This window comes from Caenorhabditis remanei, chromosome I (assembly GCF_010183535.1).
Source record: "Caenorhabditis remanei strain PX506 chromosome I, whole genome shotgun sequence".
Lineage (NCBI taxonomy): Eukaryota > Metazoa > Nematoda > Chromadorea > Rhabditida > Rhabditidae > Caenorhabditis > Caenorhabditis remanei.
Window position 1 is genome coordinate 13,378,351 of NC_071328.1, and position 54,048 is coordinate 13,432,398.

At 39.2% G+C, this 54,048-nt stretch overlaps 8 protein-coding genes and 1 pseudogene across 9 annotated transcripts; 3 read left to right on the forward strand and 6 right to left on the reverse strand.

Annotated features, from left to right (window-relative positions):
• Positions 1–3,210: 3,210 nt before the first annotated feature.
• On the forward strand, positions 3,211–8,551 carry GCK72_002964 (uncharacterized protein; the record flags this gene model as incomplete). The annotated part of the gene is made up of 4 exons (XM_003095558.2): positions 3,211–3,412; positions 4,977–5,866; positions 6,899–7,346; positions 8,289–8,551. 4 exons carry the CDS (start codon positions 3,211–3,213, stop codon positions 8,549–8,551), a joined length of 1,803 nt encoding a protein of 600 aa, XP_003095606.2.
• Positions 8,552–9,163: 612 nt separating this feature from the next.
• GCK72_002965 (uncharacterized protein) lies at positions 9,164–11,413 on the reverse strand (the record flags this gene model as incomplete). Its single annotated transcript, XM_003095561.2, has 3 exons — positions 9,164–9,330; positions 11,059–11,167; positions 11,324–11,413. The coding sequence occupies 3 exons, from the start codon at positions 11,411–11,413 to the stop codon at positions 9,164–9,166; spliced, it is 366 nt and encodes a 121-aa protein (XP_003095609.2).
• Positions 11,414–14,007: 2,594 nt separating this feature from the next.
• Positions 14,008–14,495, reverse strand: GCK72_002966 (uncharacterized protein; the record flags this gene model as incomplete). Its single annotated transcript, XM_053723720.1, has 3 exons — positions 14,008–14,192; positions 14,237–14,342; positions 14,487–14,495. 3 exons carry the CDS (start codon positions 14,493–14,495, stop codon positions 14,008–14,010), a joined length of 300 nt encoding a protein of 99 aa, XP_053592365.1.
• Positions 14,496–20,079: 5,584 nt separating this feature from the next.
• On the reverse strand, positions 20,080–21,690 carry GCK72_002967 (uncharacterized protein; the record flags this gene model as incomplete). Its single annotated transcript, XM_053723721.1, has 3 exons — positions 20,080–20,230; positions 20,735–21,556; positions 21,611–21,690. 3 exons carry the CDS (start codon positions 21,688–21,690, stop codon positions 20,080–20,082), a joined length of 1,053 nt encoding a protein of 350 aa, XP_053592366.1.
• Positions 21,691–21,859: 169 nt separating this feature from the next.
• GCK72_002968 lies at positions 21,860–30,616 on the forward strand (annotated as a pseudogene). The gene is made up of 8 exons: positions 21,860–22,118; positions 24,296–24,354; positions 24,485–26,479; positions 26,527–26,653; positions 27,518–27,578; positions 28,492–28,633; positions 29,587–29,825; positions 30,535–30,616. Coding segments are annotated over exons 1-8 (2,964 nt in total).
• A 1,282-nt stretch (positions 30,617–31,898) lies between these two features.
• Positions 31,899–33,471, reverse strand: GCK72_002969 (uncharacterized protein; the record flags this gene model as incomplete). Its single annotated transcript, XM_003095556.2, has 4 exons — positions 31,899–32,362; positions 32,963–33,164; positions 33,213–33,332; positions 33,388–33,471. 4 exons carry the CDS (start codon positions 33,469–33,471, stop codon positions 31,899–31,901), a joined length of 870 nt encoding a protein of 289 aa, XP_003095604.2.
• A 782-nt stretch (positions 33,472–34,253) lies between these two features.
• Positions 34,254–37,048, reverse strand: GCK72_002970 (uncharacterized protein; the record flags this gene model as incomplete). The annotated part of the gene is made up of 4 exons (XM_053723722.1): positions 34,254–34,559; positions 34,626–35,418; positions 35,535–36,408; positions 37,045–37,048. 4 exons carry the CDS (start codon positions 37,046–37,048, stop codon positions 34,254–34,256), a joined length of 1,977 nt encoding a protein of 658 aa, XP_053592367.1.
• On the forward strand, positions 34,317–37,012 carry GCK72_002971 (uncharacterized protein; the record flags this gene model as incomplete). Its single annotated transcript, XM_053723723.1, has 4 exons — positions 34,317–34,548; positions 34,594–35,421; positions 35,472–36,398; positions 36,828–37,012. 4 exons carry the CDS (start codon positions 34,317–34,319, stop codon positions 37,010–37,012), a joined length of 2,172 nt encoding a protein of 723 aa, XP_053592368.1.
• A 222-nt stretch (positions 37,049–37,270) lies between the features above and the next one.
• On the reverse strand, positions 37,271–43,570 carry GCK72_002972 (uncharacterized protein; the record flags this gene model as incomplete). Its single annotated transcript, XM_053723724.1, has 6 exons — positions 37,271–37,705; positions 38,369–39,358; positions 40,370–41,252; positions 42,171–42,297; positions 42,375–42,540; positions 43,442–43,570. 6 exons carry the CDS (start codon positions 43,568–43,570, stop codon positions 37,271–37,273), a joined length of 2,730 nt encoding a protein of 909 aa, XP_053592369.1.
• Positions 43,571–54,048: the final 10,478 nt, after the last annotated feature.

The following is a 54,048-nucleotide window of genomic DNA, read 5'->3' on the forward strand; positions in this document are numbered from 1 at the left end:
TTGGACGCGCTTAGACTCTGAATTTTGCTAATTTTCATGTTTCTGGCGTGACTTTGACGCGTTTGTATTCTACAATTTGGGAAGGCGCATTCTCTCTCAAAAATGATTTAAAAGGCTTTAGAACCTGCGATTATATTAGGAACACGCGTCAAAGGCACTCCAGGAAACGAAAATTCCCGAATTTCGGAATAAAAACACGTCGAAGGCACGCCAGACACATACAATCTACCTTTTTTTAAACCGCCATCTTGCTAAAACATCACATTTTTGGTTGAAAACGCGTCCGAGGTGCGCTAGCCCCACGGAATTTTTTTCCGATATTTCTGCACGTCTCTCGAGTGTGAATCCTCTTCCGCGTGAAGATGCTCTCTTCCTGGATTTCTCCGTCACATGACCGACTATCCTTTATTTATATAATACTGTACATATCTCTCTCTCTCTCTCTTTCTCTCTCTCTCTCTCTCTCTCTCTCTCTCTCTCTCTCTCTCTCTCTCTCTCATGGTGGCATCCTCCGGAGGCTAGCCTATGCAAATAGTCACGGTTCTGCATGAGATTATCACTAGTTTTTGTCCATCCCATCCCACTCTTTTTTTTCCGCCGATTTTGACGAAAAAATATGCAAAAATCGAGGAATTGTAGCAAAAAACGCGTCAAAGACGCGCCAGAAACCTCAAATTTTGGTTTTAAAATGGCTTTTTTCTGATTTTTTTTCAAAAAATTTTATTTTTTGCGATTTTTCATCAAGAACACGCGTCAAAGGCACGCCAGACATTACAATTCCGCCGATTTTTGCCTATTTTCTCGTAAAAATCGTCGGATTTGTAATGTCTGGCGTGCCTGTGACGCATGTTCCTAATGAAAAATCGCAATTTTTGACAGAAAATCGCCCGTTTTGACCATTTTAAAACCAAAATTTGAGGTGGCTGGCGTGCCTTTGGCGCATTTTGGGTCTTTTGGCATCATTTTGACTCTGAGATTCGAATTTTTATGCGGCTGGCGCACCTTTGCGCGTTTAGACTCTGAATTTTGCTAATTTTTATGTTTCTGTCGTGTCTTCGGCGCGTTTTCTCTACAATTCTGATCTTTTTACGTCGTTTTCACTTTTAAATTTGAGATTTCGTATGTCTGGCGCACCTTGGACGCGCTTTCAAGTTTTCAACCGAATTGCGATGTTTTTAGCGAACTGGCGATTTTAAAACGATGAATTTCATGTGTCTGGCGTGCCTGAGACGCGCGTTCTGAATTCATTTTATCAGAAAGTACCGGTTCAGAACGCGTCAAAGGTGCCCCAGCTATCCAAATCTTCTGAAAACGCGTCTCAGACATCAAAACCCTAATTAAGCTAATTTAAACAAATTTCGTGCCAAATCGATATTTTTCTGTATTCGGATTAGAGCGCATTTGCTTATTCGATTCCTTAACTAAACCTCCTCCTTTTTCCTAACAAAACGGTTATATTTACTCGTAGAATTAGTTGATTCTCTCCACGACCTGCACACCGGCTTACCAAAAGGTATTAGGCAGTTCTTTTTGGTGGTGCGGAGAAGGTTTTTGTTTATCATTCGTTCTTTTCCTTCTCTCTCTCTCTCCTTCTTTTTCTTATTTCTGTTGTACACATCATATTGTATTTGAGAAGAAGAAGTGATGACAACACTCGGGCGGTCTTCTTCTTTTGATACTTTTTGGTAGTGATGATGCAGAAAGTTAAAAAAAAGTATTACTGTGTTGCAGCAGCGGCTTCTCGGTGTCTTTTATGAGTAGTTCGGCACTCGCGCGGAAAGAAAAAAGAGAGAGAGAGAAATCAAATATGTAGAGTTTTGGTAGCTTTATGTGAATGATTTTTAGAGATTTAAACCTTTTTTTCACAGCGTTGAATTGAGTATAATATCAAAAAAATAAGTTGGTGGACTAGAAATCCTAATTTCGGAAAACTAGTCCCCCTGTCAAATCTGTCCTAAAATCACAAAATTAGACCAGGAGACTGGAAAATTCGAATTCAGTTTGAAAAGGTCATTAAAATGAGTATAATCTCGAAAAAATAAGTTGGTGGCCTAGAAATCCAAATTTTGAGAAAGTTAGTCCCCTGTCCAAATTTCGTTGTTTTTGCTCTTTTTCGGGGATTTTTCACTATTTTTCTTTGTACTCATCGTGTAGATCAAATCTAGCTCTACATTTTTGTAGTTGACCGCTTTTTGATAGCTCCGCCCATTTTTGAGATATGCGCCTTCAAAATTGGAAATTGCCTAAATTAGTCAGTTTAAACGCCAAAATGTGATTTTTACATCAAAATGATCGGAAACTTTCATTTCTGATGTTAAAAACTAATTAAAACCTAACTTTCCATGCCGTGAACCACATTTTTAGCAAAAATTTGGCGGCCAAGGAGTCATTTGTCAAGGTGCACCTCTATGAGAATAGGTACCAGGGTTTGATCCCGCTTGGGGTCATTTTTTAAGATTTTTCTGTTTTTAATTTATTTTATCTTGTAGATCAAAACCAGGGGTACATTTTCGTAGTTGACAACTTTTTGATAGCTCCGCCCACTTTTGAGATATGCGCCTTTAAAGATAAACTGCTGAGAATTTGAATTTCTAGCTCTAAAGACGCATATCTCAAAAGTGGGCGGAGCTATCAAAAAGTTGTCAACTACAAAAATGTAGAGCTAGTCTTGGCCTACAATTTTGTAATTGCTGGTTTTTTGATAGCTCCGCCCACTTTTTAGATATGCGCCTTTAAAGATAGATGTTTCAACAAGATCCTTCTCTCTTCCGACTAGCCATTTTTGCGCCGAAGGTGCCCCAGACGATTCTAGCGCCGCAGGCACTCCAGGACACTTTTGCGCCGGAGGCGCGCCAGACTCTAGCCATCAAAAAGTTGTCAACTACAAAAATGTAGCCCGATTTTCGAACAACAAAAAAAGCAATTTATCAATAGAGCGTATTTCCTCTAATTAGTCTCATTCTCCCATGAGAATCCCCCTCAATTCTCGCCTCGTCACATTTGCATAATCCATCCCCCTTTTCTCTCTCTCACTCTCTCGAAATCCCACACTATTTCTTCACTTTTCTTTTTTTTTTCTCCTGCTTTGTGTGAATTTTATCTCTTTGTCTCATCAAACGAGCATTTCGGATCTTTTTTTCGCTTTGTTGAGAAACTTTTTTCCTTTTTTTCAATTTTTTTTCCAAAAAAACGCAATATTTCTTTTCCAGAATGGACCCGGACGCGGAGTTCAACCTGCTGACAACACTATATCAGAGTGTTGTCCATGACATGAAACAAACGTATCCGGGATGGGAATCACTCAGTCAGAAAGCACAAAAACTGGGGACACATCTCCGAGCGACCGCTCAATGTCTCTCTTCGTTCACTGAGGCGATGCAGCAAGTTTCTGATAATGCTAATAATTTGAAAGGTAACGTGCGCTCTGGTGATAATTTATTGAAAAAATTTGACAGTTTTTCAAAAATTGTCTTTGTGAAAGCGCGCTCTAATGATGAATCTGATTGAAATTTAAGAATTCGAGATGAATTTTGCATATTCTATTCAGAAAGTGCGCTCTAATGCAATTTTTTTAATATTCTGACGATTTTTTTTCGAAAAATTTTTCTATGAATGTGCGCTGTAATGATAAATTTGATCGAAATTGAGTATCACCTCGGAACAGTTCTTACAACCGCGCTCCACCGAAATGCCCTTGAAAAATGTCTCTTTTTCTCTGAATCTCTCAATTTTGCACACTATTTTCTTCGGTTTCTATATAGCTCTGTTGTAAGAAACGTACCGTGCTAATAGTTTAGACGAATTTTGTATTTCTTAAGTTAGAAAGTGCGCTCTAATGCTAATTCTATCGATTAAAAAAAAGAAGTTAATTTTGTATACGCAAATGCGCTCTAATGCAAAATTTAGAATTTCGAGTTTCAAAATTGAATTTTTTTTGAAAATTAAGGCTTTGCAAGTGCGCTCTTCTGAGAAATTAAAAAAAACGCTGAATATTTTGGTGAATGTCAATGCGCTCAATAAAAATGGAGTGTACAAGTGGGCTATTGAGAAAACTTTTAGTATCGAAAATACGCTCTGTTGCTAAAATTTGACAGTAAATGATAATGCGCTCTAACGATAATTTAATCGCAACTGACTTTTTTTTTTAATTGTGAATTAAAAAAAAATCCCATAAATGGAATCGCGCTTTATTGCTAATACCGTCGCATTTCACTATTTTTCGTCGGTTTTTTGAATTTTACATGCGAGATAATGCGCTCTACTGCTAAGTTTAGCAAAAACGTGAGAATTCAGCAGATTCTGACAGTTTCTTAGGTCTGAAAAGCTATGCAACCGTGCTCTAATGATAAAATCGCGCAGAATTCGAATTCAGAACATTTTCATCTGAAAAACGCGCTCTAATGATGAAATAATTCGAATTTTTGTTTTTGATGGATTATGAACGTAAAATTGATAAAATCAGAGTGTAAATGCGCTTCATTGCTGAAATTTGTTATTTTTGACATTTGTTTGGTATAAAACATCAAAAAACACACTGAAAACTCTAAGAATTGCAACTCTGGGATACTATAGCGGTCCCCATTTTACCACAAAATTCTCACAACCGCGCTCTACCGAAACCGAAGGAAATTGTGTGCGAAATTGAGAGACTCAGAGAAAATGAGACACTTTTAAAAGGGATTTCGGTAAAGCGCAGTTGTAAGAACTGTGCCGAGCTAAGAATTCCCAAAAACTTTGATTCTAAATAGAGCGTTCATCGTTTTTTTTTGTTCCCGGAGCGTCCCGAGAGGGATTCGAAACGTAAAAAGGATATAATGGGTTTGTAATTGCGCTCTATTGGTAAAAATGGTAATTTTGGCATTTTTTGCCCAAAAAATATTGAAAAAACGCACGCTGAGAATCTGGATACTGTAGCGATTCCCAAGAACTTTGATTCTCAATAGAGCGCGATTACTTATCGTTTTCTTAACTTTCAGGAGCCTCGCGAGACGTTGGTGCCTGTGTGACACGTGTCTGTATCAAACAACGTGCAATCGAGAGTCGAATGAGATCATGGGCCGATGCGTTGTGTGAAGAATTGGCGATAAGTCTACAACAACGTGGAAATTACTGGAAATCTCGGTGTCTGGAAATGGATAAACACGCGGGAAAACACGTCAAAAAGGTCCGCTCGAGGAAACAACGCCCTGATGTGACAGCGATGAGTGAGCAACGAGAGATCTGCTCGAAAGTGCTCACCGAGCAACGCACTCAATTCTCATTTTTCATTGGAACCCTAATGCCAGTACTAAATGCTCAAATGTCTATGCTCGACGAGGCGACTCATTTGAGACAAGTCGTCGAGAATCTCGAGAGTACTGTCAAACACGTGGATACCGAGAGTCTCGTCGCGTCGATAGTGGGGGATATAGCACAGGGACCCGATTCGGCGTGGAAACAATGCTTGGCTCAAGCGGGGAGCAAGTGGCGGGGGAGTTGTGAAGAGGGGGAGTGGGGATCAATTAGAGATGTGTCGACACGCGCCACCACACCGGCGAGTAATTTCTCGTCGGAAGACGGGCGGCGCCATCAGAATATCCTGACGAAACCACCGTTACAACGAAGAAATAGTGAGAAAAGTATTGGACACTTTTCCATGTCATCACCTAATACCGACGGATCCACTAATTATTTGAATCTTTTGGGGGGAAACGGGGGATCCTCGTCTAACACGATCACTGAAATGGCGGTACAGTACCCCCAGCCAACACGGCCGATTAGTAATGGAGTACACTCGAACCCCCCGCCCGCCTATCAACAATATATCAGTCAGAGGAACGGAGGTGCCATGCAGCGACCGCAGAATTTATCGTTTGAGAGTAGTTTTGTGAGTTTTTGAGGGTAATATTGGAAATCTACGCGTCCTGAAACCTATTAAGGTTAAAAACCGCAATTTATGATGGGGGACTAGTTTTGGGTTTTTCGGCCATCAAGTCTAAAACCATGGATTTCCATCGATTTTGAAGCTTTTTGGCTCAAATTTCGAGATTCACGCATTTGGGAACCGATATCCACAATTTTTCGCTTCGAAAATCCATCTAAAATGAAAATTTTTGAGTTGAGGGACTAGTTTTTTTTGAGTTTCTAGGCCACCAACTCGACAAATTTGGTTTTCCATCGATTTTGTAGTTTTTCTGCTAGAAATTTGAGATCTAGGCATCTGGAAACCCCAATGCACAATTTTTCTACTCGGAAATCCATCAAAAATGAGAATTTTGAGTTGGGGGACTAGTTTTGGGTTTCTAGGCCATCAACTCGAAAAATTTGGTTTTTCATTGATTTTGCTGTGTTTTTTACTCAAAAATTGAAATTTACGCATCTGGAAACCCCAATGCACAATTTTTCTACTCGGAAATCCATCAAAAATGAGAATTTTGAGTTGGGGGACTAGTTTTGGGTTTCTAGGCCATCAACTCGAAAAATTTGGTTTTTCATTGATTTTGCTGTGTTTTTTACTCAAAAATTGAAATTTACGCATCTGGAAACCCCAATGCACAATTTTTCTACTCGGAAATCCATCAAAAATGAGAATTTTGAGTTGGGGGACTAGTTTTGGGTTTCTAGGCCATCAACTCGAAAAATTTGGTTTTTCATTGATTTTGAAGCTTTTTTGGTCTAAATTTTGAGACTCACCCATCTAAAACTTTTTAAACGATTTTTATTCTGTAAACTTCGAAAAATAGCACTTTTTGATGGGGGACTAATTTGCTATATTTGGATTTCTAGGCCTCCAAGTTATTTTTGGTTGAAATTCGCCTGAATGAAGAAGTCCCCCAACTGAAAATTCTCGTTTTTGATGGATTTTCTATTAGAAAAATGAGAATCTTTTCCCAATCAATCAATATTATCTCTTTTCCAGAACACATCTGCCTCGATCGGCACAACACCTACAGTATACCATCCGGCAACACCCGCCACGTCATCAGGACCAGCAGAAATGTCATCAGGAAGTTCCGGGACGACGTCAACGAGTGGGGCCTTTCTGATATCAGAAGCGTGTCGAGATATCGATCAACTCGGTCATTTGAGTGATCTCGAGAACTACGGTACCGCCCATGACACGACGAGATATTTCATTCACGAGAATCCGAAGAAGAATCAGAAGACGTCACCACAGAGCCACGTGGCTTCAATGATTCAGAGACGGGCGTCTCAAAGCAGCGATTATCAACACGGGGGTACTGTAGGCTCTATGGTAGATCAAACGACGAAACGAGCGTCGATTTCCACGTTGGGAAGCACTCACTCGAATTATGCACCTATTCAGACACAGAATATGATGAATCAACCGGTTCGAATGAGGACTAGTGAGTTTTGACACCTTTTTATGGTGGAAATGAGATTTTGAACTCGAAAAATGGACGAAAAACCAGTTTTTAAATCGAAAATTGGTTAAAAACCACGATTTTTGATGGGGGACTAGTGTTGGGTTTCTAGGCCACCAAAACGAAAAACATGTTTTTGTCGATTTCGACATTTTTTGGTTCAAAATTTGAGATCTACGCGTCCGGAAACGTCTATAAACAATTTTTCTACTCGAAATTTTGTAGAAATGAGGATTTTCGGTTTGGCGGACTAGTTTTGGGTTTCTAGGCCATCAAGCCTAAAAACATGATTTTACACTGATTTTGAAGTTTTTTAATCCAAAATTTGATATCTACGCATCTGGAAACCACTATGCACACCTTTTCTCTTCAAAAATTCATCAAAAATGAGAATTTTCAGTTGGGGGACTAGTTTTGGGTTTCTAGGCCATAAACTGCAAAAGCGGTTTTTTTAATGTAAAATTATAGAAACCTGCCGAAAATAAACGAAAAACCAGTTTTTAAATCGAAAATTGGTTTAAAAACGCAAATTTTGATGGGGGACTAGTTTTGGGTTTTTAGGCCACCGAACGATTTTTGACTTATTTTCGACCAAAAGTGACAAAAACAGTAGAAAAAGCAATGTAACGGGATTCTAGATGAAAAATCAGTCAAAAGCAGCTATTTTTGATGGGGGACTAGTTTTTGGAATTTTGGGTTTCTAGGCCACCAACTCGAAAAACCTGATTTTCAATAGTTTAATTCTTTTTTTGTCTCTGAAACTTTTTCAATGAAAAATCGGGTATCATCAGATCAAAAAATGTCGAAAATCGTGAATTTTAAGTTAGGGACTAGTTTTTCAAAAATTGGGTTTCTAGGCCACCAAGAGCTTGGGGGACTAGTTTTTTGTATTTCTAGGCCACCTCAATATTGTCATACTTTCAGCATCGGCCTCTCGTCCACCTCCACCAGCGCGCCGTTCATCCCAAATCACGGCGGCCACGCCCACCGCCCCATCAGTGGCCGAACAACGAATGAATGGATCAATGGGAAGTCGACAGTCACTTGACTCGGCTGGATTATATGAATCAAATGGAATTCCACTTCCCCATCATCCACAACAATTCTATCAAATGTCTTCATTCAATCGACCGAATGGCGCTACAGTAACCCACAACTCAGCCGCCGCCGCGAAATTTCGAATTTAATTTTATGAAAAAGTTATAGATAATATTGTTATAATTGATTGTACGGGCTTCCATTTTTTGTCTCTCTCTTTTCATGTAGATCATAATATTCGCGTATACTGTATAAATGCATGTTCATTTTAAAACAACGTTTTTTTGCTTTGAATTTTCAGTATATGCTCATGCGTTCCAACGATAAAATTAATCACAATTGCCATTGTTTAAAATTTGCATGAATGGAAATGCGCTCCAATGATAAAATAACTGAATTTGAAGTTCTGAAAACTGAAACAAATAAAAATTAATTATGTAAACGCGCTCCAATGCTAAAATAGACAAATTTCAATTTTTCGATCTGTATAAAAATAAGGCGTGGCCTAGGATCCGACAACTGAATTTTATTTTATTTTTCGATTTTTTTGTTTTTCTGGGATAAAACAGTTTTACCGGAAATAACTTTGACCATGGCTTCTGTTGATGAACGCGGCCATAAGGATTACGGTAGAGAACGGATGGAAGAACTTTCCGTCGCCTAGAAACCCAAAAGAAACCAAGTTCAATTGCTTGAAAAGGTTTACAAAAAAAGAACTAATAAATTATTGAGGGTAAACATACAAAATTATAAATGACTATTCACTGTTCTCCGACGATCTCAGAACACGGAATAATCTCTGGACTGCCAGAAGAAGGCTCAGCTGGTGTGAAGTGAACAAGCGGATGGTATCTTTCAGTCACTGCCGGATAGGTTTCTCGATCGTCGTATCCATGGAACCAGAAGAATGTCATGTGAAGTATGAGACCTGGAAAACGAAGACAATGAAATGTAAATGACTGCGTTATAAGAAAAGAAGGGCCTCTCACACAGGGAGAATTTCATTTCAGTTTTGCAATGAGAACCATCTGAATCCCGTTCGGGGCTAGGTTATTATCTCAGCACAGTTCTTACAACTTCGCTCCACCGAACTACCCTTGAAAAAATGCCTCTTTTTCTCTAAATCTCTCAATTTAGCACACAATTTTATTCGGTTTCGGTAGAGCGCGGTTGTAAGAAGCGTGCCGTGCTAATATGTTAAGACATGCAATCTTCTGGATCAAAATTGCCTATCGTAAAGTTTATAGCAAACAAAAGTTAGAGCAAAAGTCATGATAGCTGACTGAAAACGCTAAAAGTCAATATTAATAGCTGAAAAATAAACTGAAATATAGATGTTAAGTTTTGGTTTTTTCAGTTGAAAAGGTTCAACTTTGAGAGTGTGTCATAGTAATTATGACTGACCTATCAAGTAGATTACAAATAAATCATAGAGATCAAAAATAGAGCTTCATTTTTGAAGTTGACAACTTTTCTGTACGGACATTCCCTAGAAAGTTATGGTCATTTTAATGGTACAGCACAGTCTCCCAGACTCCGAGTAAGAACTGCAAGGAAATTTTTGATCTACCATCATGAAACGAAAAATTTGAGAAATTAGCAGGTCTAAAACTTTATTACGTTAATTTTTAGCGTAAAGCTTAAGGTCGGAAGTAAGAAAATTTCAGTTTCAGAATTATTCTGAGAGCATTATCCACCCATTCAATCCAAAAAATCCTGGTTTCAGATATTATTTCAGGCCGAAAAGGCAATTTTTCATTTTGATTTCGGAAAAATCTACGGGATTTGTTCATTTCTCAACATTATCCAATGAATAATAGCTCAAAACGTGCTCCGGAGATTTGTACACATTTCTGTAGGACGGTTTTTCAATTTGTTCATTAGTTTTCGAGAAATCGATCAAATTCTGAATTTTTTTCAATTTTTTGTTATTTTCTCGAAAACTAATGAACAAATTAAAAAACCGTCCTACAGAAATGTGTACAAATCTCCGGAGCACGTTTTGAGCTATTATTCATTGGATAATGTTGAGAAATGAACAAATCCCGTAGATTTTTCCGAAATCAAAATGAAAAATTGCCTTTTCGGCCTGAAATAATATCTGAAACCAGGATTTTTTGGATTGAATGGGTGGATAATGCTCTCAGAATAATTCTGAAACTGAAATTTTCTTACTTCTGACCTTGAGCTTTACGCTAAAAATTAACGTAATAAAGTTTTAGACCTGCTAATTTCTCAAATTTTTCGTTTCGTGAGGGTAGATCAAAAATTTCCTTGCAGTTCTTACTCGGAGTCTGGGAGACTGTATACAGCTCAAAAATCACTATATTTTGCACTGAGGGAACAATTACTATGTCAATACGTAACTTGCTAGGGAGTGTCCGTACAAAAAAGTTGTCAACTACAAAAATAAAGCTCTACTTTTGATCTGTATGATTTATTAGTAATCTACTTGATGGGGCAATCATTATCACCATGACACACCCTCAAAGTTGGGCATTTTCAACTGAAAAAGCAAAACTTAATACACTTTTGAGCGGTACTGTATATCCATGACCTACTAGGGGCCCACGGAACATTAACAAATACCCATAAGGCCCGTAGTAGGTCACAACCATAGATCTTCCCGATTTGCAAGTATGAAAACTAGTCTCACCGATAAAACTGCCAAAGAGCACCAACTCCTCAAACTGCTCGATTCGAATAGCTTCTCTGTCCATGACTAACGTCGCTCCCATGGAGACGAATAGGGTGAACAGCATACCCTGGATAGGAATTATTTTATTCGACGCAGTGCTTACAACTGCGCTCTACCGAAACCGAAGAAAATTGTGTGCGAAATTGAGAGATTCAGAGAAAGAGATACATTTTCAAGGGCATTTCGGTGGAGCGCGGTTGTAAGACGCGTGTAAGTACAGTACCTCTACAAGTGCAAGCCAAGGCAAGCATCCTCTGACATTTCTGGCAAAGAATCCGAAAATGGAGTAGAATGCGAAGAGGGTTACATTCATTGTGAGGGTATAGAAATGATCGGAGACGAAACAGAGGCAAAAAGAAATGGTGGACAGTATGTAGGATGTGACGATGAGAGCGTTTTTCAGTGGGGTCATTGGGGGCATTCTGTAATTTTTATTTGGTGAGATTTGGGCATTTCAAGGAGGCAACGTCGCGTGCGCCACTGACATCTCGGTTAAACTGCATTTTTACGATGAGTAATTGAGAAGACAGAAAAGGCGCCTGTGCACCAGAGTTGCATGGAAGTGAAAATTTCTTATCCGGAAGTCGGAAGTCGGAAGTCGGAAGTGAAAAAACGCCCGGAAGTCGGAAGTCAGAATTAGATTTTTTCGCAAATATTCAAAAACTTCAAGAGAAAAGATCATAAAATTGGCGGAAATCAGTGGAAAATTAGGTTTTGGATGAAGAAAAGCCAATTTTCTCTCCTTTTAGACCATTTTTTCAAGTATTTCTGCGAAATGCACTTTTCGAATATTCCACAGTTATGGAATGTCGGAAATCGGAAGTAAAATTCCTTATCCGGAAGTCGGAAGTGATTTTTCTTATACGGAAGTCGGAAGTCGGAAGTCGGAATGATAAAAATGCCCGGAAGTCGGAAGTCGGAATTCCATGCAACTCTGCTGTGCACCAACTTATTGTATTCAAAAATGTTTTGAATTTTATGAACCAAAGTCCGAAAATTAGCTTCGACACGGTGTCAAAAGCCTACCGTAACCCTAATGGTCGCGTTTATCAGAAAAGCGCGCAAGATCAAAGACGTTTCCAACGACCACATAGGGTAGTTTGAAGTGGAAAAGTACAATAAGCTCGTTAATATAATGAACTTGCAAAATAAGTGAACTAATAACTTTCACCAACACTCATCAGCCGGTGTTAAAGACGCATGGAGTTTTTCGAAAGGGTCTCGCAGCGGAGGATGTGTTTTACCGTAGTCTGCAGTCTTTTTCAGTGTTGCTAAGCTGAAAACTACAGTGTTTCATGTTTTAAACTACGAGACCCATCCGAACAAATTGCATGCGCCTTTTACACCGAGTGTTGGTGAACCGATAGCTAGCGGAGGTCTTAAAACATATCAATTCTACCGAAAACATAACAAAATATTGTTTCGAAATCGGCGATAACAAAAATACGGTTAAAAAAGACAACGACTGTCGATAAAAGTACCGCACAGAACAAAACAATGAAATGGGGGTGAGGCATAGACGCAGGGTGGAAAACGATAAAAGAACCACGTTGTCATGCATATATTATTGGTGGGAACACCCATGCACAGATTGGTGGGAATACCCATGCACAGATACGAATGAATCAATCGAAAATCATCTCGAGATTGAACAAAACATTTTTGTCCGAAATTTTTTTCAGGAGACTTCCAGAAGCTTCTGTAAACTTGTTTTGAGTAGAGACGCCATCTGGTGGAAGGATATCGTAATTACTGTATTATAACGGCACCTGTAATAGAACGGCACCTGTATTATTTCGGCACCCCATCTATACTAGTTAGAATTCATGAATTTGATCATCAGGGTGTTTTTTCTTTGTTCTAATTTGAAGCAGCGTGATTAGTAACTTCTAGATCAGCAAATAGAACGACCAAGAAAAAAATTTCCGTTTAATTCTAATGAGTTTCTGAAGCCGCAAAGCAATTGAAAAATATAACGGCATGCCGTTATAATACTGTATTTACGGTACTTGGGAAAGATATAACGGTCAAGTCAACTAGTCGAGTGACGCCAGGACTCAAAAAATCGTCGTCGTCGCCAGATCACAATCCAACGCAAACAACTTTTCCATTGACGAATTTAAAATGGATAATTAACTTCAGTCTTCTCCGGGCATTTACCACTTCTATATCTGATATTGTCATTTCAAAATCGAAATAAATTTGTTTCGAATTTCTTTTTAGATTCTAGACTGATCTCCTAATTGTAAGGGATACCGTAATCATTTAAGTATTTCAAGATATCACCGGACTTTGTACCCGGTGACCAGAGTTGCGCGGAAGTGATTTTTTCTAAAACGGAAGTCGGAAGTGAAAAAACGCCCGGAAGTAGGAAGTTGGAAGTCGGAAGTCGGAAATCTGAAGTAGATTTTTTCGCAAAGATTCAAAAACTCCTATAAAAAATTCCTAAAATTCGTGAAAATCAGTGGAAAATTAGTTTTTGGCTGAAGAAAAGCCTATTTTCTGTCCTTTTAGACCATTTTTTCGAAATTCACTTTTCGGAAATTCCACAATAATGGAATGACGGAAGTCGGAAGTAAAATTCCGTATCCGGAAGTCGAAAGTCGGAAGCCGGAATTCCATGCAACTCTGATCCACATCACACCTCATAACCGTCTCCGATCCTCAAATGCTCTCTCATCTTACAGTCTCACATGATGCCCTTCCAGTCCTGAAGCCGAAGTCTCCGCCCATCGAAGATCCGAGTATAAATATGATTTATGTATCCATTCTTGACTTCTTCTTCCCATCCTCATTCTTAACCTAATAAACCTATCTAAAACCACAAAAACCTCTACTGAATAAACATGTTGTTTTGCACAATAAGCATTTATCAGAGTTAGAAATAAATATAATAATAAAAGGCAATTATTGTCCGAAATTTTTTTGGATTGTATACTCCATCGATTTCAACATCATCTCCTTAAAGTTTTGTCCATCTGACAAGCAGCGAGAAACATGGCCAACCAGACGATTGTGACTGAATGCCGTCGATTTACACATGCAGCAGTGGAACCTTTCGAACTCTTTCTTCAAAATTCTCCTTTTGCTGACTGAAAACCTCTATTTTTAATGTATTACACAAAAAGTATGTTACCTGGATCGTAGTACTCTAATTTAACCAACTCTCGACGAAGTTGCATATTCGCCAGTTCAGTGTTGTTGACTGACTCAGCTCCAGTTGCATTAGCTGGCGGAGCACGCTGAACAGTAGTCTGAGATGTTCCTCTGACACTCTTTGGCGGCGTCAACGTAGTCGGCGCCGAAAAAAGTGGATACCCTTCCTCATCGAATGGTCTATGAGATTAAAACACTGTCAATAAGTTAGAACTTCATGATTTTTTAACCTTCGACATTTTAGGTTGAATTTGCAGTTGCGCGAGGAATTCGAAGAGTGGGGGGGCTCTGAAACATGAAAAGCTACATAAAATTGAAAAATTCGGAGACAGAAAGTGAAAAAAAACTAAATTACCCTACTGCACCTACGATAAACGAAAATTCCTGTGGCCGTCGTCTCCTTCAGAAATTGAATCGGTAGATCAAAAATTGTCAACTTTTTTGCGAGTCTGTATTTGACAAATGAGACCGAAATTTCAACCAGCCTGGCTATCCCCGCCTTCGGCTGGTCTCTCCTCATTTACGTTGCAACCACCTCTCAACTGTGCCCGCATGGCTGAGTGGTCTAAAGCGGCGATCGCTGTTAAAAACAACCCCGTTCGGTTTTGCCCACTGGCTCCGTTTTTGCTAGCTTTCTCTCGCGCCGACACAGATTTTCACCGTTTTTGATCTATTTTCACTAATTTCCATAGTTAAGTAAATTGTGATGAAAAGAGCGAGAATAGATTAAAACATCTGTCGGTGCGAGGAAAACTCTGTGTCTCTCGCCGATACTCTATCGTGTGCGGTGGGGCGCGGTTGTAATGAATATGTTCGGCTAATAAAACCGTTGGGGATAGGTAGGGACCGCAATGAACGTGGGCGGAGTTATTCAATTTCATTGAACGCTAAAACAGAAGGAAAACTTTTTACCCCTATGTAATCGAGTACGTAGAATTCAATGAACACACTTTCGTTTCACCCAAATTTTTAGTTTTCTCTGAAAAGTGAAAAAAACGTTTTGCTTCGAACAGGAAAATGTCACGTTGAGATCGTTTTGGGTCAGACTCGCATTGTTTTTTTTACTGTTTCTTGTAGTTCTTGATTCACATCTTTTTTTTCTCTTCGAATTATGAAGGGTTTTTTTCAATTTTCGTCTTGAAATCGGAATTCTTTCAATAAGGGAAATTGGAAATCACAAAAATTGAACTTTTGAATGGGTCAATTGAACATGACACACAGAAAATGCTTATTAAACTGTTAGTTTTAGCTAGTTTGATCAAGAAAGTTCACTTAGCAACCGGAAAAGTCGTCCATCGCTCGGAAAGAATCGACAACGATCGAAAAAATGTCGGAAATCAATAATCTAACAGAAACTGTGCAGAAAGGTGAAAAAACACCGAAAGGGTCAAAAATGAATAAATGAACACAGTAGAATTCAAGAAAACATGCATTTTTATTTTTATTTATCTGAAAAAATTGATGAATTGGGTTAGAATAAGAACAAAATTTGAAAAATTCATTTCTGAAGGAGACACGCATCCAAAAGAGTTGCATCGAATTCCGACTACCGACTTCCGAGTTCCGGACAAGGAATTTTACTTCCGACTTCCGTCATTCCATAACTGTGGAGTTTAGGAAGAATAAATTTTGCAGAAACACATGGAAAAACGGTCTAAAAGGACAGAAAACAGGCTTTTTTCAGCCAAAAACTAATTTTTCACTGATTTTCGCTAATTTTATGATTTTTCTGTTGGAATTTTTGAAAATTTGGGAAGAAATCTAATTGCGACTTCCGACTTCCAACTTCCGACTTCCGGATAAGGAAAATTGCTTCCGACTTCCGACTTCCGTTTTAGAAAAAATCACTTCCATGCAACTCTGGCATCCAACTCTTCACTTCCGGACCATTAAAGCTTCGGTTGTCAAGTGAAGCCTAGTCGTATCCCCGACCTCCTTCTTCATCAAAACGTGGCCACTGATTCAATCTACCGAAGCTCCACCGGATCACAGTGTGACCCGGTTCCCACTTCGGAGATAGAATGACAATGTGATGTTCCACCTGAAAATAGATTAATGTGGTTAACAGATGTGATAGGGAATAATGAAATTTGAATCACACCAAATACATTTCAGGAAGAACTGATGTTTATGAGACTCGGAAAAGCTCTTAATGATATCGATCCATCCACATTTCCTAAACTGACAACTCAGAAACACACTAAAAACAGCGGGGAGGAGATCATGAGAAACGTTGGAACTGTGGTTAGCAAAATGAAAAAAGCATTCGGAGACGACGCAAAAAGCACATTTTTCAACAACATTTTTTCAACAACATCAGTATATACTCAAGGGGACAATAAAAAATTCGCAAGGGGACAACAGTTTATACTCAAGGGGACATCAGTTTCAAATAGGTAATGGCAAAGCTAGAAGGGAAAAAAAGAAGTTAACATAAAGTCAACTCGTTCTCCATGCTCAGATAGCTGACGTAATGATACACCTTTCAATGGTTGAAAAGAGATGATAATGTTTCTAGCTTTGTCATTACCCATTTGAGCACAAACTGTTGTCCCCTCGAATAAAAACTGATGTCCCCTTGAGAATTTTGTTGCGTTTGTGCGATCGAGCAGTTGGCGGTAAAAGTATGGAATCGCCCCCCCACTCCATTGTTGCCCCCCATCTGTCGGAATCACCCCCCAATCCATGTTAATTTTTGGATGGGGGTAAATTCCATACGATGAGGTAGTGGGGGGAAATTGTGTACTGCGAACAGTATATTTTGTCCCCCCACCAGTTGAAATGTGGGGCTTTTCCGAACTCTTCGGTATACTTCAACATTCGCCCCCCTAGTCGGTTTACAATCTCCCCCCACTAGATCTGTCTAGATTCCCCCCCCCCCCCCCCCCCTCCACGGGGCTGATTCTATACTCTAAGTTAAGGCAAGCTCCTGGGTGTTCCTGTTTTAAAGTATTCGCTACTTCCAGGGTGCTGAGCAAGCGGGTGCGTGCAGAGCAAGCTTCTAGGGATGATCAGCAAGTGGGGGGGGCTATTATAGAATCTAGATTCATTCCCTCTCTCCCAAGGGGGGCTGATTCTAGACTCTAGATTGAAGCAAGCACCAGGGCATCCCTGTTTTAAGGTGATCACTACTTTCAGGGTGCTGAGCAAGCTTCTAGAAGTGATCAGCTAGGCGGGGGGCTATTATAGAATCTAGATTCCCTCCCACTCTTTCACGGGGGCTGATTCTCGACTCTAAGTTAAAGCAAGCTCCTGGGTGTTCCTGTTTTAAGGTAAAAACTACTTCCAGGGTGCTGAGCAAGCGGGTGCGTGCAGAGCAAGCTTCTAGGGATGATCAGCTAGGTGGGGAGCTATTATAGACTCTAGATTCGCACCCCCTCTCCCACGGGGGCTGATTTTAGACTCTAGGTTTACCCCCCTCCCCCCCCCCAATTGTTCTTACGGTAGGACGCATTTGTACCTCATCGGCATTCAATTTCCATAGCATTCATTCATCCACATTCGAGAAACGGGGCCATTTTCGAGTGACAGAGTGAAACCGGCGTCCGTATTGCTTTGGGTATTTTAAGAGAAATAACTTTCCTCAGATTGCGCGAAGGCAAAGTAAAGTAGAACAAGGGATAAGTTCACGTTGTCATAAAACCTTTTTTGATTTTGTGCTTTTACGCTAATATGAAAAAAAGGAAATAGGAAAGGGGGGGGGGGCAATTTCCTACTCTTCCAGTGGGGGGAAATTCCCGACATCGATGGGGGGAGAAAATATACTGTTACCCACGTGAACTAGGGTGCTAGGCCAGGTTTCTATATCTCACGGATATAACATCTCTCCCTCTAACAGCGAAAGTCCACGGGTGCCACGTCATTCTGATGGAATTCTCTCCAATTGGCATCTGGTCCACTCATCATTCTTAACTCGTAACAATTTGGAATCCACACGTATCGTCCGGTCATCTCCGAGCATCCAAAACTGTTTCTCCATGGGTACATTGCAAAGCTGGGCTGTGGTGGGATTGGCAACGATGGTGTGCTACTTCCTTGTTGATTCCAGCCACAGCAGAGCACGTGAAGTAGGGTGCTAGGCCAGGTTTCTATATCTCACGGATATAACAAATTTTTTATTGTCCCCTTGAGTATATACTAGTGACCCCCCCCCCCCCCCAAGTCCAAGAACTTAGTGTCCCTTTGAGACTTTGTCTCCTTGAGCATCATCTATGTACCCCCAAGAGTAAATGTCCCCATTGTCCCCTTGAGCATTGTACCCCCTGCTCAGGGAATTTTGGGCGATTTGCCCATCAATTGGGCAGGCTTGCCGCCACGATGGCGGCAAGGCCGCCCAAATTGAGGGCGAATTGCCCATTTTATGTTGTTTCTAGCGTGCGCTTCGCTTGCTCCTCTCGCCGCTCCCTGTTAATTTTAGTAAAAAAACATAAGAAAATTTATGGATTCAATCAGCATTTATTAATTTGTTCAAAAATACAAAATCAAAATCAAAAATATGGATGTGAGAAGAGTTGGTGATCGAAGAAAGGGTTAGACGGGAACAAATTCTATCTGAGTAGTGGAGGGTACGGCGGGCAGTAGTGTGTTTCGACGTTTCATAATCACAAGGCGAGGGACCTGAAATGATATTTATAATAGTAGAATTCGCTAGTAGCAGCAGTGATCCTCGTCTTCGAAAAGATTTTGCTGTTTATCATAACACTAGCAAGAGACTGTTTAGCAAAGGAGGAAGTCGAATCATGAGCTGCCGTCCCCATAAGACACCACTTACTTGAATGAGTCGAATCCGTGTGGCTAGCATCAGAAAGTCGAAGTGCCGACAGTCAAATCAGTAGCTGCCGTTAGAAGATCCGAATAGAGAATAGTTCATTTCCATCGAACAGTGTTCTGAAGTCTCAAATTATTTTATTGTGGATCAATCAGCTATTTCACTTACGAATATCTCCTTTACTCTCGAATCGCATCTTTTCCGGGACTTTAATAACATGCATTTGATAGAATAGTGTATTTAAAACTAATAAATTAGAAAAATAATAAATAACGTGGCTGCAAATCTGATGATTTCCAGAGTGCAGTAGAGCGCATGTTTAAAAAGTGGGCGTATTGCCCTACAATTGGGCATCTTGCCCACTCCATCCTCGCTCACAATCCCACTCCTTCCACCTCACCCTCGCCCAACTCTTGCCCAACCCTCGCCCAGTGGGCAACCTGCCCAAAGTGAAGGCAATTCGCCGAAAATAGAGGCAAAATGCCGGCAAGGCGCGCAACCCTTGCCTAAAATTCCCTGAGTGGAGCATGATCTAGTGTTTTGCTTATTTTGCTACTGTGGGAATAGGTGTATAATAAAGCTTTGATGCAGAGACCTTGATACGTGATACTTTATTTATTAACAAAACAAAAACAATTAACAGCACAAACAATGAACAACACGAATACAGTACCGGCCAAAAAATGCACTTTTTGCCTTTTTTGCAGTTGATACCTTTTCTGTACAAACGCTCCCAAGAGAGTTACATATCGATGAAGTAATTTCTCCCTGAAATCGACCCATTTCAATGCAAAATAGAGTGATTTTTGAGCTCTCCCCTTAAAATGACCATAACTCTCTAGGGAGTGTCTGTACAGAAAAGTTGTCAACTACAAAAATGAAGCTATATTTTTGGTCTACCCGATCACATAAAAAGTTATTTGGTGGGACAATTAGTTTTACCATGACACACTCTTAAAGTTGGGTATTTTCAACTGAAAAATGCAAAATATGATATCTTTCTGGCCAGTACTGTAACAAGTCAAACATTCCAAATGTTGCATTGATTTGAAAGTCTAACAGTAAGAATTTTCAGCAAAGTCCGGCCAGACGAGCATTCTGAACAATTTAGAGTTCGCGCCGTCATCCAAAACAGTTGCCATGACGTCATCAATTGATCGTTTGATATCAAAGCCCCCTTTGATAGTATAAGTGTCGTCCATTTCGCTAAACAATACAGTATTACAGTACTGGCCATAAAGAATGCGACACTTGTATGTAGTTTCAGTTAAAAAGGGTCAACTTTGTGAGTGTGTCACGGTCTCCCTGATAGTCCCACAATATTAACTGTTGGTGGATTATACAGATCACAAGTAGAGCTTCATTTTTGTAGTTGACAACTTTTTTGTACAGGGCACATCTTAAGAAGTTACAGCCAGTCAATGTAAACATTTCAAAAATCTGACCTTTTAGCACTAAAAAGGACAACAATTGCGAGAAATTACTTTGTCGATATGTAACTTGCTAGGGAGTGCTTGTACAAAAAAGTTGTCAACTACAAAAATGGAGCTCTACTTGTGATCTGTATATGACATAAAAAACCGATATTGTGAGACTATCAGAGAGACCGTGTCACACTCACAAAGTTGACTCTTTTCAACTGAACTACTGCAAGTGTCGCATTCTTTATGGTCAGTACTTTACTTGTGTTAGATTTTCTACTCCACTCACGTCTCATAATCTCTTCTCAGTTCCTTATCCCTCTTTGTGTAATCCGTACCATTTAACGTGGTTTCGTAATCAATCGATTGTTCCACACGAATATCTAAATTTTTTAATTCAAAACATCCTCCACTCATCCAATGTTTCAAAAACAAATTGATATCCTTGTAAGTCAACGTTGAGTCTGCCAATAGAATACTTCTGCAGTTCATTGTCAATAAATGGTCCAGCTTAATCCAAAAACTAGGCTGCAGATAGAGGTCATCATTCATGAAATGAGTTATCTTCACAGGACAATACCCATCCGATGGTTTGACAACAAATGAGAATTCTCTTGCGTGTCGTGCCAACTTTTCTAACAAATACTCAAAGTCTTCATCGGTTCTCGGTGTAAACTCGCAATAGATCTCTTCTATCGATTTCTGTGTCTCCAACACCCAATCGATCGCCCGTCTATGGTCATTTTCCGCGTATTCATCTCCTAACATCACTTTGTAGATATCTCGATTAAACACTTCTCTAACATATTTCCCGATTTCAAACAGCCCAACCATTCGATCTTTCCAATATGTTTTTAGGCAAGGCATCTGGTACAACATCCCCATTTCCACTGGAATTATCTCGAAGTTTCCGATTCTCACTGTAGCCAATGTCCTCTCCGGGAGTTCTGATGTCTCTAGTACTTGAACCAGCAAGCCAAAATATTCTTCATCGAAAAACTTTACGTGATCTTTAACACCAAAACCCAAATCAAACTGAACATTTTTTGAAGGACCCCTGTAGGATACTGCAATGTTTTTTGATTTTCGAGAGGTCATGGAAATGTTGAATCTGGAAAAAAAGAAATCAATGGTGAAAAATAATAACAAAATAAATTATACTTACATCCCCGTTGGTCCAAAGTTATCAAAAACTTGTTTGAGAGGTACATAGGGGAGAGAGAAGAGATGGAAGACGGTTGACATTGGGTGACACTGGGGGATGAATGAATGCATTAATAGAGAGAGAGAGTCATCTTGATAGCAATCTTCTATGGGAACAACAAACAGTCCTTGGATTAGCAGACCTGCTCATTTGCACATCTGATGGTAATCCCTTTATGTCTTTTCACTCAGTCACACTCCGCCTTACTCGATGTCTACACCAATACGTAGTTTGACAGGAATAACCTATTTCCATAGACAAGCGATCGATTGGGTGTTGGATACACAGAAATCGATAGAAAAGATCTACTGCGAGTTCACACCGAGAACCGATGAAGACTTTGAATATTTGCTAGAAAAGTTGGCACGACACGCAAGAGAATTCTCATTTGTTGTCAAACCATCGGATGGGTATTGTCCTGTGAAGACTCGAAATAAGCAAAACACTAGATGTATACGATTCAACACAAGTGAGCTTCCTTCTTTTTGTGTTGTTTTCTTTCTCTGTTTCGTACAATCATATAAAATACAAAACATTTGAATACTGTATGAATGGATAACACATATTGACGTCTGCAGACGGTCGTGGGGAATCTTTATTTCAATTTTCTTACTAGGGAAGGATCCCGAGTCGAGATGGAGTTACAGATCGAGATATATATCACTAGAACGGAAATTTCATGCTGATCTCAAATCTGTATTTTTGCTGAACGATCTCGTGAAAAAAATTATTTGCGTTTTTGTAACTTCTCAGTGCAAAAATGAGAGTTTTTTTCAGAAAATTTCAGACAAATTTTTTGTAATTTTGTAAAAATATTTTTGAAAATTTACGAAACTCCACAAAACTTTTTCTGAAAATAAGTTCTGAAATCAAACTTTGCCAGAATTATCTTCACATCCGTACTCATAAGTACAACACAAAATAAATTTGAAAAAATTAAGAAAAGCGTTAATTTTGGGAGGCTTGAAAATTCTCATTTTTGCACTGAGAAGATTCAAAAACGCAAAAAACTTTTTTCACGAGATCGTTTAGCAAAATTGGAATACAGATTTGAAATCAACGCAAAATGTCCGTTCTAGTGATATATATCTCGATCTGTAACTCCAACTCGACTCGGGATCCTAGTAAGAGCTCCCGGCCGTCTTTGAGTTCCTCCGTGAATTCTGTAGCAGATGCATATCATCGTACCCTGTATGCCTCAAATTGCAATGTTTGTCTATTTGTTCCTCATGGAAGAAAGACGAATAAATAGTTGACCATGAATCATACAATTGTTGTTTATTGAAAAGTAAGAAAATATTTTGCAGGTGGAATTCAAACTACAAACTTTTTGCTTTGTTAAATATTAGGTTGGTCCAAAATTTTCGTTCTTTTTGCATCTTTCCTCTTCCATTTCTAGATGCTGTTACAATTTATCATTTCAAATTTTTCTGAAATCGAACGCGACCCAATCAGTGGCTATTCGGTCGGCACGCTTCTTACAACCGCGCTCTACCGAAACCGAAGAAAATAGTGTTCGAAATTGAGAGACTCAGAGAAAAAGAGACAAGGGGATTTCGGTGGAGCGCAGTTGTAAAAACTGTGTCGAGCTAATAGTTCACAGGGTCTCGGGATGAGTAGTGAAATCGAACGCGCTCCACGAGACATTGGCGGCAAATTCAAATTTTAATTTTTTTCAATTCGACTTTAAGCATTACGTTTTGATACGCAGCTTAATCGACCACGTGTTGAGCCGATTTATGTCAGTTTTTCTTTTCAAGATCAACTCTATTTAAAAAACAAACAAAATTTTTTTTTTGAATTTCGCGCTAAATTTTTAGCTGATTTCAGCGGAGCGCGTTTATTTTCACTACTCATTCCGAGACTCTGTGTTTTATTTAAATGTTCAAAAATAGATTATTTCAATTAAAAAAGTACTTGTATTTTTTCCCTAGCTTCCAAACCCAAATTTCAAAAAAAAACACCATTTTTCAGAAAAAAACTTTATTACGAAATATCCGTCTTTCGTGAAATCTCCCTGATAATATTTAGATACCATTATTCATTCGATTTCACAATTCCCTTCTTCTTTCCCCTCACAGTCTTTCAAAGTGATAATCCGCAACGGAGCGCGATTGCGCCGATTGCTGGCGCCTTACCCGTTTTTATGAAAAAATGAAGTTTTTTTCAATTATTTCAAATTTAACCAATTTTCTTCGCACCAAATGTAGTAACAATTCATAACAGACTGAAAACGGATCGAATAAATGTAAAAACGTAAAATTTGGTTGAGAAATTGCAGAGATGAATAAGTTTTTAAAAAATCAACTGAAAAATCAAGATTTTCAAGGTTTTCAGGCTATAAAAGTTGTTGGAAATGTCGATGCGTGTTCTAAAGAAGTAACAATTGTGCAGTTTTTGACGGCGAACATTTCAAGACCAAAAACAAGTCACATCTCTCCGGAAAAAAAAAGTTGAAAGGAAAAGAATAACATTTTTTCGACAAATTTTTTTTTTTCGAACGTTAAAAGAAGAAGGTTTTGAATAAAATAAGCTGAAATATTATCGAATTTGAAAGAGTTTAGTGCAAAAAGAGTGTTTGATATGTTCCATTGTTATTTCGAGATCTCTATAGGATTGCATTTCAATTACATACAACTGTTTCAGAGAAGACAGGGTTCAGTGAGACGGGAGGCGGCTGTTGGGTCAAGATTGTTAGAGACAAGGTTGGTAAAGAGTGGAAAAAGCTAAGATTCGTAGTGGTAGATTCATAATGGAAATGGGAACATTAAGCTGACAAAGAGTAGGAAGATAGCAAATATGAGAAAAAATCATTTTAAAACAAGTACGATTCAGATGCCGAAACCGTCACCTCGTTCGAAAGCCGGCGCCAGCAACGTGAAAAAAAGAAAAGTTGAAACGGCAAACGTCGAATCTTTGCTCTGGAAATCAAAATTTGACACCCTGAATGAAGCACTGATAAAAGAACAAAAACTGAAAATAGATCTGCAAGAAACTCTCGAAAAATTGAGTGAAAAGCTACAAAAAAAAGATACCGAGTTGAACCATGAGTTCAAATCTCATTTGACAACAAAAAGAGAATTACAAGATGCATACGGAAAATTATCTATATTAGAAATGAAAAACGATAATTTGATAAATGAGCTGAAAGAAGAGAAGAGAAAATCGATTTCATCGTCGCCATCAGGAGGCAAAATATTGAAGAAATACGCAGAAATTGGAAAACTGACGAAGAATGTTAGGTGTCAGCGAGTCGTTAGATTCATGGAAGAGCTAGTTGGTAAAGAAGACCTGGACCTCTTTGTCACTGATTTGGTATCTTTTTTTGATAGAAATCATGAATTTCAATTTCGATTGAAATTAACTCCTGAGGAAACATTTCATGTGGTTCTCCAATTCAAGTTGTCGGCTTCTGTTATGCAGGGATTAAAACATTTCTTATCTTCAAAGCTATCGTTCGATGTGTTTGCTTCACGATTGTCTGTTGATAGTATAAGGAAAAGATACGACCCTCGAAGCGACTACAGTATCGTGGCGACTATGTTGGAAAAGACAGTTTGCGGAAGGCTATTTCGGGTGCCAAAGACCGTAGTTGCATGTCTGAATGTGGAAAGTGTTTTGAGGAGAAGACTTGAATCTTTGGATGCTTTCTCCAATCTTGTTTTTGATAGTGGAACAAAGGAAGATATCGTGATTGCTGTAACGGGAGATAAAGGAGGAGAAGAGACAAAGTTATGTATTATCATTGAAAATTGTAGTAAGCCAAATAGCTCACACTCGTTGCTACTGTTAGGATGGTACACTGGAACAGACAACCATGATTCTCTGAAAGAGAATTTCGGAATTATTTTCGACAGTCTGAATAAATTGACATCGATTGAGTACTGTGAAAATGGAAAAATCGTGAAACGTAAAGTTCGAATTAAAATGGTCGCAGACTGCAAATTTATCAGCTCAATTTACCAGCATCCCGGACAGTCGTGTTCCGATCCGTGTTTTACATGCAACATCAAGATTTGTAAATCAGGAAAAAATCGGGATACCATCGGATCTTTTGATTTTGCCACTTCAGGAGAAAGTCGCACATTGGAGCAGATGAGAACCGATGGATGGAATCCATTATTGAATATTGAGCCATATGATGTTGAACCACCTCCATTACATATATTCATGGGTTTGGTAAAAGCCTACGTGGTCGATCCTCTTTTTGCATTATGTAACAAAGTAGATTTCAAATTTGGAGATTTGCCGGAATCTTCTAAAGAGCAACGGGAATATCTGAAAATGCTTAATGCTGAATTAGATGATTATACTCGTATTCTCATTGGATTGCAGGAAACAGAGAATCTCATGCTCGACGTCATTTCAGTTTACGAAAAAATGGAGAACAATATTACACCTACCACTCCGTTTGTTTTTGGTTGCTCATCTCCACACTGCTGCTTCAATTACCTACATTCAAAGCATCAGAATCAAGATGTATTTCAGTGTTCAGAGTGCTCCCAAACATTTCACACCTCATGTGGAAACCTATTCTCACTGGAAGAATGCATGAATTCAACATCAGCTTTCACTTCTTGCTTTGATTGCAAATTGAATGTGAAACCCACTATCACTGAACGAAAAGATCATGTCGAAGATAGGCTGTTGTATGTCAGAAAGAGAATCGAATCAAATTCTAATTTGGTAATTACCGTTATGAAAGAAAAGGAAAAGTTGGAGGAAGAGCTTTTTGTTGGGAAGGGACCAACTAGACAAAAGTTGGAAAATGTACTGGTCTCAATCAAATGTGACCCTCGAGTTTATTACCAGCAAATGACGGGTAATCAGGTAGCTAAATACGTTAGAAGGCATGTCTAGATGTCTTTTTTTTACAGACCCGCCGAGTCCTGAACCCAGAAAACGCCACCAAAATCTTATCTGTTTTCCCCCCTTCTGTGGACGTGTCCGGATTCCGAAATATAATGACCACACTATCAGAAGGAATGGGATTTAGTAATAACTGTACGAAATCCCAAGAAGAAATTGAAGCGATGGAGAATAATTTGGGGTTGCTCATAGAACAATTGAAAACACAACACCCCCATTTGAGCATAACTCCCAAGCTACATATATATTCTTCACATGTAATTCCTTTCGTTAAAAAAAATAATACTTGGGGGAGGTGTAGTGATCATTGCGTCGAGTCCCTCCACCCATTATTCAATAACCTGTTAGTTCGGTATGCGTCCGTTCAGAATCCCGAATTTCGTGCATTATTGATGCTTCAGTATCACGCAAACTTGAATTTTCTATTTGACAAAGGGGTTTCCTGGGATCAAAATTGAATTCATTTATTTTCACTGCGTGTTTATGATTTTTAAGTTTTTTTTTAAATTAAAATTACTCTTATAATATAAATTGTTTCTTATTGATCTAGATTTTTGCTTTTTACGATATAATTTTACAAAATTTCGTCCATTTTCAACAGAAAAATTCATAGCAAAAATCAATAATTCTCGCCGCGCAGGGAACAGCTCAAAAAGAGAGGGCGCAGACGATAGGAGAAATTTGTAACGGGAAGCGCGCCAGCTATGTCTGTTGTGCGCATTATCACTTTGAATGACTGTGCCCTTAAAATGAGTCATCTTTCCGTTAGTGTGACGTCACACTAATAACTGTTTTCATCTCCTCCTCTCGTCTCTGCGTCTCTTCATTCCACACACTCTCTCTCGCCCTCTTCAACTTCTCCCCGAATGTCTGCGTCTCTTCACTAAACACGCATCTCTCGCTTTCATTTTTATTTATATTTTCATTCAGAACCGATGTTTGTTTCCCATTCTTTTTAGTTTTTCACTTTTCAAATATCAATTTTTCTGTGATTTTCAGAACGAATGGCTTTCCAACAACCGAATTTGCAACAAATATTCTCGTCTGTTGATAAGGATCGGTAAGAAATAAATTAATAAAGAAAAAAATAATTTAAAATTGCAGTTTCAGCTGGAAATCTTGTATTTATGGGTTTTTTGATTTGAAAAAGGACGAAAATTTTGAATTTTTTGACTGAAAATGCTTTTTTCCGAAAATTAAGTAAAAATTTGTCATTTTTTGTGTTTTTGAACGAAATTTTTGAGTATTTCTAACCGAAATGTAATTTTTTTGAAAGTGAAAACCATAATAATTAGAGTTCTTTTTAGGGAAAACTCAAAAATTGCGCTCAAAAACACCAAAAATTACAGTTTTTATTTTCGAAAAACCATTTTCAGCCAAAAAATTCAAAATTATCTTTTTTTTTTCAAAAAAATATCAGAAAATATACATTTTCAGCTAATTCCCTAGTTTTTCTCGTCTTTTTCTTGTGATTTAAAACGGAAATTTCAATTTTTCGCATTTTTCTGAAAATGTTGATATTTTTCGAAAATTAAAAAAATTATTTTTTAAATTGGAAAAAAAGCAATTCTTCATGTTTTCAGGTGTCAAATCAACTTTTTACGCACCAGAATACATAGAAAATCGAATAATTCTTTAAAAATGTAAATAACAAAAAGTAAATTTTTTTAAATTTTACTTTTTGTTCTTTTTTTGAAAGCTAAATTTTGTCTATTTTAAATATCAAAAAGTACATTTTTCATGTGAAACTGTTCATTTCTATATATTTTTTTGCAATAATTTATCATTTTCAGATTAAAAATGAGTGATTTTCATCTTTTCTGTGAAAAAACGTGCTTGAAAATGTATTTTTCTGATGGAAAATGGTGATTTTTGACTAAAAAGCTTTAAAAATCATAGTTTTGCCCCGAAAATTTCAATTTTCCACTCAAATTTTGCCTATTTTTTCCCCCAAAAAATCCGATAATCTTCAGATCGGGTCAAATCAGTTCGGATGAGTTACAATTGGCTCTTTCGAATGGAACATGGAATCCATTTAATCCGGAAACTTGTCGTCTTATGATCGGAATGTTTGATTCGAATGGAGATGGAGCAATCAATTTCAGCGAGTTTCAGGTAGGAATGAAGAGAAAGTTCAAAGAGCAAAATAAAGATTTTCAACGAGTTTTCTGGAAATTTCAGCTTGATTTTCTGCTTAAATATAGTTTTTTTCAGCAAAAAATGACATTTATCGGAAATTTCAGATGTTTTCTTGCGAAAAATATCAATTTCCGAGTGTAAATTCTGACTTTTCAGGCCGATTATTCTAGAGTTCTAGTTTTTTCGACACACAGGCATACATCTGGACATCCGGATATTTGCTCAGACAGATAGACAAACTTTCGAACAGATTTTGGTCGTTTTTGAACGATTTTTCTAAAATTTTCGCCATTTTTCTTTACAAAAAACAGATTTTTTAATGACAAAAACGCGTAAAAAGCGCCTCAGATAGCTGAAAGTTGTCTATTTTCTCAAAACGCGCCAAAGGTGCGCCAGACATACAATTTAACAGAATTTTGTAGTTTTCTTCGAATTTTTTAATGCAAATGCGCTCTATTTCGAAAATGTTCCATTTTTTCACCAAAATTAGGCTCCGCCCCTTTTTGTTTTAGACCAACCTTAAAACCATTCTCTTGACTTTGCTAGTATTAGGACGGAACGCTTCTTACAAACGCGCTCTACCGAAACCGAAGAAAATTGTGTGCGAAATTGAGAGACGCAGAGGAACAGAGACATTTCTCAATGGCATTTCGGTGGAGCGCAGTTGTAACAACTGTGTCGAGCTAGTAACGGACCGTTTCCGAAAAAGTGGGCGTGGTTTATTCTCATTTTGCAATAATGCCCCATCAGGTTTTGGGGACGTTTTGATACTAACATTTCGACACCAGACGCGAAAAAAATCTCTGAAAATGGCTATTTTTCGCAAGGAAAAACTGAAATTTTCGGTTTTTGATAGCAATTTTCAAAAGAAAAATGACATTTTCTGCGGAAAACTTCTTTTTTTTTGAAATTCTTTTCAAATTTTGCAGGCCCTATGGCGCTACATCAACGACTGGACGAACTGTTTCCGTGGCTTCGACACCGATGGTTCTGGAAACATTGATAAGACGGAGTTGACGAATGCATTGACTCAATTCGGCTATCGTTTGTCTCCTCAATTCTACAATATTCTCATGCACAAATTCGATCGTTCCCACAGTAATCGAATCAATTTCGACGATTTCATTCAGCTTTGCGTCGTCTTGCAGACTCTCACTGCTGCTTTCAGGTTAATATAGTGTTTCAGCGTTATTACAAACGCGCTCCACCGCAAATGAGACTCTGCCGTGTACTCCTCTCGGACAAGACGAATACAGTTGGCAGCGATTTTAACGGATTTTTGGCAATTTTTTTTCTTTTTTTCATTGAATTGTGTACTTCGCTAGTTTGAGCACATGATTCATGGAAAAAAATTTGAAAAAACCGAAAAAAATCCGAAAATTTGAATCCAACTTGTCCGAGAGGAGTACACGTCAGACTTCAGGCTTTTTCGGATTTTTGACCGTTTTTGGTCGTTTTTTCCGAATTTTTCGATAAATCATGTGTTTTGCTAGATTTAGGCACATGAATCATCAAAAAATCGATGAAAAACTGTAAAAATTCAACCTGTCCGAGAGGAGTACACGACAGATTTCCGGTGTTATAAGGTTTTTGACCGTTTTTCGTTCATTTTTTCGAAAATTTTTATTGAATTATGGATTTTGACATTTGTTCAACTTATTTTTTGATTGGAATTGAAGAATTCGCGAGAAAAAGTTATAGAAATTTAAATTTTTCACCTAAAATGAATTTTGTGATGAAAAATTGATTTTTGACGATAAATAGTGAAGTTTTTCCTGAAAAAATTGTCAAAAATTTCAAAAATCGGTATTCAGCTTGTCCGAGTGGAGTACACCGATTTGCGATGGAGCGCATTTACCAAAACTAATTTTTTTCAGAGACGTCGACACGGACCGCGATGGCGTCATCACCGTCGGCTACGAGCAGTTCCTGACAATGGTCTTTTCATTGAAAATGTGACTTTTAAGAATAGAAAATTCCGAAATCCGAGACCACCTTTTTGCACCTAACACCTAGATTTAATTCCCCTGATTTTTTATCGAAAAAATAATTTTTTTTTCTCAATTTTCAGGTAGCTCGAAGTGTGTTCAATCGCCTGGGTTGATTTGTGATTTCCGCGCCGATTCTTCTTCCAAAACCAATGCTCTCTCTTTCCTTTTCTTCGCATCATTTCTTCTTATTTTCCACTCGCTATGTCCAAATTATCAATTCTTTTCTGTCACAATAAAATGCTTTTCTGTTTTTTATGAAGCAGTTTTCAGCTGATTTTTTGGTTGAAATTAGAGAAAAAGCGAGAAAAAATTACAGATATTTAAATTTTTCACCATTTTTTCAATTTTTGCGATGAAAATTGGTATTTCGAGAATTTTTTTCCGAAAAATCACCAGAAACTGCAAAAAAAAGCAATTTCAGCTCAAAACTTGCAAAAATCCGAATTCTGGCTGTCCAGACGGATGAAAACTGAAAAAAAAATCAATTGAAAACCAAATGTTGTAAATTTCACACAAAAACCGAGTTTTCAGTATAATTTTCATCGAAAAATGTCACTTTTGGCTAAAATTTGAATACATATGAGGGAACATACATTTTCAGTTAATTTTTTTGGCTGGAATTGAAGAATTCGCGAGAAAAAACTACAAAAATTTACATTTTTTCACCTAAAAACCAATTTTGCACAATTTTTCAAATTTTGCGATAAAAAATGCCGAAAATTTGGTATTTCGGGAAGTTTTTATCAGAAAAAGCATCTGAAGCTTCAAAAAAAAAACATTTTTACTGAGAAATTGCAAAAATCCGATTCGAAACCAAGCATTTTTGTAAATTACGCACAAAAACCGAGTTTTCAGTATAATTTTCATCGAAAAATGCCGTTTTTTTGGCTCAAATCTTAAAATCCTCGCTTTTTCAGATGATTTTGATATTAAAAATGAAAAAGGAAAGCTTCGTCGAAAATTCATCCCCTTCTATCTCTTCAAAGGGTTTTCCTCCAAAATTCCCTCCTTTTTTCAATCTGAATCTGAAAAATTAACGGAATTATAGAGTAAATACGAGTCTTTTAAAATAGTTTTCCTCCAAGATTACCATTTTTCAGTCTTTTTTTCGACTTCCGAGCATTTTCCATTCTGATAATCTGAAAAATATCCGAAATTATCGAGTAAATACGAGTTTTTTCGAGTATCAATCAAAAAAGTGAGACGAATGGGGAAGTTAAAATGAAATCATAACACAATAAAAAGAGCATTTAGATGGCGGAGAAGCTCTCCTCGTCGGTAGTTGTGTAGGCGAGTCCCAACTCGACGAGATCCCCGAGACATTGTCTCATCTTCTCCATATCTCTCTCGTTGACCTGCTCAGCAATCCATTGAATATTCGATCCCTCTTCACGAGCATCTCCATCGACAGCTCTCAGAATATCGAGAACTCGCTCTCTGAGTGTCACTTCTTGGGCCGCTTGTGGCTGATGACTTGGCGCCTGATAGATTCTCTCCTTATTGTCATTATGAGAGGAAGATTGTCCCTGTTGTTGTTGACCTCCACGGCTCTTCGGTGGAGCCAACATTCCCTGGAATCCACGAGAAGTGACTTCTGACTTCAGCTTATCGCTCATATTCTTCTGGAAGAAAAGACGGGCGGCCTCTGCTTCCAACTCGAAAATTGTGAAATCCTTGTCGTCGGTGACTGGAGTGATGTTGAACAGCATGATGGCTGAAAAATAGAAAAATATGTCAAGTTTGAGGGATTTAGAGCGAGGAAAACTCGATTTTTCGTGGAAAAAGTACATTCTAGATAATTCCAGACTTGCAACGGGCCGGGCCGGGCCGGAATGAAAATTTCTAGGGCCCGGCCCGGAATTTTGCAAGTCTGGATAATTCCGCTGCGAAACTTCGAAACTTAAGGAGAAAATCGGTTTTCAAGCTAGAATGTTTCCGAACATTCTGCATTATGGGCGAAAAATCTTCAAAATTCGATGAAATACTTTATTTTCCAGAAAAAACAGGAAATCTGGCTGAAATCCGAATGAAATTCCAGCTTTACCGGTAAAAACCCGGCATTTCAAATAAAAATTTCGGGGAAAATTGGTTTTTAAACTAGAAACCTTTGAATTTCCATGAAAATTCCGCATTTGTCAAAAAATATTGAGCGAAAAAGATTCAAAACTCGATAAAATACCTTATTTTCCAGCAAAAATCGAAAATCTGGCTGAAATTCGAGTGAAAACCTGACATTTCAGTTGAAAATTAAGGGAAAAACTATTTTTCTATAGGATTTTTCAGCCTTCCCAAAGCCATTTGCTCCTCAACTCACTATTGACTCCATCGAATCCCTTCAGCTTTCCGATCGCACGAACACGACTTCCCTCAACAATCGCCGAATGATCAGAAGCGGATCCCTCGTTCTCGTACTTCAATGCACGATACTCCATGGACTCGTTAGACGGATCACAGAGCTCATAGGTGAAAGTTGTGCCGTCTTGATGAATATCCTTGACAGTTCCGACGGTTAAAACCTGAAAAATGAAATAATAAATAAATTTTAAACAAAAACGAGGAATTACAGTTGCGAAACGGAAGTTTCCAATTACATATTTGTCGTCTTGAGACGAGAAATGCTCGTTGAGATTCGAAATTGTGACGGGCACTGGCAGACGGTCACCGAGAGTTGTGGCGCGGGAATCCTAAAATAAGCAGGTTTTATTTTATGCTCAAATTGTTGAAAATTAAAAATAATACAGGTTTTCTATCGGTCATGAACGAGGACTCGCCGGCGGCCCATCCGTTTCCATTGTCTTGATCGACGGTAGTATCGCTCCACATGGTTAGTAAAGTAGTTTCTGGAAACTTTATTAGAAAGACGCTGAAATTCTTGATTTTTTACAGAAAAAATGAGCAAAAACGGTTGATTTTGAAGAAAACTAGAGAGGAAAATGACAAAAAATGAGTGAAAAAATTCGTTTAAAATCGCGATTTCGCGCGTGTACAACGGGGCGCACTTGCTATTTTTCGTTCAAAAAGGAAAAGTCACTGAATACACAAACAGGAACAGAGAAAACAATGCAAACAAGACATGAAAAAATTTAGAAAAAAATCAGAAATTTTTTGAATTTAAAAAATTTGAAGAATATGCAGAAAACAAAAAATGGGAGAGCAAAGAAAAATAAAGGTTTAAAATACAGTAAGAAAAGAAGGCGCACACCAAAAATTGTAAAATTGGTCTCGAAGCGATTACAGTACCTGGGCGATTTTTTATTCGACTAACGGCTTAAATTCTGGCGGGAATTTCTGAATTTTTGGTGTTGTTTTGATGTTTTATTGTTTTTTTCGGTTGGAAATTGTCAGTCTGGTTCATTCTGCTTCATTTTTCCAGTCGGTTCTTCAATTTTTACTTGGTTTTCATCCGAAAATTGTTATTTTTAGGCCAAAATTTGTCTGGGACAGCCTAAAATTTGGATTTTCAGCTTTAAAAATTCAGTTTTTTGCTGAAATCTTTTCAAAAATGCTGCTTTTAGCTTGCATATTCGCCCAGCAGGTTGCAATTTTTGGTCTAGTTTCCCTAAAATTCGTACTTTTTCACTCTAAAAATTGGTTTTTTTTCACTCTCAATACAAAATTCTCCGTTTTCTCTCACTAATTCCATCCATCTCACCCAAAATCTTTCCAGGATGCTTCCCAAACGTGTGGTCCTCGCCGCTCTCCTCGTCGCCTCTGTCTGTGCCCAATATGGTGTCACTGGTATGTACGAGAACCTTCCACTCGAGAGCACAACTCCAGAAGCTTCTGGTGACGGATCCGGCTCCGACACGCCTGTTTTCGTGGACACGGACTGTTCGGCGAAGGAAGATGGTCTCTATCCGATCGGTGGATGCTCGCCACAGTTTTTGACTTGTTCTGGAGGTAAATTTCAGCTAAAAGTGGCAAAAATTAACAATTTTTTTTCAGGAATCGCTAGAATCATGGACTGCCCAGCAAACCTGATCTACGACCACCGAATCGTCGCTTGTGAGTACTCGTACAACGTTCCAGAGTGCGGAGGAGTTCCACAGGACTACACATCGGCCTACGGTGCGTCTTCTGAAGCCACGACGACTCCAGCTGCTGACGTGACTGCTCCAGTCGACCCATATGTTCCAGTTGAGACCACCGCCAACCCATACGTTCGTGTCGTCACTGAGGCCACCACCGTGCCAGCTGAGGACGTGCCAGTTCCAGTCGAGACTACCGCTAGCCCATACGAGCCGGTCACCGAGCCAGCTACGACCCCAGCCGAGGATGTGGAGACCTCTACAGTCCCATATTATGCTCCAGGCGATGTTGAGACCACCACCACTCCAGCTGAAGACGTCACTGAGCCAACAACCGCTCCATACTACGCACCAGTCACCACTGAAGCCACCACGACTCCGGCCGAAGATGTCACGGTTCCAGTTGAGACCACTGCTAGTCCATATGCTCCAATTGAGACCACCGCTGCCCCATACGTCGCTGAGACCACCACCACTCCAGCTGAAGACGTCACTGAGCCAACAACCGCCCCATACTACGCACCAGTCACCACTGAAGCCACCACGACTCCAGCCGAAGATGTCACGGTTCCAGTTGAGACCACTGCTAGTCCATATGCTCCAGTAGACATCACAACTACCCCAGCTGCCGATGTGGAGACTACCACTGCTCCATACTACGCTCCAGTCGACGTTGAGACCACTACCGCTCCAGCTGACGACGTTCCAGTCCCAATTGAGACCACCGCTTCTCCATATGCTCCTGGTAACTTTCAGCTTAAAACTCTATTCTCACCTATTTTTTTTCTTTTTCAGCTGATGACGTTCCAACTGACCGCACCTGTGGAGACAAAGAAGACGGATTCTACTCATTCGGACAGTGCAGCGACCACTACATCGCCTGCTCCAACGGACGTACCATCCCAATGCAGTGTCCGGCTAAACTCGCGTTCGACGAGGCTCGTGTCATCTGTGACTACACTGAGAACGTGCCAGAGTGCCAAAATGCGTCTGGAAATGATGAGGGAAGTGGATCCGGTGACGAGTCGTCTGGATATGGATATGTTGCTCCAGTGACTGAGACCGCTGCTTACAATGCTCCGACTACCCAGGCTTATGAGACCACCACTATCCCAGCTGAGGCTACCACTGAGGCTGTCTACACAACCACCGCCGCTGATGTTCCATCGACGACCACAACTGGAGCCTATGAGACTACAACTGAGGCCTACACTACAACCACTCAAGCTGAGACCACAACTGGAGCCTATGAGACCACCACGATCCCAGAGGAGACTACGACTACGGCAGCTGATGTCCCAAGCACCACCACTGAGGCCTATACAACCACCACTGCTCCAGCATATGAGACTACCACTCAAGTTGAGATCACAACGACGGCTGCTGATGTTCCATCGACTACTCAAGCCTATGAGACCACCACAGTCCCAGAGGAGACTACAACTGATGCCTACACAACAACGACTCAGGCTGAAACCACCACCACAGCTGCTGATGTCCCATCGACGACGACTCAAGCCTATGAGACGACCACCGTCGCAGAGGAGACTACCACAACGGCCGCTGATGTCCCATCGACCACCACCGAGGCTTACACAACCACCAGTGTTCCAGCTGAGACTACCACTGAGGCTGTCTACACAACTACCACTGCCGCCGATGTTCCATCGACCACAGTTCCAGTTGAGACTACCACCGAGCAAGTCTACCAGACCACAACCGGTAAGGAATTCTATCAAAGTAAAATTTTAGATTTGGAAAAAAAGCAATATTTTCAGTTAAAATTTTAAAAAAAATCGAGTTTTCAGCCTATTTTATCCAGAAAATCCCAATTTTGTATGCTAAATCTGTAAAATTCGTTTTGAAAAAGCAATATTTTCAGTGAAAATTCTAGAAAAATCGGGGTTTCAGCCCATTTTATCTGTAAAATTTCTAATTTTATGCTAAATTTGTTAGATTCGTCCAAAAAACCATTATTTTTAGACAAAATTCTTTTTTTTTTTAATCGGGCTTTCAGATCATTTAATCCGTAAAATCACTATTTTTATGCTAAATTTGGAAAATTCCTCAAAAAAAATAACATTTTCTGTTAAAATTCTAGAAAATTTGGGGTTTCAGCTTATTTTATCCGTAAAATTTCTACTTTTCCAGCCTCCATCCCGACCTGCATCGAAGGACCACACGTCATCGAGCCATGCTCCCAACACTACCGTAACTGTGTCAACGGACACGAGTCGGTCTTCATCTGCGAGTCGGGACTCTTCTTCTCACCGGAACACGGTCGTTGCACCACCGCCGATCAAATCGCCGAGTGTCATCAGCCAGTTGTCTACTAATCGGGAAGCATCTACTTTTACTAACTACTAACTCATCGATTACTCTGTAAATTTATTTATATAATGTGTCATATTTTGCGCACCCCCAACTCAATACTCGAATAAAACCCGGTGAATCTTGTACTCGATTGTTTCTCTCTTTTGCTGTAATTTTTTCTTCTAAGGTACACGCATTTATATTTTTCAGGCAATCTATACAAGAATTATACAATGGCAAGGAAGATATAATAATCGGTGTAAAAGGTGAGTAAATTATTTCTAGAATAATCCCGTCCGCTTTCTCGCTTCATTCTGTTTCCACGCCTTCTGCGCATAGAATTCGTCTCTTCCGATGCCGAACGCCTTCTGGAAATCGTCGTCAGTCAGGTAACTCTCCAGACGTCTCATATCCATTCCAGCTGGCAGATTGGTTCGTTCTTTCAACTCAATCAGTGAAAATGTCCGACATCTTTCCTTCAACAACTCCTTCGCGTCTCGACATTCCATCGGATTCTCCACCTCATCTGAATCTGTCCATTTCATGAAAAGTGCCTTGAATTGCTCAGGCTCCGCCCCTTTATAGACGACTCTCGTCGGTCCTTGACGAGATTTCCAGTATTTTTCGACGAGTTTCAGAGAGAATGTCGTCACGATGTCTTCTGACCACAACCACAGCGCTTCACCGACATCAATCAGGATGGTTTCAGAGAGGATCTGCAAAAAATGGATTTTTTGGAGAATTTTGGGGGCGGGGCTTGTTTTTCATGTCGAAATTTGGATTTTGACGTTGAAAATTATGAAAATATCACATTTTGCGATAAAATTCGGGCTTTCAGCGCTGAAAATTCATTTTTAGTAATTTTTTTTGGTTTTTGTTCGAAAAAATGCCAAAAATATTGGGCGGAGCCTAAGGAGGCTCAGTTTTTGAATGAAAAACCGAGTTTTAGCAGGAAATTTTCATTTTTTGATATAAAAAACCTTTTGTTTTTGAATTTTCAGTCAAAAAATCACATTTTTTCGCGAAAAACCCAAAATTCAGGCTCCGCCCACAAAAAGATATATTTTCGAAAGTGCGCTCCAAAGAGCAAGATAACGAATTTGCTTCGAGTGTGAAAACGCGCTCTGTTGCACTAGAAATTCGGAAAGAGGGTTTTTATCCATGGAGCACGTTTTCACACTCACATCAAACTTGTTATCTTGCTCGTTAGAGCGCATTTTCGAAAATTTATTTCCTTTTTTGGGGCGGAGCCTGATTCTTGAGGTTTTAGGACTTTTCAAACCCAATTTTTGCGGAAAAATGTGATTTTTTGAGTAAAAATTCAAAAATATAGGGGTTTTTGTTGTCCAATGGAGCGCATTTCCACCATCCCTAAATACCTGTTGTGAAAAATTGAAAGCACACTCTGAATGTGCACTCAAGTGGTGCACCGGCTCCGCCTCATTCTCGAATATTCTCCACATTCGTGCCGCCCGTTTTCGCCCGTTCGACTGAATCCATCGCCTCGATTTTCGATCTCCTTCAACTTCTACCTGGGGGGCGGAGCCTCCGAGATGTGAGGCGTGGGCGAGCACAAAATGGACTTGTGCTGGCGTGCAGTTGGCGCCACAGATGATATGCGGCGTCGCGGTCTGCGTCGCGGTCGTCGCCAAAAAATCGATATAAGCCGAGTGTGAGCGTAGAGGAGCATCCAAATCATCAATTTCCCTGAGACTTGTCTCACGTAAATTTGCTCCGATTGCCACGTAGCGTCTAGCTGCTTTCCCACGGCTCACCCGAAATTTCCCGTCAAAAAGAGCCAAAAAGAGGGCGGGCTCATTGCCATCAGCGACTCGCACCCGCGGCGAGTTATCCCTATCAATCTCCTTTATCCGTAGAGCGCACAAGCCGTGTTGTTTCGGCGTCGTGTGCTCGCCGAGCCAATAGAAAAAGGCGATACGGGTGCGGCCGGTCTCTCGTTCGGTTGTCTCGCCTGTTTTCAGACGACGGACTCCTGACTTCTGAATCCGATATTTCCATCGGAAGACGTAGCAGTGGGCGGAGTCAAAATGCTCCGAAAAATCGATATTCTCAAGTGTCTCCCCTTGGAGAATCCATAGATCACGAGATTCACTGATGACGTCACGCAAGTTTCGATCGATTTCTTGGTCTTCTAGAATCAGAATCGGATCGAATTCTGGCTCCGAGAGCATTCTCTCGGCTAATCGCATAACGTCATCGTCTTCATTTGAGATTTTCACGTCTTCATACGTCTTCACATCTGGATTCGTTAATTTCTTGGAGTTGGAGAAAAGGGGTTTCGGTTTGCATGTGTTGACGAGCTCACGGGTTTCTGGCCAATCGGAAAACTTGGATTGGAATAGGGTGTCCTGGAAAATGTTTGAATTTGAAATGGGAAGCAAGTGCGCTCTATTGACAACTTTTTGAATTTTTGCGATTTTCGGGCCAAAAATAGTAGGTAAAGAGACGCAGACAGCGAGAGAAAATTGGGGAAAGCAAGTGCGCTCTATTGACAAAATTTTGAAAAATTTGCGGTTTTTACGTGAATTTTTTCGATTTTTTAGTCAAAAATAGTGAAAATCTCATCGCCTGCATCTCTATCCCTCTCTGAGAGCTCAAGAGCTGAATTTTCTGAAAATATGATTAATCTGGTCAGAAATTTCCAGAAAAATTGAGATATTTCGGTCAAAATCGGCTGAAAATGAGGCTTTTCTCACTTTTTTCAGTGAAAATTTAGATTTTCGAAATTTTTACAATGAGTTGTCAATGGAGCGCGTTTGCAACCTCGTCTGTTTTAAATACACTCTTTGTCGAAAAGCTAGGAACTTTGTCCGATTTTTACCGAATTTTCTAGTTTTTGACTAGTTTTTCGAGTTTTTCACTGAAAAATGTACTCAAAATGCGTTAAAATGTCATTTTGGACCGCAATTTCGAATAAAATTCGCGTAAAATTGGCAAAAAAACGGTCCCAAACTATTTCCAGAGAATTTTCTAGTTTTTTAGACTAATTTTTCGAGTTTTTCATTGGAAAATAGTACAGAAATGTTCAAAAAGCTCAATAAGCATTGAAATGTGATTTTTTTTCCAAAAATTTGTCCAAAATTCGCCTAAAAATCGAATTCTTGCAGAAAAATTCTATCAAAAAAGTCAAAAATTCACTGAAATTCTCAAACATTTCGGAAAAAATCACATTTTGATGAAGTAACGTACTATTTTTCCGTGAAAACTCCGAAAAATTATTTAAAAAACTAAAAAATTCGGTAAAAATAGGCGAAAATCCTTTTTCCGTTTTTCCGGTTGCAAACGCGCTCCACTGACAACTCAGAGACACTCTCCTCATCTGCGTCTCTCTTTTCAAGTTCTCAACGGAGTGCACTTACCAACACTCCCTGATGTATCTTCCTAAACAATGTCCATTCGGGCCGCCCATCTCTTTCCGACTCTTCCGTCTCTCCTAACAAGCTCCGCCCATTTTTAAGCACCGCCTTTTCCATAAGTTGTTTCGCGTATTCGACGGCGTAAGCAGTGCTAACTTTACTCGAATATCTGCCCGACCACACGTAGATTTCACTTCCAAAATCGAAAATCAATACTTCCGACGGCTTGAGGATACTGTAGCTGACGCGTTCCCGTCGGGAGCACACATGGGCGGTACGGTCATTATCAGCGATACGGAGGACAAGGTTTAGTTTCGAAATTTGAGTTTCGAAAGGGTCGGTGTTCAGTGGAGCGTGATTGCTGCTTTGATTCTCTGAGGAGTACAGTAGTTTCGAAAGTTGGCTCCGCCCACTTTGGGAACTTCGGGTTACTGTAGTCAGCGTAGAAGCGTGGCAATTTAAATCCGCTTTTCCCATGATTTGAATCGCCAACTGTGCTGCTTTTGTCTTCTCGAGAATGTTGCTCGCGGAGCCCTCGTATTTCAGAAGATTCTCCTGACTGACGACAAGGAAACACGCCGATTCATGAAGTGACGTCATCGCGGGAGCCACGAGACGCACGTCGACATATTTGGAGCCACGAATTTGGATGAGCATCACTTGTGGGTATGGAGACACTTTCGTCGGCGTTTTCAGAAGACATTTGGCGTCTTTTAAAGCGGCAATCGCCTGTTCTTGAGTCTCCAATTTCTCTGGTTCCTGATCATCGTCAATCGGAGGAGCAGTGAGTTTGACGGTCGACAAATGGAGACGATCGTCGTGGAGATTCTCCGATTTGACGGCACGTTTACGGTTGGGAGCACGTGGACGGGTTACTGTTTTTAGGCTGAAAATATGTGGTTTTTCGGGGGTTTGAATTTGAAAAATTGAGGATTTGGATAAAAATTGTAAAGCGAAAATTTTTAGTTTTCTTGATAATTCTATTCTAGAAAACATTCAAAACAAATTATGTTGCAAATGCGCTCCACTGACAACTAAAAAAATATTTGAATTCAAAAATTTCCATTAAATAGCGTCTAGGAAGGTCGTCTCAATTGAAAAATTTGGAAAATTTAAATTTTTCTCTAAAATTTGATAGTTGGACCATTTTCATTCAACAATTTTTGAGTTTTTGATAGAATTTTTCAGCATAAATTCTAATTTTAAGTGAATTTTGTTCAACATTTCGGTCAAAAACTACATTTTAACCCTTTTTGAGCAACTTTTTTAGTTTTTACCATTTCTGTACTATTTTTCCAGTGAAAAGCTCGAAAAATTAGTTAAAAAGTAGCGAAAATGAGCCAAAATTCGTTGTTTTTCGAGAAGAGTGTATTTAAATCAGATGAGGTTGCAAACACGCTCCACTGACAAGTCAGTGTCGAAAACCCAAATTTTTCACTGAAAAAATGAGAAAAATTTCATTTTCAGCCGATTTTGACCAGAATCATCATATTTTCAGAAATCAACATGTGAAATCACGTAAAACCTCAAATTTGTTAATAGGGCGCACTTGTTTCATTTCAAATTCAAATTATTATTATTATTATTTAAAAAAAAGAAATTTCTGATTTTGCGTATTTTGGAATCTCAGATAGGGGCCGAAATTTCGGACTATGTTTTAAAATTTTTAGAAAAACCGCGAATTTTCAGGTCAAAATTTCAAAGTTATCTGTTCTCTGGCCGAACTTTTCTTTCTGTGTTTCTAGGCCACGAAAAGTTCTTCCTTGTCTGTAATTCAAATTTTCTACTTTTTCTGGAAACTAACACAGGTGTCGCCTTCGCCGATATCACATCCAAATCGATTTCGATTCCTTCAGAACCATCAATTTTCGATGAACTCGTCGGATTATTGCTGTTGAAGAACTTCTTGAGTCCACTAGTGATGTCGCATGCTGCAAAATTTTATAAAGTAGACTAATTACCCTCTAATTATCACTAATTAGTTATAATTAGAGCTGTCATAACTAACGTTTCTCGATGACTGTAGAGACCGGTAGTGACTGTCGTTGTTGATTAATCGATTGATTTCGTTGAAAAATTGGAAGATCCTGTAGAATGTTGGCACTTGTTCTTCGTTGTTGTTGTAAAGGGGGCGGAGTCTCACGTGTCGGACGACTTTTCCATTGTTCTGCGCTCTGGAATATTGAGAATTTTTCGTTGGTTTGTGATCTTAAGAATCTGATTTTTCAAGACGATTTTGAGTCAGACCTGTGTGTCTTGAATTCGATTATGATGAATATAGGCGTGAATCAGCGAAAAATCAGTCTTATTTTCGAAAAAAAAGGGTTTTTGGTTTACAAAAAAACCGGGTGCTTGGCGCCAAATTTCTAATTTGTTGAAGTTTTTTGAAGTTTTTTCGCGAAAAGTCAACATTTCGACTATAAAGTAGAAGAAATTCAAAAAATCGTCAATAATGTTCACATTTTCGATAAAAATTGAAAAAAACAACTTTACAAAATTCTGTTAAATTGTACGGCTGGCGTACTTTTGACGCGTTTTTATCCAAATTTGCACATTTTGAGTATCGAAAATGCAATTCTAATGAAGTTATGGATGGCAGGCGCACCTTTGGCGCGTTTCAAGAAAATGGACACAGCCATCAATTAACGATTTCCGATCGAAAAATAAATAATTTTCCACTTTTTTTTCGTAAATTATAACCAAAATCAGCACCAAGAATTGATTTTTTTTTATTCTGTAAATTTTACAAATTAGTAGTAAAATTGGGGAAAAATCGAATTTTTCAGAGCGAAAATCAGTTTTTAAGACATTTTCGACTTATTTTCGTGTGAATTATCACTAAAACTTACAATTTTCAGCCCAAAAAACGAGTTTTTGATGAAAATTCTAGATTTTGACCCATTTTCAACCCTATATTGTAATTTCCACATTTTTGAGTTGAAAATGGGTCAAAATCTATCAAAAATCTAAAATTGTTCACTAAAAATTCACTTTTTGGGCTGAAAATAACCTAAAAATTGCTTAAAAACCTGATTTTTTCTCTCAAAAATCCCCAAATTTCCCTCATAATCTTACATTACTCAACGACGCCAATCGATCCTTGAGACTTCTCTCCGTCAGGACACTCGCCACGTCATCTAAATTCTTCTTCTTCTCATAATTCGTATTTCGTTGTATAAGTGATTGTTGTAGTTGGGCGATCATTAAATGATCTGAAAATGGAATGAATATATATTATATATAGATATGAGATGCCATGAAAGGCAATAAACTGAACAAGTGTGTCAGAATGACAGTCGTCAAAAAGGGAAAAAAGGGGCGGGGCTTAGAGTGTAATGAAGGCGTCATGAGGGAGAGAGAGAGGTTTAGAGAAAAAAGAAATTATCACAATTTAATTGGATAACGCAATCGCGCTCCATTGATAAACGACACACTTCTTACAACCGCGCTCTACCAAAACCTAAGAAAATTGTGTGCAAAATTGAGAGACGCAGAGAAAAAGAGACAAGGCATTTCGGTGGAGCGCACTTGTGAGAACTGTGCCGTAATGATAACATTATGACGGATTTCTCAATAGAGCGAAGTTGCAGACCTAGATTTTCTTATCGATAAAAAGTTCGGTAAGCAATCGCGCTCTGTTGAGAGATTCTTGAAATGCAGGAATTCCTCATCGGGGCGAAGTTATATGTCTTTTGATTTTCTTATCGACGAAATACGCTTAATGTGAGCCTCAGACTGAAATTTTTACATTTTATCAATAGAGCACAATTGCACTATCCAAGCCGAAACTTGACTGGTTTATCAACAGAGCGCATTTGCGTATCCGAAAACGATTAAATTTGAAGGATTTTAGAGGGCCTACGCAATCGCGCTCTGTTGAGAAAATCTCGCACTTTGAGATTTTCTCAACAGAGCGAGATTGCATAGGTCCTCTAAAATCCTTCGAATCTAGTCGTTTTCGGATACGCAAATGCGCTCTGTTGATGAACCAGTTGAGTTGCGGCATTGGATAGTGCAATCGCGCTCTATTGATAAAATATGAAAATAGCAATTAAGCGAATTTCACCGATAACAAATCTAGGTCTGCAACTTCGCTCTAGTGAGAAAATCCTGGTTTCTCAACAGAGCGCGATTGCATACCAAATTCTAGAACCGTACAGAAACGACTAATTCGACCCGTCCTTTCACTCGAATTAGGACGGACGCCCAGTCAGTTTGTGACTTTTGGGGGAGGAAAAGGAAGAGAGAACAAAGAAAATGTAACTTTTCCTCGTTCCTTGTTGTCTTCGGGGCTTCTAGGTTCACTTTTTTCCTATTTAGGTGTCTAGGTAAGAGGAACTTTGTGTGAAAAGTTGTCTTCGAGACACGCTGAAACCACAATTTGACTGGAGAGTCATTGATGGCCGAACTTTTGCAAAACCTCGGTCTTGTACTCGTCAGATTCGCCCTGGTGTGGATTTACGGTCGTAAATCAACAGACATAGGACAGCCAATCAAGACTTGAGATATAGACAGTGGAAATCTCAATCAGCGCTCCGAGTAGAACGGAATTACTGTATTTCTTATACCTACAGGAGTACGGCTTCCGTAAATCTACATACAGTAAGCTCCGTAAAACTACACCGATCTGCGTGATCTGTTTAAACCGACACTAATCGATAATCTGTCGATTTTTGAGTTCTGTCATTGGCTACCGTACTGCAGCTGCGTGAATATACACACCGTACTACGGTGACCGTAGTCATCGGCTTTGTGTCGATTTACGAACTCATTGGTACTCACTGGTATCCCGTAAATCTACACTTGGTTACAGAACGTGAAAGTACCGTACTCCTGTGTCGATTTACGAGTTTCGCGTAAATCCACAAGTGCCGTACTGCTGCGTAAATCTACACCCACAGTACCACGCTACGTATTGAGCAGATTCACGAGAATGGGCTACGTAGCTGCTCCGTAAATCTACACACCGTAGTCAGGTGTTGATTTACGAACTCAGTGAATTTACAGTACTTACAGCATCTCGTAAATCTACACCGACTATCGTAGTAGGACACACCTGTTGTAAATCTACATACAGTATGCTCCGTAAATCTACACCGATTCATACTACTGCGTGCTAGCCGATTCTTGAGTTCTGTCAGTGGTTACCGTACTGCTCCGTAAATCTACACACCCTAGTCAGGTGTTGATTTACGAACTCAGTGAGTTGACAGTACTTATAGTATCTCGTAAATCTACACTGATGCGTCGATTTACCGTAGTAAAACTACCCCGTAAATCGACACAAGACGTACGTAATCTGACACCTAATGGTGTCTAGACTGTACATATCTCCTGCCTCCGCTAAGAAATCCAATTCCTTCACTAATCCAAATAAATGTGTCTGGAGCTGGAGCACACAATGGAGCCGGAGCCGGAGCACCGAGACTTCATCGATTCAGGCAAAAAAGCGAATGACGAAACGCATTCTCTTTTTGTTTTTCTCCTCCTTCTTTTCCCACTTCAAGACAAAAAAAGAACGCTTTTTCATATTCTTTTTCCTCTGAATGACGTGTCAGTTTCCTCTCTCGAAACAACGATTATTCACGAATTGAGGAGGCAGAAAAAAACAAAAAGAAGAGGAATTTTTCAATGATTCCAACGGAATTCTAAGAAGAGGGGGGGGACAGAAGGGGACAAAGAAAATGAGCAACACTTTTGGGAGCTGCTGGGAGTGACTCGAAGAAGAGGAAGAGAGGGAAAAGGGAGCACTAAAATTGGAAGAAATGAAAAAAGAAGAAGAGAGAGAATTGGAGATAGCAGTTGTTTCAATTCACACAGCTTCTCTTCTCTTCTTTTCACTCACACCAACGATCGTCTCAATGGAGCGCGTTTGTTGTGAAAAGCTCCTTTTGAAAAGGGGGCGGAGCTAGAGGGCAGGATTTTCTTTTTAGAAATCGCGTTCTATAGACAGGTTGATGGCCTAGCTTTTGCATTTTCTCGGCCACCAATCCTAGGTGAGCTCCGGGTGTGAAAATACGCTCTATCGAGTTTTCGGATTGAGCAACCGTCTCAATGGAGCGCGTTTGTTGTGAAAAGGAGGCGGAGCTTGAGAGCGCGATTTTCTAGAAATTGCGTACTCGTCAAGGTAATTTGCGCCAAATACAAACTTTTTCGAATTTTTTGAAAAATTTTGAAGTTTTTCGCGAAAAAGTGAAATTTTATTCACGTTTTCGATGAAAAACTAAAAATTTTTGAAAAAATTGGTTCATTTTATGAAGTCGGGCTTTGATTTTGTGGGCGTGGCTTGAATTACAGTCTCTACTGCTCCATTCCGTTAAAATAGGTTGGTGACCTAGCTTTTGCACTTTCTCGGCCAATCCGAGCGGTATGAAAATGCGCTCTATCGATGATGTAAAGCAAATTGATGACCGAGGAAATGCGAAAGTTAGGCCACCAAATGGGGAAATTCGTCCATTTTCAGGGTTTTTGGCAAAAAACTGATTCTTTGAATATCGGTGGCCGAGAAAATGCAAAAGTTAGGCCACCGTCACTTCCCAGAAACGAAAAACTTGTAATTCTACAATTTCCCAATGATTTCTGATATCGTGGCCTAAGTTTCGCAATTTCTCAGTCATGTCAAAATCGTCAAAATCGCCGTTCGTGTGGATTTACGTCGTAAATCGACAAACATTGGATATAACTTTCGATATAAATCTGACAGCTATGAAAATGCGCTCTTCTGCTAAAAACACATTTTTAGCGTCCACAACAGAGCGCGTTTGCAGTGTCAAAACTGATATGAACTTGGTGGCCGAAGATTTAGAGTTCGGCCACCGTCACTATTAGCGGATTTTCACAATAGAGCGCATTTAAGCAGTTACGCTTCGCTTATCAGGACTCTCTGTCAGAATTTCCAAGAAATAGTGGGGTGGCGGACTAGGAAAATCTCGGCCATCATACTGAGCATATTTCCAACAGAAAGTGCAATAGAGCGCACTTGAACCTCCAGAGCCGAGGGGAATTCTAGGCCACCGACTTTCCCACCGGATTTTCAGATGGCCTAGGAAATACTCGGCCATCAGCCTATTTCCGGCGGAAAGTGCAATAGAGCGCACTTGAGCCTCTAGAGCCGAGGGGAGTTCTAGGCCACCGACTTTCCCGACGGATTTTCTGGTGGCCTAGGAAAAGCTCGGCCATCATACTGACTTTCAGCCTAATTTCAGATTTCCAGATGGGAAAGTGCAATAGAGCGCACTTGAACCTCATCTACATCATGATGATGCAGTACACTCGAGTATAGAGCCGGTTCTCCTCTCTCCCAGAATTTCGGAAATGCGATATATACATACGTGTGTATGTGTACATGTTCCCCATGGTTTGGTAACAATAGAAGGGGGGATACCACCACCTGCTGCTCAAATATTGCCAAACTTCTCTCTATTATTGTGGCGGCGGAGAGGCGAATGAATGAGGAGAAGAAGAGGAAACATTTCTCACGGGATGGACACCACGTCAATGATCACTCTTCTTCTTTTTTTTTCAAGGCCATTCTAGGTGTGGTCATGTTCATTATTTTGAGTACGTGTGTACGAGTAGTACGTTGAAAAATTGGATGATGATGAGGTTAGAGAGGAGGAGGAGAAAAGTTGGAATTTCTCGATTTTTCCAGAAAACTTCCTTTTTTTAGTTTTAGTGGGGAATTTCAGGTTTTTGAGACATTTTCAGCTTTTTTTTTGTGTCCAAAAAACGAGTTTTTGGTGGAAAATTCGAGATTTTTGGTAGATTTTCACTGATTTCCAGCTCTAAATAGTTAGTTCTAGAGTATTATGACCGTAATCTAGGCGAAGTTTGACCTAGTGAACTATACGGAATCGGGTTAAAGAGCTTATTTCCCTTCAAAATGAATATTTTGAGCTGAAAAATATACCAAAATGTAGATCTCAGCGAGTTCGTTGTCACTAACATAAAACGGTCGGGTTAGAATTCATCGTTGTAGTTACAGATTTTCGAAATTTTTCGAAAATCAAAAATTCGCAAATTGTGTCGTATCTCTGTCAATTTTGAGGCTAACCGCGCGAGTGTTATATTTTTGAATTCAGCGCGTCGAGACCTTTCAGAAAAGTATAATCATGACCTATTTTGAAAAATTGTCGAATTTCACTTATCCTATGCGCCTTTAAATGGGAAATTTCGTGGTGGTACCCAACTCCGGGCATGATTATACTTTTCTGAAAGGTCTCGACGCGCTGAATTCAAAAATTTAGCTTTCATGCAGCTAGTCTCAAAACTGACCGAGATACGACACAATTTGGGAACAATTGATTTTCGAAAATTTTCGAAAATCTGTAACTTTTTGAATATTTAACCGATTTTTAACCCCACCTAATGAATCATAAGCCAACATTGATTATATCAGAGACATAGAACTCGCCGAGATCTACATTTTGGAATACTTTTCAGCTCATAATATTCATTTTGAAGCGAGTTACGCTCCGGCCCGTTTTATTCCGATTGTTCACTAGGAGTACGGTGGTCCTAGATTACGGTCATGATACTCTAGAACTAACAATTTGAAACATTTAAGGATGAACCGAATTTCAGTCAATTTTCTGGGAAAAAATCGAAAAATTCCAACTTTCCAACTAATTTTGACAAGTTTTGTGGATTCTTCTGGAAATTAAAATTACACGAAGAAATATTATAATATTCGTTTTCAGCTGACCGAGAGCTTTCAGAAAAGTATAATCATGCCTATGTTCTGAGCGAAGTGGGTCCCACCACGAGATTACGGTATGCGCCTTTAAACGGGCGTACTGTAGTTTTCGTGGTGAGACACAATTTGCTCAGAATCAAGGCATGATTATACTTTTCTGAACGGTCTCGATGAGCTGAACACGAATATTATAATATTTCTTCGTGAAATTTTAATTTACAGGAGAATCCACCAAACTATAAGACCGAAAACTGTCATAGCCTTCGAATTCATAAAAAGCGAGTGAATTGACCTATCCAAAGAACGAAAGGACACACACCGACTAATCCAGAAGAAGCCGTCCGGTTTATCTGATGGATATCTCCAGAAAATCAGACAGAGAGAGAATGGAAATGTTGCATTATACGACGGAAATCTCTATCTCCTCCCCATATTTTCCGTTTCTTCTCGCTCGTTGATTTTGAAATTGAAATTTCACTTCCAAAATCATCGGAAACAGATGACAAAATGAGGTTATTGTCGGAATTATCGGAGAGAGAGAGAGAGCGGATGGAGGAGAGAGACGCAGAGAAGCGAGAGGAGGACCGGTAGAAATGGAAATTGGGTGAAAATAGGTGGTGGTAAACGGGGGGAAAGTGGAAGATAAGGAGAGATAAGAATCTGGAAGGGAAAATATTAAAAATGGGAAAAATATGACCATTCCAAAAAAATCGGTCTGAAAACTCGAAAAATCGTAATTTTACTGAAATTTTTTGGAAATTTTCCGTTTTTTTCTCCCAATTTTTGCTCAAAAACGCTTAAAATTACTGTAAAACACCCAAAATTATCAAAAAATCCGTTAGAAGCATGATGTTTAATATGGTGGCCTAGAAACCCAAATTCGAAGAAAACTAGTCCTCGGTCCTGAAAATACCGTTTTTTGGCGATTTTTATGAAAATTTTGAATCAATTTGAAATTTTCGCAATTGCAAGAGAAAAATTCAGAATTTTTCGAGGGAAACTGTCAAGAAAACTCCAAAAATGAAAAATTTCCTTTGGTGGCCTAGGAACCCAAATCCGGAGAAAATATGACGGTCAGACTGTAGTTTTATTCGATTCTGATTGAAATTATCTAAAAATCGTGAAAAAAAAACTAGAAAAAAATGACAAAAATCGATCAAAAACGTCCGTTGTTCAGATGTGGCCTAGAAACCCAAATCTGCCAAAAAACTAGTCCCTCAAATGGAGAAATTGAAGCATTGTCTCAAATTTCGATGAAAAACTCAAAAAATCGCTTGAAAAATCGGAAAATTTCACTAAAATCGGACAAAAACGTCAACTTTTGAGTTGCTGGCCTAGAATCCCAAAATATGGAGAAAGCTAGTCCCCGAGAGGAAAAATAGGACGGAAAACCCCGGAAATCGGTTAAAATGTGATAAAAAGTTAGAAAAATTATAGGAAATCAATAATTCTCGAGCTGATCTCAGTTTTCGAATGAAAAAACTCATTTTGGTGGAAGAGTTTTCCCGCCCGCGCGGTCGTGTAGTCCTCTCGGACAAGATTTTCGCTCAATTTCTCGTTTTTTTTCACACTTTCTAGTTTTTTTTCGTAGTTTTTTCATCTATAACGAAAAAAACACGGGAATTTTTTGGAAAAAGTGAAAACACGAGAAATCGAGCAAAAAATCTTTCTAGGGAACGGGTAAAAGTTTAAAAGTTTCTTAAAATTGCCTAAAATATCGGAATCTGCAATTTGATGAAGGTGAAGCATAAAATGAGATTTTTTCAGAGGAAAATCTTCCATTTTCCAGTCGGTGGCCTAGAAACACAAATTCTACGAAAACTAGTCCTCGGTCGTGAAAAATTCGATTTCTCGGCAATTTTTTAAAATGAGGTTAAAATTTTGGGATTTTCGAAAATTTCGCTATTTCCTATGTACAAATTCACTAAATTTCGTACTAATTCTACTGAAAATTCTACAGAAAACTATCTTCTTTTTTCTCGGAATTTCGAGCTTTTTCAGCCAAAAACTAACTAGTGAGATCCGCTCAAAATTTTTTATATTTTAATGAATTTCTATGAAAATTCATCAATTTTCGCCCTAATTCTCCTTAAAACGTGCCATTTCTCTCTCTGTCTTCCGTCCGTAATTTCAATAATCAAACACACTTCTTCCCCTTTTCTCCGGGCGACACCTGCGCATAGTGTCATACAGAAACAGATAGAGGAAGGAGGTGGGAGGGGGAATGAAGACGGCAACAATAATATTGTTAGGTGAAGAAAACGACAGAAAATTGAGAGAGAAGGGAAAGAAGGAGATGAATTGTTTGCTGCCCGGGGAAACGGAAAGAACAGAGAAAAGAGATGATGACCATAGAATGACCAATGGCTCGTGGGAAAAAGACATAAAAACTACAGTATTACCTTTTCGCCAGTGAACGAGGTGTGGGTCTCGTTGCGACTACCATACATTTAAAATTTGTTATGCAGTACTAGCCATAACACATGTAGTTTTTAGTTGAAAATGGTCATCTTTGTGAGTGTGAGACGGCCTCCCTGATAGTCTCACAATATTGATTGTTCATGAATTGTATAGATCACAAATAGAGCTTTCTGTTTGTAGTTGACAACTTTTTCCTACAGGCACATCCAAAAAAGTTATCAATCGTCAAAGTAATTTCTCGCAATTGTTGCCCTTTTTTTAGTGCTAAAAGGTCAGATTTTTGAGCTGTCTGTAACTTCTCAGGATGTGCCCTGTACAAAAAAGTTGTCAACTACAAAAATGTAGCTCTGCTTGTGATCTACACACTCCATGAACAATCAATATTGTGAGACTATCAGGGAGGCCGTGCCACTGAATATTCGACAGTATGTACATACTATATAAATTCGAATGTTCCATTCTTGTCCATAGAGCGCGACTGCATTGGTAGTTTTCAGAAGAAGTTTGGATAACTGGGGCATCTCATACGCGTTCTGAACCGGTACTTTCTGATAAAATGTAACCAGAACGCGTCTCGGGCACGCCAGATAACCAAAATTTTCGAATTTCAGAATAAAAACGGGTCTGAAATCACTCCTAAAACCGCGCCAACGACACGCCAGTTTGCTGAAAATATCAAAAATCGTGTTGAAAACGCGTCCAAGGTGCGCCAGTCATACGGAATCACGAATCTCAAAGTCAAAACGAAGCCAAAATACCCGAATTGTAGAGAAAACGCGTCAAAGGCACGCCAGAAACAAAAAATTAGCAAAACTCAGATACTGAGCGCGTCAAAGGTGCGCCAGCCACATAAAACTTGCGAATCTCAAAGTCAAAACGACGCCAAAATACCCAAATTGTGAAGAGAACGCGCCAAAGGCACGCCAGACACCTCAAATTTTGATTTCAAAGTGCTTAAAACGACCGATTTTCATTCAAAAATTGAGATTTTCCATTAAGAAAACGCGTCAAAGGCACGCCAGAAACTTTTTTTTTTAGGGCCAGGCGAGGCCGCGAGTATGCTGAAATCGCTTTTTCTCTAGATTTCACACCGGAAACTCAGATTTCTATCGAATTTTCCACACAAAACAAGTGTGAAAAATCGTGTTTTTTCCGTTTCTTTTCAAAAACTCAATGTGTAAAGAAAAGAGCAGAGACAATACAATCGGGAGGAGCCATCTCTACCGGAGGAGTCGGAGAAGAAGAAGAAGAAGACAGATAGATAAACTGTTTGACCAGAGGAGAGAGACTGGCACAGTGAGTGATGAACATACGGAACTCTCTCTGTCGTTTTAGAAAAAAGAGGGAGAAGATTCTCATGGTGAGAAGAAAAAGGGGGAAAGATGCTCTGGTCACTTGAGAAGATCTTAGATTGTGATAATATAATCTTTGAGATGTGTGAAATTGTGATCTATTGATCTTGTTGTATAGGAACGCCTACGTGAAACCCTAGTCACGTGCCCCGGTTATTCTAAGTATTCATTTCCCATAGAATTCAGTTCTTAATAAAGTAAAGAGCAGACTTGCAACGGGCCGGGCCGGGCCGGAATGAAAATTTCCAGGGCCCGGCCCGGTCGGCCCGGAAGTTCAGTACTGAAAAAAATTCAAATTTTTTTTTCGAAAATTTCCCGATTTTTTTTGAAAAATATTTCTTAAAAACAATTTTTTGTAGGTTTCGAAGATTTTTGAAAAATATACTTGAGGAAAAATATGAAAAATTTTCAGAAAATAAATTTTTGGACAAAAAATTGTAGTGAAAAAAGTTCAAAAATTCAAATCCGGGCCGACCGGGCCGGGCCGGGCCGGCGGGCCGGCCCGGAATCTTGCAAGTCTGGTAAAGAGTAAAGAACCACGTGTAATCGTCTCTCTCTCCTATAGCAAGGTAGCTATACAATAGATCTGTTGATCACATACAATAGTATTAGCTCGGCACAGTTTTTACAACTGCGCTCCACCGAAATACCCTTGAAAAATGTCACTTTTTCTCTGCGTCTCTCAATTTCGCACACAATTTTCTTCGGTTTCGGTAGAGCGCGGTTGTGAGAAGCGGGCCGTGCTAATAAGTGATTTTTTGCGATTTTTGAGCTAAAAACAGTGAGAACCTCGTCGTCTGCGTCTCTCCCTCTCTCTGAGAGCTCAGGAGTTGAATTTGGCACGCTAATTTCAGAAAAATCGAGATATTTCGGTTTAAAATCGGCTGAAAATAACTTTTTTTCTTCTTTTTTTTAGTTAAAAATGTACTATTTAATGAAATTTTTGAATTCAAACATTTTTTGAGTTGTCAATGGAGCGCGTTTCCAACCTCATCTGTTTTAAACACACTCTTCTCGAAAAACATAGAAATTTGGATTTTTTAAACCGAATTTTAGTTTTTTGACGAATTTTCCAAAATTTTCACTCAAAAATTCACCTAAAAAGCATAAAAATGTGATTTGTGACCGCAATTTTGAACAAAATTCGCGTAAAATTAGCAAAAAAAACGGTCGGGTTCGATAGAGCGCGGTTATAAGAAGCGTGCCATGCTGAA